General features: G+C 52.3%; 8 protein-coding genes across 8 annotated transcripts; 5 read left to right on the top strand and 3 right to left on the bottom strand.

The window, feature by feature from the left end:
* Positions 1 to 8046: 8046 nt before the first annotated feature.
* On the top strand, positions 8047 to 8638 carry IUM83_08595 (putative CCR4-NOT transcription complex subunit 1; the record flags this gene model as incomplete). Its single annotated transcript, XM_067932977.1, has 2 exons — positions 8047 to 8414; positions 8512 to 8638. 2 exons carry the CDS (start codon positions 8047 to 8049, stop codon positions 8636 to 8638), a joined length of 495 nt encoding a protein of 164 aa, XP_067794138.1.
* Positions 8639 to 8759: 121 nt separating this feature from the next.
* Positions 8760 to 9092, top strand: IUM83_08594 (uncharacterized protein; the record flags this gene model as incomplete). Its single annotated transcript, XM_067932976.1, has 1 exon — positions 8760 to 9092. The coding sequence occupies one exon, from the start codon at positions 8760 to 8762 to the stop codon at positions 9090 to 9092; it is 333 nt and encodes a 110-aa protein (XP_067794137.1).
* A 42-nt stretch (positions 9093 to 9134) lies between these two features.
* Positions 9135 to 9797, top strand: IUM83_08593 (Gag-pol fusion protein; the record flags this gene model as incomplete). Its single annotated transcript, XM_067932975.1, has 1 exon — positions 9135 to 9797. One exon carries the CDS (start codon positions 9135 to 9137, stop codon positions 9795 to 9797), a length of 663 nt encoding a protein of 220 aa, XP_067794292.1.
* Positions 9798 to 9842: 45 nt separating this feature from the next.
* On the top strand, positions 9843 to 32475 carry IUM83_08592 (Gag-pol fusion protein; the record flags this gene model as incomplete). Its single annotated transcript, XM_067932974.1, has 2 exons — positions 9843 to 10981; positions 32292 to 32475. The coding sequence occupies 2 exons, from the start codon at positions 9843 to 9845 to the stop codon at positions 32473 to 32475; spliced, it is 1323 nt and encodes a 440-aa protein (XP_067794139.1).
* A 1378-nt stretch (positions 32476 to 33853) lies between these two features.
* IUM83_08591 (ATP-binding Cassette (ABC) Superfamily) lies at positions 33854 to 37009 on the bottom strand (the record flags this gene model as incomplete). Its single annotated transcript, XM_067932973.1, has 4 exons — positions 33854 to 35253; positions 35339 to 35449; positions 35518 to 36082; positions 36161 to 37009. The coding sequence occupies 4 exons, from the start codon at positions 37007 to 37009 to the stop codon at positions 33854 to 33856; spliced, it is 2925 nt and encodes a 974-aa protein (XP_067794268.1).
* A 21-nt stretch (positions 37010 to 37030) lies between these two features.
* IUM83_08590 (ATP-binding Cassette (ABC) Superfamily) lies at positions 37031 to 37468 on the bottom strand (the record flags this gene model as incomplete). Its single annotated transcript, XM_067932972.1, has 1 exon — positions 37031 to 37468. The coding sequence occupies one exon, from the start codon at positions 37466 to 37468 to the stop codon at positions 37031 to 37033; it is 438 nt and encodes a 145-aa protein (XP_067794078.1).
* Positions 37469 to 48897: 11429 nt separating this feature from the next.
* On the top strand, positions 48898 to 58885 carry IUM83_08589 (Transient receptor potential Ca2 channel (TRP-CC) family protein; the record flags this gene model as incomplete). Its single annotated transcript, XM_067932971.1, has 8 exons — positions 48898 to 50391; positions 50459 to 50590; positions 51640 to 51673; positions 51740 to 51792; positions 51860 to 51979; positions 58371 to 58533; positions 58716 to 58751; positions 58821 to 58885. 8 exons carry the CDS (start codon positions 48898 to 48900, stop codon positions 58883 to 58885), a joined length of 2097 nt encoding a protein of 698 aa, XP_067794228.1.
* Positions 58693 to 58998, bottom strand: IUM83_08588 (Lysosomal thioesterase PPT2-B; the record flags this gene model as incomplete). Its single annotated transcript, XM_067932970.1, has 1 exon — positions 58693 to 58998. One exon carries the CDS (start codon positions 58996 to 58998, stop codon positions 58693 to 58695), a length of 306 nt encoding a protein of 101 aa, XP_067794229.1.
* Positions 58999 to 62408: the final 3410 nt, after the last annotated feature.

The raw sequence follows: 62408 nt of genomic DNA, 5'->3' as shown, positions 1-62408 counted from the left end.
AGTTCGGTTTGTTTAAACCCTTGCCCGGGGTGTCCACTCGCGTTCGTGATATTCAATTCGGGAAGCGTGGGCTCCCCGTAATTCACTTTCAGCCACTCGCCTTCGATGCAAAGTGGCATGGTACAACAACGGGGGGTCTAACTTCCAGGGCATCGGTCCCTCAACTGCAATCCCTAAAGCCCCTAGCCGCATGACGTACACGAAGTGGTTGCAGCCTGCCAAGCACTGGAGCTTTTCGCTAGAGATTACTTCTGAGAAGGCCTTAAAGCCTCCATCTCTGCGCTAGTTACACTGGTCACGAGTCTCGCACGTTCGCACGTTTGGGAGAACCAAGATCTCCCGCTTCTAGTATACTGGATCAACGTTACCCTGGAGGAGTACCGAACCCAGGTTAGCCAGGCTACACTAGTTCCGGGGAAGTTCCAGAACAAATACTCGCTCGAGAATAGCAGTCTGCAGCATATCCTTCAAACTGTGTCGTCTACGCAGCTCGATCGACTACGAAAAGAAATCGGGCAAGCTACCCGAGCACCGAATCGCGATACAGCACACACCCAAACTGACTCCACGAGTAAGCACGTCGTACCATCGACCACGGAATTGGAGAAGCTGATCCCTCTACAAGAAGGCAGGCAACTATGTCTACGGTATGTGTCAGTAAAAGGCTGTCGCTCCACGCCGACAGCTCCTTGCTACACAGGACGAGCGCATTTCGACTCAGAATCCCTGCACCCGAGACTGAAGGCGCTCATCAAAAAGGGTTTTGGTGGGCTAAAACCCAAGTACTCGTCACTTTGAAGGGGCCCAGACGCGCATTGGGTGAGTTCGCCGGTCAGCATGCGGCGAGGAACCGCGCCCATACCCACGGTATTTACCGACACGGACGTCGGTCATATCATCATCAAGAGCCAGCCACTTACCGAGCCGCCACGACTCCATGTGGGCACGCTGGTCCCTCCGTCGTTGGCGACAGGTCATCACAAGAGCCCACTACGTTCTGAACCTTCAAGATCATATTATCGCACGTTGGTACCTTCATCCGTCAACCCTATGACAGGACAGAGAATCAAGGCGAGCCCAACACTGCAGTGTAACGCAACAGACTTGGGCCAATTCAAGCTTTCTAAACTCACCGAAATATTCATTCATCACTGCCTCGAGTCAAATCTACTTCTCGAAGAGGTCAGGATAAGCAGTAACTTGCACCGTCAAGGTTTTCGTCGAGATCACATTTCTGACGGCCTAGATGCAGTGGCGCAACACACATTGTCTGAGATTGTTCGGGAGTAGAATCATGACGTGGCATCAACTCGCGGCTGGTACGTGGTGATTCTCCGTCGGATCCTCGACCAAACAAAGCGATGGTTCCACAAGGCGATGGTGGCCCTCTTGGACGACTAAGAATATCGGGATGTTTTGATATCTATAATGGAACGGGGTATCGAGCCAAGGTGACTACGCGATCCTCCGGCCGCTCGAGCTCCGAAAATCCACAAATCGTGTTAAAAGTATCTTGGCTCGGTGGTGCACAGCATCCGAGACGGTCAATACAACGGGAGGTACATGATCGTTGATGATTCGGTGCTAGACCACTGGAAAAACGTGGTATGCAGCCCGCTTGGAGCAGTGGAAAAGAAAAACATTGATCCATCCGTCAATGTGCGCCTCATTCATGATCTTAGTTTTGCGGACAACATGGCGATGAATGCGAGTTTCGACAAATCCTCCACCCCGGAGATTCGATGCAACTACGTTACAGCGATTGCAGACCGAATCGAGGATCTGGTAGCACGTTTCCCTCGATGTGTCATTTGACTACTAAAAGGCGATGTAAAAGGAGCCTATCGTCACCTAATGCTGGCTTCACTGCATGTACACTGGATGGTGTGGTGTAGCGGGATCTGCCAAAATCTGGTTAAGGCTAGATCGGGCTGCCCACCAATGCCCAGACACCGACTAACGGAGGGGGTCCCCCAACAATCCTTGATCGGTTGAAATTGGGTTCACCTTGTGTACCCGTCGGCGGGCTGGATCTGCTCTCTCGCTCGGGGCTCCGAAGATGCAACACTTGGTGAAGATTGACCGTCTTGGCGTGACGCGGGGAAATGGGGTGGAGCAGCGCGGTAATCTTCACTCTGTGTCCGGTTGTGTGTCTCGATCGAGTGTCTCCGACTCCGATCGAGTGGCCTGGAGTTGACCCGGGGCCTGGCGTTGCCTTCCCATAGCTCCTTTCCTATTTTTTTTCCTTTCCCTTGAGTTGCTTGCCGCTTCCTATAGCAGGATCGAGTTCGATGAGAGACAGTAACGATCGCCGGCCAAACAGATAACTCCGGTCGATCGAGGACTTGCACACAAACAGTAGATCACTAGAGTAGGGAAAGCTGACCAATATATTACCCCAGACTTAACCCAAACTGCTAGATCAACTACCTTCCCCTTTGTGGTGATGTTGAGGCCAACGTAATTCCCCGACATCTGTTGACTTTGAAGGCACTTGAGCTCTTGGATTAAAATTCAACTCTGATTTATGTTTAGCCTGTGTCACCCTACAGCCTACCACCCCTACTCTGATCCTACAACCAGACGTTAACCGGATCCTTCCCCTGGCTGTGCCTTGTAATGCTTCCCATCCTACGTCGATCGTCGATCGGCCCGAATCTCTATGCCGATCGCAGAACTTCCCAAACCTGTATGCCGATCGGTGATCTTCCCCGAACCAGTATGCCGATCGACGATCGGCCTCGATCCGTATGCCCGATCGGGAATCCGTCCCGATCGGCCGTTGATCCTGCCCTGTCACGGTCCCACTCCGCCGATCCTGCCGTTTCCCGCGCTCACGCGTGCGTTCCTCCGGCTCTATACCCGCCGACTGGCTCTGGCTCCAGATCCTGTGGCTTCTACTTGTTCTGATCGATAGGGACCACACCCGATCGGATTCCTTCATCCTCCTGACTCCCGGGCGTCATTGAGCTGGATCGCGTGACCTTACTCGTCTTCTTCCTTCGTGATCTTTCTTAGATCTGGATCCGTCCTGGTCCGGGTCGGCGATTGATGTGCGTCGTCCCCTTCGGGAATCTTCTTGATTGACATTTTACCACAATAGCGTTCCGGATTCCAGAACCCAGAGCACTTTTGATAGATTTGGCGGCTCCGTCTGGGTGGCCAGGCTCTCCTCCATTTTACGGAGTATTCGGCCGAGCCATTACCTGGGTCGTGCAACGGAACTTATCAAGCACGGTGTCCGGGACAGCTAGGGGACACCGTGTCCCCTAGCGACGACAACGAGCCCTTCTGGGGCATTGACAGGGTCGGCGATCACCTGCCCATCGAGGTTGAGACACGTGACCGACTCGAATTGGCAGAAGCCACTCTCCGACATGCTATGCTGGCCATCCTCGGTCCGAACGCCATTAACGAAGAAAAATTCTCGCAGTGTGAACCACGATTGAAATTCCTCGGCCTCATACGGGACACCGCAAAGTACACCGTATCAATGCCTAACGACAAGATCACAAAAGCCCTGAGTCGCGTGCGCAAACTGAAACAATCGAAATCAGTGACAAAATCCGATTTGACGTTGTTACTCGGGAGGTTACGTCATATTTGTAGTTGTCTTCGAACAGCGAAACCATTCTACCAGCAATTGCAAGCTGCATGTGATCGGGTTCCGCGTCACGGCGTGGCCAAACTTACACTGGGTGCAAAAACGAATCTGGAGTGCTTGAGCACGTTTTGGCCGTCGGCCATCTACAAGAATTACCACTGTCAATTTTCGGTAGCCACGAACCCGTTGCACATCTGCACTTGTATATGGATGCGTCAAACTTGGGACTTGCCGTGCTAAACCGGCCGGTCAACGGGTTTATCTAGATCCCGTCCGACACTGAATAAACAACTTGGATTGGCAGTGAGTCTTCGACCATCAAATTCTCCATAAACGTTCGTGAACATCTGTGAATCGCTCTTGCACTTGGGACTTGGGGACCGACATGGACATCAAAGGATGGAGCGACAATCCGGCAACCGTATCCTGGACCAACTCGCTATCGAGCTCAAATAATTTCAGTCAGGAAATCAACAGAACGTAGGCCTAGCCGAGGCTATATTCAACGTTCGAGTACTCGCGTCTCAGTTACCAAGATTGACCAATTTTGTAGCGGACGCGGCATCTCGGGCATGGGTGTCACCTTTCTCTGATATTTGGACTAATTTTTCATTTCCGTGGCGACAGGTTCCAGTGCACAAGACCTTGAGAAAGCTCTACCAAACCTTCTCCAAAACCTCAGTCCCAATCATTGGCCCACTCATCTCGTATCAAGTGCGCAATAACCTGGGGTCAATGACAGTTGTGGCGCAAAATGCTTGGATTTCCCACCTGGTTGCCGCCACAGGCAGTCTTACACTCCTACCAACTCGCACTCTTTGGCGTGCACTGCGGGAGATATGGATGGAGCTCAGAGGCAAAAGGGAACACAGCTTCTACTGTCGTCGCCAAGATCAGCCACATTGCGTGGCATCATCGCCGCGTCCTCGGGTACCCAGTCGGGCTATCGGACGGACACAACCTGGCGCTGAAGGGCATGCGCCGCCAGGACGCCGGGCCAACAAGAAACGGCCGTCTCAGTCACGTTACTACGAATCATGCACAGATCCCTCGACTTCGGTCAACCTCGCAACCGCGTTATCTGGGGGGCTGCGATCTTGGGGTTTTTCCTTTTACTCCGACGATCCGAATACGTTGCTGAAGGGAAAAAGTTTCACGAATTTATCCTGACTCGGGCCGATATCACGTTCGTCGACAAGAATGACAATAAAAGCAACACGTTCGACAAAATCAATGAAGGCGTGGCGAGATTTCGTGGCGGAAAGAACGATCAGTACAAACAAGGCGCGACCCGATCGATTGGACGCTCAGCTCTCCGTGGATCTGCCCTATACACGCTACATGGTTTCCGCTCAGCATCATCGCGAACGCCAGCTACCAGACACCGCTCCCATCTGCACAATCGCTCCAAACTCAATTGTGCCAGTTCGTGACGTTGCACAACTGATTAAAGAGGCAGCGGCATCTGCAGGCGAAGAACCCCAGTATTTCGGAACTCATTCCTTACGCAGTGGTGGGACGTCGGCTCTCTTTGCAGCAGGAACCGACAACATCGCTGTCAAGCTGTTTGGGCGCTCGAAATCAGACGCGTTTGAACGGTACACACGTCTGACAAACCAACAAACAGCAACCATGGCGAGATCAATACTCAATCCAATGTCAGCAGCGGCAAACTTCAACGGGCGACCTCAGCAAAACAGAGGTGCCGCTGCCAATACATCAATTTGAGGTGCTGCCGTAGTGCAGCACTCCCTCGGTAGCTCACGACAGAAACTATTAATGTTTGTCAATTATATTTGTTTATTTATCATTTGGACGTTCGGGTAGAGTATCTATGGGCAAAATGTAATAGTCTGACAAGTAGGTTTGACTCCAATACCATGTTGTAACAGATGGGCCCAGCCGAGGGACCCATCTGTGGCAGATGTCGGTGAGCGAGACGTAGGCGGTGACGGTGAGCAGCGACGTGAAGCAAACGCCCATGTTGAACGAGGGCACGGCAATGATGGGCGGCATCGGAGTGGTCCGGGAGCGGCCGGCGGAGCCAAGCGGACGCTCCTGAGTGGTCGAGTTGATAAAACGTGGCACAGTCAGCAGGAATCGGGGTTTGCAGTTGGCACCCAAGGGTTGACTCGACACGGCGGCCGAGGCACGAGACTGCGGGCGACAGCGGCGACAGAACAGAATTTGTGGGCTCGAGCACCCATCGAGACCGTCTGTAGCGCGAGTTGCATCGCGAGACGCAGCAAGCATGCACACGAAGAACGGGGACGTTAGTCCTCCTGAGGAACGATGGACTTCCGTAGCGTTAGCTACGAAGCCAAGAAACTGTCGTTGGACGGTTGAGGCTCACGACGAGGAATTGACGGACAGCGTGGGAAGTGGCTAGCGAGGGCTGGCGACGGACGCGTGATTGTGGGCTGGACGTGGGTTAGTGTCGGCAGAGGGTTGGCATTAGCTTGTGTTTGGTCGAGTTGAGTGTAAAAGAGGTTCTAGTAACCCCACCTTAATCAAATTCGACCGGACACGAGGGTGGACGGTCGGGCGCAGCGATTGATATCGCTGTCGGCCATCTGGGCGTTGGAGACGTAAGAGGTAGACACGGCCGCGCAGCGACGGCTATACGACTCGCTTCACAGCCGAGCGAGGTAACAGGTCTGCTTCATGGTGGTCATACGGGGGCCTACTTCGTCGTCTACCTTCGAAACTACGGGTGTCATCACGCGAGCGATGACGACGATGTCTCCGGCGGCACGAACGAAAACGGCGCTGAGATCTGGCAAGTCCAAGCGCGTCTTGAAGTCGAAGACGAAACACGACGATGATGAGGATGAGAATTCGAATGGAGGCGATCGCAGCTACACAGCGGAGGCTGACGACAACCGCGGCTGGTATGCAGCCTGCTGAGGCACCGTCGCGAGGTGACGAGCCAAACGAGGAAAGCGCGCAGGTGGTTGCAGCGGTATTCGGGGCTGACGGTCGCGAGAGACCGGAGAGCGACGATCAGTCCGGCGGCGACGACGGCCACCATGGCGACTCGAGCAGTGACGATGGCGACCAGCGTGACGACAATCGGCGCGAACGACGTCTACGGCAGCAGGAGCATGAACCTCGATACGAACGAAGCCGACAACCACGTGAGAGACAATCAAGGCGCAAGAGTGTGAAAGACCTCGAACTTCCTACCTTCACTCCGTCGCCGAAAGTTTCGGTGTCGACCTGGATCGACAGGGTTGATCTGGCACTGAAGGGAGCTGCTGAGTCTGGGCGAAGCCGATGGTCAGATAAGTCACTGTACTTCATTTTGGGAATAAGTTGATGGAAAACGCTGCCAAATGGTGGGTAGACATGGATCGGCGCCTACCTGAGCGGAAGCGCACCTGGACTAACTTGAAGAAAGCTCTCTTGCGCCGGTACGGGGAGAAGCTTGACAAGTCCGCGGCTGAGGGGCGTGTGAGCATGAGACGAATGATGCCGGGTGAAACGCATGCCGATTTTGCGGCTGGCCTGTGTGACGTGGTCGGTAGAAACAAGGTTAGTAAACGCGTGCTACTAGCCCAATTCTACAGATGTCTTGACAAAACGACGAAAAAGGTGGTCCGGCAAGAACCGAAGCTCCTAGTCGCTACATGATCCCAATGAGTGGCACGACCGGTGACACCAATGTGATCCCAGGGGTCGGCGGAACGGGGTTGCCTACGAATATGATTGGGGGACATGATGGCGGAGCCATGGTGAGGTCGGAAATGGAGCAGGCGGCCCTATTCACGAATCCGATGGGGGTATACAATGCTAACTCCGGCACGTGGGATATTTCTCCAGGCCACGTGTGGAATGGGATATTGGTACGAGCCACGAAAGGCGGCGAGAAGGTCTACTACGCTTACGACAGCAGGCCACAGGACGGCGTCGGCTGTCAAGTCAAGGTCGAGGAAGGAGAAGGTCGAGTCGAGCAACGAGGAGTCCGACGCGAAACCGGGTCGCAAGCGTCTGAAGGCCGCGGTAAAGCAGGCAGTAGTGGAAGGGAAGTCAAGCACTGAGCGCGCAACTAGTGAACGCCGGAGTGTGACGTCTGGTGGCAGTGACGGCGGGCAAGCGAGCGGCAACTGCTATCACTGTGGGCAGGCTGGTCACTGGGCGTCTCAGTGTACACAGGAAGTCAAGTGCTATGCCTGTAATCAGCCTGGTCACTACGCACGTAAGTGTATCGATAGCGAGGCGAAAGCAAGGAATGTGGAATACCTACAGCAACGTGAGGGGAAACCTTGAGCGACGTCGGGAAATGCCAGCCGAACGTCATAACGGGGGTATGGCGTTCGGATCAGACCGAGGATCCCCGGCAATTGAGTGCAAATGAGGACGAACGGATGGTAGCAGCGGCTATGTCGACGCGAACCGCGAACGGTGGCAAGCGGAAAGGAGGGGCGCGGTGGTGCCGCGGCATGGACGAGAAGCGAGGACGACTGGGGGTGGCGAATGTGCTGCTGATGGCCGAGTCGAAGGAAGCGTGTTTCGACGACGAAACACCAACGAGCGAGAGCGAGATGAACGAGAATGAGAATGAGATGAACGAGAACAAGAATGAGATGAGTACGAACGAAGACAAGATGAACGCGAATGAGAATGAGATGAGACAGAACGAGATGTATGTGTCAGAGGTGGCTTACCTCGACGACGACGACGACGGACCAATGATGAGAGCGGTACGAGAGGCACGGTGTGCAGTGACAGCAGGCCGGGGGAAGGTGCACCGAGTGGTGCAGTGGATGAATGACGATGCGGTCTTGCATGATGGCGAGCGGGCTGCACGGTACGTCGCAACGGTTCAGCCAGCGATGGCGACGGTTCGGTTCGCACACGCGGATCGGGAGAAGGAACTACGGGGGTGTGGTGGTTCCCCTACCAAGTACTCTAACAGGTGACTTCGCACCGGAGAAGGCGAGCAGCTTCGGCCTGGAGAAGGCGAGTAGTTTCGGCCTGGAGAAGGCGCGACGGCGACGTCGCACCAGGGACGTCAGTCTCTGCGGTGGCTAAGCAGTGCAAACCGGGGCCTGACGAAGCTGGAGAAGGCGACCCGCCGATCACCATTACGAATGGAGCGTCGACAACGGCAGTCGTGGCGGTGACGATGGTGGCAGCAGGCGGACCCCACGCGATGGACGAGACTCCGGACATGGCGGCAGCGGTGGACCACGAGACGGACGAAACGAGAGCAAATGAGATGACCATGGCACAGTCGAGCGGGTCGGCGACCATCACGACATCCACGACGACAACTGTGGCAGCCGCTTGTGCGCTGGTGGCGGCTTCTGACGAGGGCGAAAGTCGGATGCTGGGCGACAATGCGTCGGCGAGCGGAAAAACAGCGCCGTCCAGCACGGCGATGACGCGGACGACGGTCAGCGAGTCGCAGGAGGTGGACGAGGCCGCACTCACATCGGCCGCGTCGAACGAGATACCAATTACGGTGCACGAGGCGTACTTGTGAGCGAGTGCGACGATCGCGGAGAAGAAGCAAGACGGGTCAGCGATGGCGCGAGGTATCGAGCCGACGAGCGACGAGGTGAACACGATGGCAATCACCAGACCCGACGACGACGCGCCGGGCGAGTTGCAAGAGGTGACTCAGCCGACGTACATGACGACGAAGACGACGGACGCGATGATGATCACGACGGACGGCGACGACACGGACGTGGGCGAGACCACCGCGGTTGTGATTGACAACTCCGCGAGCCCAAACGACGAATCGACGAACGGTGACGAGGAAATGAACGACCTCACACGAACCCGACGCACACGACGTCGAGAACGAAAGGTCGCGAAGCACCGACGAGTGAAGGCGCTACTGGCGAAACTACGGCGCGAGGGGCACGAGACGCAAGCCGAGCAGCAGCGTGTAGTCGCGGAACAACTTGAGCAACGCCGAAGAGCAGCAGCTGAGGCAATGGTGGAGCTCGAGCGGCGCTGCCAAGAGCGCTCCAGCGAAGGCAGAGGGGCTTCCAGGGACCAGACGAAGACGGGGGCTGCGCGCGTGAGCCTCGTGAAGCAGCGACGCGGAACGACGAGCACACCAAAAGCTACTGAAGACGACGAGGTGGAGTACGTAGGTGCCGATTATGGGCTGCCGACGGCCCTCCTGGAAGTGAACAGCGTTCAGCGACGAGTGAAACTGGACAGGTGCGCACCGTAAACCATTGCGGGCACCGAGTGGATGCAACATGGAGACAAGGTAGCCATGGAGGCGCCTGTAGACTACGTAGAAGGTATTGGGGGCTTCCTACTCGACGTGATTGGCGTGTGGCGGTTTCGATTCAGCAATGTGTTCAAGGAAGATATTGAAGTCGACGCGTGCGTGGTAGCAGGATGTACGAACGAGTTCCTGTTAGGTGTAGACTTTATGCGGTCACGAGGCGCCACAATGGACTTCGAGCATAACGAAGTCAGATATCACGACAATGGGCGAGCCGTGGTTATTCCGTTCCGCACCCACGACAGCAGTGGTAGGGCACAGATAGCTGCAGTGCGTATGGTTGGCAAGACACGACTCCAAGAGCACGCGGTGACCCCGGTAGAGGTATCAGTGGCAGCAACAGGTGGCGAGTGTGGTCTATTCCTACCTACACAGTATACTGGCGTCGTGACGCTAGCGGCCACGGTAACTACAGCACGCAATTGGCGCGCCTGGGTGCCGGCGATCAACAGTGGTGAGCTGCCTGCGAAACCCCCGAACAAGAAGCAACTTGGCACGTGGGTGTCGATGGACTCGGATATGTCCATGCTAGCGATGAGTGGGGAAATGGAGGCGGAACGAGTGGAGCAATGGATCGACGAGCTTGGCGATAGCACTACGCCTTTGAATGACGAAAGTGATGCACATATTGGAGTCGATGAGCCAAATGCACGTGTATTAGTTACTAAACTACTTCGTGTCTACCGCTCATTGACTGCGAATGATAGTGAGTGCCCTCCTGCTACGACCTTGGATGTGGAGCACCACATCGATACTGGAGATTCGGCGCCCATCATGATGAAACGGCGACGCCAAGCACATACAGAAGATGCGATTATTGAAGAGAATGTAACGAAAATGCTACAAGCCGGTGTTATTGAAGAGGGCAATGGTGCTTGGGGCTTCCCAGTAGTTCTAGTCAAGAAGAAGGACGGCGAAGTGCGATTTGGTGTAGACTATCGTGCGTTGAATAGGGTGACGAAGAAGGATGTCTACCCTCTCCCTCGCATTGACGAGACGCTTGAGGCGTTGGGTGATGCCCTACTGTTCACTACGCTCGACTTACGAGCAGGCTACTGGCAAATTCGAGTTGCACCTGACGATCGGGACAAAACCGCTTTTACCACGAAAAAGGGGCTTTATCGGTTCGTACGCATGCCCTTCGGTATAACCAATGCGCCTTCTACTTTTCAACGCATGATGAATGGAGTACTATGGGGGTTAACGTGGGTGGCATGCCTAGTCTACTTGGATGATATTGTAGTGTTCACACGCGGTGGTGTTGAGCGCCACGTAATTGAGTTGGCTAATGTATTGGAACGGTTAGCTCAGGCTGGGCTGACCCTGAAACTCAAGAAGTGCATGTTTGCGACGCGGTCCATGGAGTATTTGGGCCACGAGTTGAGCAGTGATGGCGTGCGGCCATTAGGGCGACTGGTTTCCGCGGTGCGGAACTTCGCACGACCAACAGATACTGTTGAGGCGAAGCGATTTGTACATTTGGCCGGCTACTACGGCCGGTTTGTGGAAGGTTTCGGGGCCATGATGGCGCCTATCACTAGATTGCTCAGGAAAGATGTTGAGTGGATATGGTCAGAGGAGCAAGAGTCGGCGTTTAAACAGATCAAGTTGATTCTTACGGAGAAACCCTTACTAATCCATCCTAATTTTCAGCTGCCGTTCCGAGTAGTCACGGATGCGAGTCAGGCGGGACTTGGTGCCTGTCTGATGCAGGACCATGGTGACGGCTGGAAACCTGTTGCATATGCTAGCAAAGTCAACAGCAGTACGGAAAGTAAGTATGGCATAACGGAGCTTGAGTGCTTCGCGGTGGTTTGGGCGATCAAAATGTTTCGACCGTACCTGTATGGTCGTCGCTTTATCATCGTCACAGATCACGCAGCATTAAAATGGTTAATGACGAGCCCCAACTTAACCGGCAAGCTACGTCGCTGGGCGCTCACGTTACAAGAGTTTGACTTCGCGGTGGAGTACCGCCCAGGCACGACGAACGTGGTGGCGGACGCCTTGACCAGAGCACCGGTAGCTGCGAAAATGATGGCGGCAATCGGACGGCGTCGGCGGGCGAGGCAGCGAGGTGCTGCACGGGCACCAGCTACACCAACTATTGAAGCAGCAGCAGCTTCAACGGTACACACGGCAACGGACGGTATGAGGGTGAGTGTAACGAGGTTACACGTACAAGTGGCTACAAGCCACTTGTAAATTTAACAGATACGATATCTGTTAAAAGTTTTAGATACTTCCTCACCTTGGTGTACGACACACCAATGGATACATTGAAGTGGGTCACCACAATGAGTGGTCCACACCTACCCTAAGATCCTATTGGTAGAAAGCAGCATCTTTCTACCAATCAGAGACATGCATATTAGCGGGGCTCTAACAGCCAGCCGCTGTCAACCCCTTTCATAGATGATAAACAGTTTTAGCAGTTTTAGAAGGAAGGTCAATTACAAACAATACAGTTCTCATTTTACCTAATCTAAGTCACTTGGAATCCTATCTTACTTAACTTACATTTGTGTATTCAAATATAATTAACCTAAGTAATTACCAAGTACTTACGCTTCCTCATACACGTTGCGCAACGTGTAAGCTAAAGCAGTGAGTCAAGTTAGACCCACTACACCAGGGAGTGCGCGAGGGCGCGCACAAGTGAGCCCAACGTGGGCAATGCTGCCGACGTCAGAAGAAAAAGATGTGCTGGCTCCGGGAGCCAACACTCACATTCAAGTGTGTAAGGGATAGTCCCTGACCCGAAGAGGTCAGGTCGACAACGACGCGTCGGCTCCGGGAGCCGACGCACCCTCGGTCATGAGGGGCTCCGCCAATGAATGGCGTCGAGGTGACGAAGGCGTGTCAACTCCGGGAGTTGACACTGCAAACAGTGCGGACGGTTGCAAACGTACCGCACTGACGCAATTACATGCTGTCGTGCAGCCGGGCTGCACGACGAAGCGCTCATACGATCAAGCCGGGCTTGATATCGCGCGCCCGCAGACAGGGACTGCCGGCGAAAGGACACATTACCGTGCAGCCGGGCTGCACGAAGGTATACGGTCAAGCCGGGCTTGATACCGCGCGCCCGCGGACAGGGTCCGCCGGTGAAGAAACTGTCCACGGCCGGGCCTGGACCAGAAGAACAACTGTGCGGAGCCCGGCTCCGCACAACAAAGAACAGCGCAAGCGAGAACGCTGCGCAAGTCTCGGTCCGGGACCGAGACGCATCAAGAAACAGTCTGCTGGGCAGACTGAGGCGGTGACGTTGGATGTCGAGACGCTGAGCGTCTTGACGCGCACCGATGCTGGATTCCAGTATCGTGAGATGGAACTCGCTAATCCTCCGACGACGGCGTCGGAGTTGACTTCGCTTCCAGCTCATGGCTGGAAGCGCTTCACGCACGACTTGCACGATGGACGCATCGAGCAAGTCTGCGTTCTCGAACAGCGAAAGAACGGAGAGCGAGCGAAGAGCTGAGGCAGCTCTTCATGGGAAGTACCACTGAGAGTGAAGACACTCTCAGTGCGAAGACGAAGCGAGCGCTTCGAAGAACAAGGTTGGGACTCGTTAAAGTCGAGTCCCTATTACGAACTGTTGAGGGAGTACGAAGACGTACTCCCGGAAGAGATTCCTGCGGAACTTCCGCAGGATAAGGGGTATTCAGCACGAGATTGATCTCGTGCCGGGCACGAAGTACTGTGCCACGCGGCAGTGGCCACTACCGCGAGAGCAAGTAAAAGCAATCGACGATTTCTTTGAAAGTCGTCGCAAAGCTGGACAAGTGCGGGAATCGAAGTCCCCGCACAGTGCTCCGACGTTCTATGTCAAAAAGCCACAGGGCGGATGGCGCATCGTTCATGCCTACAACAAGCTGAACGATGCGACGGTACGCTACGAACGCCGATACCGCGAAAAGATGTTATCATCGATTCGATGGCCGGGAGCACCGTTTACAGTGCTCTCGACTTGCGAGATGGATTTTATCAAATCCTAATGCGTGAGAGCGATATCCCTCTCACGGCAGTGAGCACGCCAAGCGGCATGCTCTGGGAATGGCTAGTAATGCCACAGGGTCTTAAGAACGCCCCTGCGACTTTGAACAGGTGCGTGACGCACTTGTTACGCTCGGTGCGCGACTTCGCACCGAGCTACTTCGATGACGTGTTCACCCACAGCCGGGCTGTGGACGGGAAGACCGACGTAGAGATGGACAGGGTGCATCTCCGGAAGCTACTTGAGCTTATGCGAAAGCATAAGCTCTACGCGAACCTGAAGAAATGTATCTTCGGGGCGAGCGAGATACCCGTCCTCGGGTGTCTCGTAGGAAAAATGGTGTTCGCCCTGACCACAGAAAAGGTCAGAGTGATTAACGAATGTCCAACGCCTTCAAGTGTCAAGGAACTGAGGCAGTTCCTTGGCTTGGCCATACTTGTGCAAGTACGTGGAGGACTACGCAAGATCCGCCCGCTGTCACAACTTCTTAAGAAGAAGCTGTGTGGAATTGGACACCCGATTGACAAAGGCATTCGATGCAGTCAAGCGGGGCTTGACTGAGGCGCCGATCTTGGCAGTGGCTGACCAAGATCGCCCATTTCACGTAGTGTGTGACGCATCGGATTTCGCGATCGGATGCGCGTTGATGCAGCACGATCACGAGGGCCGTGATCGTGTCGTCTACTACCAATCGCGTCAGCTGAAGCCAGCTGAGCGCAACTATCCGGTGCATGACAAGGAACTCCTTGCCATGAGTACGCACTCGAAAAGTTCCGAGTGTATTTGCTTCGAAGCAGACCATTTGTGGTCTACACCGACCATGCTTCACTGCGCACCGCAGTGAAGTCGCCACACATATCACAAAAAATGGCGAGATGGCTCTTATTCTTTGCGGAATATAACTTCCGGGTCGAATACAAACCCGGAAGGTTGAATGTGGTGGCCGACGCGTTATCACGTCGGCCGGACTATACAGAAACTGCCGACGTCAATGCAATTGACGCCATGCGATCGAGCACACCCACGCCGTCTCTGTTGGGCGACGTCAAAGCCGCGTACGCGCACGACGCGAACACGAAGATCTTGCTGGCCTATGGCACAACACCTTCTGGCAAGGCTCGCCAGAAGCTGCCCAAACATCTGCGTGCGCGTGCACACCGCTTTCGTGTGTACGACGGAATACTACTTTATAATGCAGTCGACGACAACACGGATCGCGTTGTCGTACCGAACGATCATGACCTGCGACTCAGGATCATATATGAATATCATGATGCCCCGACTGCGGGTCATCTCGGACGTGAGAAGACATATGTCCTTCTCACGCGCGACTTCTACTGGCACCACCAGTATAAGTGGGTGCGCAAGTACATCCGTGCTTGCGAGGTATGCCAACGCGTAAAGCCTGCGCCATTCGCGCAGGCTCCGTTAATCACTACCGACTCCGTCGGAGTGTTGAAGTCCATGTTTTGGACTTCATCTTTGGTCTTCCCCCCGGACAGCGGAGGAATACCGATGTTGTGGTCTTCGTAGACTGCTTCAGCAAGATGGTACATCTTGCTGCGGTGCCGGCAGAAGTGACCGCGAGCAGACGGCCCATCTGTTCGTCGACATGGTGTTCAAACACCATGGCATGCCGATCAACATCGTGTCGGACAGAGACCCGCACTTCACAGCGCACCTGTGGCAGAAGTGTTTACACTTCTTAGGAGCCAGCTTTCAATGTCGACTGCGGACCATCCGCAGATGGACGGTCAAACCGAGCGCGTGAATCGCGTGCTCGTCGATATGTTGAAGAGCTACGCTCACTCGTTCCAATACTGGAGCGAGTGCTTATCGATGACAGAGTTTGCCATCAACAACTCAGTGCATGCCTCGACCGGGCATACACCGTTCTACGTGGATGCCATGCGGCATCCACGTCTACCGAGTTTACTCAGGTGATATCCCACTTTAAGTGGGGAGGATCTACGACTGCAATACAGCAGCCGCGAAACCGCTGACACTTGCACAGTGTCAGCTGCAACAATGGACAAACCATGAGTCTGCGCCCTGCGCGAACTCCCTAACAAGACCAACGACCACGGGTCTGCGCAGGGCGCAGACACCGCGAAACCACGCAGAGGCCGGGCCTCTAGCGGAGAACGAGCTGAATGACTTCAGCTCGGATGCAATCAATTTCCTTACCAAAGACAAGCCGTAATCCGGTTTGTCCGGGACGCAATAGCAGCTTCTGTTGATCAGCAGAAGCTGAACGCAACAATGTGGGCAGAGGCAACACAAATGAATTCAAAGTTGGTTCATTGGTTTTGCTAGCTACTCAAAACCTGCCTAAACATGCGGTTGTGGATTTCGGAGCAAGTAAGCTTGCTCCGCGCTATCGGGCCGGTCACTGTGTTGGCACGGCACGGCAACACATACGCTAGACATACCGTCTAGCATGCGCCTCCATCCGACCTTTATGTCGGACGGCTGAAGCCATACCTGCAGCAGGAGCCAAGTGGCTCGCCTGACCGAAGAGACAGAGTCGGCAGGAAACCCTCCTCTCCAGCGCGTAGTCGCGCTGGAGCGGATATTCAGTCGGGCCTACAGCCCGACGGGCATATTCAAGGCGGTCTGGGAGACCGCCACAACCAGAGACACGATGGTACAGAGCGGCAACCTCCGCGCTCTGAAGGTACTCCCACGACCGTCGCGGTCGTGGGCGTCTGAATGAAGGTCAACATGGCGTTGACCATCGGGGCGTGTTTCCACCACCTCCGCCACTGCTGCGAGACGCACGCGGAGAAATTCGCTGGATCGTCCAGCGAATTGTTGATCATAGGAAAACAATCCGAGGTCCGGATTGTTTTCGCATTCGCTGGAGAGGTTTCCCTCCCCAGCACGACACGTGGGAACCACGGAACGTCCTGATGGAAGACGTTCCGGACATGGTGAAGGAATACGAAGCCCACCACGCACTACCAGCAAGAGGGCAGTGCGAGCGCTGTAGTAATCTACAACACCTGACGACTCGCGTGCTGGATAATTAGCACGGAGATCATTGAAGCTTTCAGGTATACATATAGTATACCTGTTGTGGTCGCGGTTGCTAATACGCACCGCCACCTGGACGGACAGTGCGCACGGCGCACGGACACCAGCCTCCACCGCAAAAGCGTTGAGTTGCTAATCCTTGCCTCGCTTCGAGAAGGACTCGAAGTGCTTTGGCGCTTGCTAACCTGAGCACGATAAGCAACAGAAATTCGCTTAGAGATGTCGACGCACAGACACGGTCGACATCGAAGAATCGTACACAGACACTGTGTTGTCTGATCCCGTGGTAGCGGCGCACCTCGCCCTACCGCGCATGTTACTCAGCAACAGAGAGCTTACCCTCTGTTGCAATGGCGGTCTTCACCTTGGTCGTACTCATTGCGGATGAGTACGGAAATCCCCAACACAACCAATTGACAAGCTGTCAATATTAATTGACGTGTCGAGACCGACACGTCTAAGCTTAATGGGGGGATGGTGTAACGGGGTTACACACACAAGTGACGACAGTCACTTGTGCATGACAATTGTCACTTATGGTTTAACAGATAAATATCTGTTAAAGGTTTTAGATACTTCCTCACCTTGGTGTAAGACACACCAATGGATACATTGAAGTGGGCCACCACAATGAGTGGTCCACACCTACCCAAAGATCCTATTGGTAGAAAGCAGCATCTTTCTACCAATTAGAGATGTGCATATTGGCGGCTCTGACACCCAGCCGCTGCCAATCCCTTTCATAGATGATAAACAGTTTTTAGCAGTTTTAGGAGGAATATCAATTTACAAACAATACAGTTCTCATTTTACCTTAAACTAGCTACTTGGTGTTTTATTGGATTTATATTATACTTGTGGACTCAAGTATAATTAATTCAAATTATTAATAAACTCCTACGCTTCCTCGTACACGTAGTGCGATGTGTAAGCTAAAGTAGTGAGCCAAAGTAGGCCCACTACACGCAACACCAGGAACTCGAACGCGCTCCGGTTCGGGAGCGTTCTGCTTGCCGCACCAGCCGCGGCTGAACCGAAATTCGCGCTGCTACATTGGACAATGCCAACCGCCTAGCAACAGATCGCACCTCGTCATTTAAAGTCCGCAAGAAAAGTACTACACGATGAAGTACGCGCTACACTGGTAATTTTCAACAATCAAACGTATTGATCGAGATACACAGTTCTCATTTTACCTAATCTAAGTCACTTGAAATCCTATCTTACTTAACTTATATTTGTGTATTCAAACATAATTAACCTAAGTAAATACTAAGTACTTACGCTTCCTCATACACGTTGCGCAACGTGTAAGCTAAAGTAGTGAGTCAAGTTAGACCCACTACAGCGGTCGTTCACCACCTGGCCTTACTGCTGCACCTTGTTTCTTCTTCGTCACCGCCGTGCCTGCACTCGTCGCACCATGTCGCCGTCGCGGTGCTCGCGCTGGTTCACCGTCGACACAAACTGCTGCACGCGGCTCGTCGTCGGTTTCCAATGGTTCCGCGAACGTCACTCGTTTCCGTCGTCGCCCTTGGTCACCCATCCGTGCTGTCGCCTCGGCCATCCCTGCCCGAGGCGTCGCCGTCGTCGTCGTCAGCGATGTCGGCGTCCGTGAACTCGCCGCCGTACTCGTCCCGCTGGTGCTCGTCTCAATGGTGCCCACCACAATTGTGGTAGTGACTACTACCTTATCGTCGTGTGCAGCTGATACTTCGTCCTCAGCCGCCGTGTTGCCGTCGCAGTTCGTCTCGGGCGCTGGTGTCGTCGCTCCACTCTTACCCGTACTTCGGTCTCGTGGCCGGGTCTCCGTACTCGGCGCTGACCCTCGCGTCACCGTCGTGAGGGCCTCCGGTGTCGATGACGTATGGTCCGTGGCTCGCTCCTCGTTCGCCGTTCTCGTGCTCACCTCGTCATGTGGCGTTCGGTTCGCCGCCGTTTCTTGCTCTCGTCTCTTCTCATCTTCAAGTCGCCGCGTCAGTGATCGCGTCCCTTCATATCAAGTCTTCGTTCGTCGTACTCGCTTCGCCTTGGCGTCGTCCCGTGTCGCTTCCGTGGCTTCTCCCGTTACTGTCGTCGCTACGGTACTGCTGTATCTCGTCCCTGCTGCTCTGAGCCATCCGCCGCGCTGCCTACTACCTCTATGTTGTACCCGGCATCCTCGGGCTGTCGGAAGCCCGGCAGAGCTCGTCCCGCTGGCCTTGCGACCGCATTTCGTCGCGCCGCCGGTTCGTCCTCAGTTGCCACGGCTAGTCCAGCCGCGATTCCCGCGTCGCCTGCAGTGCTCACTGTAGTGGGTCTAACTTGACTCACTACTTTAGCTTACACGTTGCGCAACGTGTATGAGGAAGCGTAAGTACTTAGTATTTACTTAGGTTAATTATGTTTGAATACACAAATATAAGTTAAGTAAGATAGGATTTCAAGTGACTTAGATTAGGTAAAATGAGAACTGTGTATCTCGATCAATACGTTTGATTGTTGAAAATTACCAGTGTAGCGCGTACTTCATCGTGTAGTACTTTTCTTGCGGACTTTAAATGACGAGGTGCGATCTGTTGCTAGGCGGTTGGCATTGTCCAATGTAGCAGCGCGAATTTCGGTTCAGCCGCGGCTGGTGCGGCAAGCAGAACGCTCCCGAACCGGAGCGCGTTCGAGTTCCTGGTGTTGCGTGTAGTGGGCCTACTTTGGCTCACTACTTTAGCTTACACATCGCACTACGTGTACGAGGAAGCGTAGGAGTTTATTAATAATTTGAATTAATTATACTTGAGTCCACAAGTATAATATAAATCCAATAAAACACCAAGTAGCTAGTTTAAGGTAAAATGAGAACTGTATTGTTTGTAAATTGATATTCCTCCTAAAACTGCTAAAAACTGTTTATCATCTATGAAAGGGATTGGCAGCGGCTGGGTGTCAGAGCCGCCAATATGCACATCTCTAATTGGTAGAAAGATGCTGCTTTCTACCAATAGGATCTTTGGGTAGGTGTGGACCACTCATTGTGGTGGCCCACTTCAATGTATCCATTGGTGTGTCTTACACCAAGGTGAGGAAGTATCTAAAACCTTTAACAGATATTTATCTGTTAAACCATAAGTGACAATTGTCATGCACAAGTGACTGTCGTCACTTGTGTGTAACTTACACCATCCCCCATTAAGCTTAGACGTGTCGGTCTCGACACGTCAATTAATATTGACAGCTTGTCAATTGGTTGTGTTGGGGATTTCCGTACTCATCCGCAATGAGTACGACCAAGGTGAAGACCGCCATTGCAACAGAGGGTAAGCTCTCTGTTGCTGAGTAACATGCGCGGTAGGGCGAGGTGCGCCGCTACCACGGGATCAGACAACACAGTGTCTGTGTACGATTCTTCGATGTCGACCGTGTCTGTGCGTCGACATCTCTAAGCGAATTTCTGTTGCTTATCGTGCTCAGGTTAGCAAGCGCCAAAGCACTTCGAGTCCTTCTCGAAGCGAGGCAAGGATTAGCAACTCAACGCTTTTGCGGTGGAGGCTGGTGTCCGTGCGCCGTGCGCACTGTCCGTCCAGGTGGCGGTGCGTATTAGCAACCGCGACCACAACAGGTATACTATATGTATACCTGAAAGCTTCAATGATCTCCGTGCTAATTATCCAGCACGCGAGTCGTCAGGTGTTGTAGATTACTACAGCGCTCGCACTGCCCTCTTGCTGGTAGTGCGTGGTGGGCTTCGTATTCCTTCACCATGTCCGGAACGTCTTCCATCAGGACGTTCCGTGGTTCCCACGTGTCGTGCTGGGGAGGGAAACCTCTCCAGCGAATGCGAAAACAATCCGGACCTCGGATTGTTTTCCTATGATCAACAATTCGCTGGACGATCCAGCGAATTTCTCCGCGTGCGTCTCGCAGCAGTGGCGGAGGTGGTGGAAACACGCCCCGATGGTCAACGCCATGTTGACCTTCATCTCGTGACGCTCCACGACCAAGTGACGGTCGTGGAGTACCTTCAGAGCGCGGAGGTTGCCGCTCTGTACCATCGTGTCCCGGTTGTGGCGGTCTCCCAGACCGCCTTGAACATGCCCGTCGGGCTGTAGGCCCGACTGTATTAACTGCTCCAGCGCGACTACGCGCTGGAGAGGAGGGTTTCCCCTGCCGACTCTGTCTCTTCGGTCAGGCGAGCCACTTGGCTCCTGCTGCAGGTATGGCTTCAGCCGTCCGACATAAAAGGTCGGATGGAGGCGCATGCTAGACGGTATGTCTAGCGTGTATGCGTTGCCGTGCCGTGCCAACACAGTGACCGGCCCGATAAAGCGCGGAGCAAGCTTACTTGCTCCGAAATCCACAACTGCATGTTTAGGCAGGTTTTGAGTAGCTAGCAAAACCAATGAACCAACTTTGAATTCATTTGTGTTGCCTCTGCCCACATTGTCTGCGTTCAGCTTCTGTTGATCAACAGAAGCTGCTATTGCGTCCTGGACAAACCGGATTACGGCTTGTCTTTTGGTAAGGAAATTGATTGCATCCGAGCTGAAGTCATTCAGCTCGTTCTCCGCTAGAGGCCCGGCCTCTGCGTGGTTCTTTGCGGTGTCTGCGCCCTGCGCAGACCCGTGGTCGTTGGTCTTGTTGTTGGGGGAGTCTGCGCAGGGCGCAGACTCATGTGGTTTGTCCATTGTTGCAGCTGACACTGTGCAAGTGTCAGCGGTTTTCTGCGGCTGCTGTATTGCAGTCGTAGATCCTCCCCCACTTAAAGTGGGAGCCATCACTCCGAGTAAACTCGGTAGACGTGGATGCCGCATGGCATCCACGTAGAACGGTGTATGCCCGGTCGAGGCATGCACTGAGTTGTTGATGGCAAACTCTGTCATCGATAAGCACTCGCTCCAGTATTGGAACGAGTGAGCGTAGCTCTTCAACATATCGACGAGCACGCGATTCACGCGCTCGGTTTGACCGTCCATCTGCGGATGGTCCGCAGTCGACATTGAAAGCTGGCTCCCAAGAAGTGTAAACACTTCTTGCCACAGGTGCGCTGTGAAGTGCGGGTCTCTGTCCGACACGATGTTGGACGGCATGCCATGGTGTTTGAACACCATGTCGACGAACAGATGGGCCGTCTGCTTCGCGGTCACTTCTGCCGGCACCGCAGCAAGATGTACCATCTTGCTGAAGCAGTCTACGAAGACCACAACATCGGTATTCCCTCCGCTGTCCGGGGGAAGACCAAAGATGAAGTCCAAAAACATGGACTTCCAACACTCCGACGGAGTCGGTAGTGATTGTAACGGAGCCTGCGCGAATGGCGCAGGCTTTACGCGTTGGCATACCTCGCAAGCACGGATGTACTTGCGCACCCACTTATACTGGTGGTGCCAGTAGAAGTCGCGCGTGAGAAGGACATATGTCTTCTCACGTCCGAGATGACCCGCAGTCGGGGCATCATGATATTCATATATGATCCTGAGTCGCAGGTCATGATCGTTCGGTACGACAACGCGATCCGTGTTGTCGTCGACTGCATTATAAAGTAGTATTCCGTCGTACACACGAAAGCGGTGTGCACGCGCACGCAGATGTTTGGGCAGCTTCTGGCGAGCCTTGCCAGAAGGTGTTGTGCCATAGGCCAGCAAGATCTTCGTGTTCGCGTCGTGCGCGTACGCGGCTTTGACGTCGCCCAACAGAGACGGCGTGGGTGTGCTCGATCGCATGGCGTCAATTGCATTGACGTCGGCAGTTTCTGTATAGTCCGGCCGACGTGATAACGCGTCGGCCACCACATTCAACCTTCCGGGTTTGTATTCGACCCGGAAGTTATATTCCGCAAAGAATAAGAGCCATCTCGCCATTTTTTGTGATATGTGTGGCGACTTCACTGCGGTGCGCAGTGAAGCATGGTCGGTGTAGACCACAAATGGTCTGCTTCGAAGCAAATACACTCGGAACTTTGCGAGTGCGTACTCATGGCAAGGAGTTCCTTGTCATGCACCGGATAGTTGCGCTCAGCTGGCTTCAGCTGACGCGATTGGTAGTAGACGACACGATCACGGCCCTCGTGATCGTGCTGCATCAACGCGCATCCGATCGCGAAATCCGATGCGTCACACACTACGTGAAATGGGCGATCTTGGTCAGCCACTGCCAAGATCGGCGCCTCAGTCAAGCCCCGCTTGACTGCATCGAATGCCTTTTGTCAATCGGGTGTCCAATTCCACACAGCTTCTTTCTTAAGAAGTTGTGACAGCGGGCGGATCTTGCCCGCGTAGTCCTCCACGTACTTGCACAAGTACGTGGCCAAGCCAAGGAACTGCCTCAGTTCCTTGACACTTGAAGGCGTTGGACATTCGTTAATCACTCTGACCTTTTCTGGGTCAGGGCGAACACCATTTTTCCCTACGAGACACCCGAGGACGGGTATCTCGCTCGCCCCGAAGATACATTTCTTCAGGTTCGCGTAGAGCTTATGCTTTCGCATAAGCTCAAGTAGCTTCCGGAGATGCACCCTGTCCATCTCTACGTCGGTCTTCCCGTCCACAGCTCGGCTGTGGATGAACACGTCATCGAAGTAGCTCGGTGCGAAGTCGCGCACCGAGCGCAACAAGTGCGTCACGCACCTGTTGAAAGTCGCAGGGGCGTTCTTAAGCCCCTGCGGCATTACTAGCCATTCCCAGAGCATGCCGCTTGGCGTGTTCACTGCTGTGAGAGGGATATCGCTCTCACGCATTAGGATTTGATAAAATCCATCTCGCAAGTCGAGAGCACTGTAAACGGTGCTCCCGTCCATCGAATCGATGATAACATCTTTTCGCGGTATCGGCGTCTGTGCCGGTACCGTCGCATCGTTCAGCTTGTTGTAGGCATGAACGATGCGCCATCCGCCCTGTGGCTTTTTGACACAGAACGTCGGAGCACTGTGCGGGGACTTCGATTCCCGCACTTGTCCAGCTTTGCGACGACTTTCAAAGAAATCGTCGATTGCTTTTACTTGCTCTCGCGGTAGTGGCCACTGCCGCGTGGCACAGTACTTCGTGCCCGGCACGAGATCAATCTCGTGCTGAATACCCTTATCCTGCGGAAGTTCCGCAGGAATCTCTTCCGGGAGTACGTCTTCGTACTCCCTCAACAGTTCGTAATAGGGACTCGACTTTAACGAGTCCCAACCTTGTTCTTCGAAGCGCTCTCGCTTCGTCTTCGCACTGAGAGTGTCTTCACTCTCAGTGGTACTTCCCATGAAGAGCTGCCTCAGCTCTTCGCTCTCGCTCTCCGTTCTTTCGCTGTCCGAAAGAACGCAGACTTGCTCGATGCGTCCATCGTGCAAGTCGTGCGTGAAGCGCTTCCAGCCATGAGCTGGAAGCGAAGTCAACTCCGACGCCGTCGTCGGAGGATTAGCGAGTTCCATCTCACGATACTGGAATCCAGCATCGGTGCGCGTCAAGACGCTCAGCGTCTCGACATCCAACGTCACCGCCTCAGTCTGCCCAGCAGACTGCTCTTGATGCGTCTCGGTCCCGGACCGAGACTTGCGCAGCGTTCTCCGCTTGCGCCGTCTTCTTGTTGTGCGGAGCCGGGCTCCGCACAGTTGTTCTTCTGGTCCAGGCCCGGCCGTGGACAGTTCTTCACCGGCGGACCCTGTCCGCGGGCGCGCGGTATCAAGCCCGGCTTGACCGCATGTTCCTTCGTGCAGCCCGGCTGCACGGTAATGTGTCCTTTCGCCGGCAGTCCCTGTCTGCGGGCGCGCGATATCAAGCCCGGCTTGATCGCATGGCGCTTCGTCGTGCAGCCCGGCTGCACGACAGCATGCAAATTGCGTCAGTGCGGTACGTTTGCAACCGTCCGCACTGTTTGCAGTGTCAACTCCCGGAGTTGACACGCCTTCGTCACCTCGACGCCATTCATTGGCGGAGCCCCTCGTGACCGAGGGTGCGTCGGCTCCCGGAGCCGACGCGTCGTTGTCGACCTGACCTCTTCGGGTCAGGGACTGTCCCTTACACGCTTGAACGTGGGTGTTGGTTCCCGGAACCAACACATGTTTTTCTTCCGACGTCGGCAGCATTGCCGGCGCGGGTTTCACTTGTGCGCGCCCTCGCGCACTCCTTGGGCACTCCGGGACAGCAGCGTTAAGCACTGTCTCGACTGGTGAACCGCACCCACCTGCTGGTGCGTGCGCTGTGGTAACAGGGCCATCGCTCTCTGTTGCGCTGTCGCGACCGAAGCGCATGAGAGTGCGCTTCTTCCAGTCTATTACCGGATCATGCCGTGCAAGCCACGGCATGCCCATCACCACGTCGAACTTATCGTCTATGTCCAGGACGATAAAGTGTTCGACAAACACTCGTTGTTTGTACGAGAAGCGCACGTTCACGACGCGCTTCTCGGTCTTTACGATGGCACCTGTTGCCAGTCGTACCTCCAGAAGACTTCGAGGTGTATCTACCTCCTCGAAGTCAAGTCGCGGCAGGCTTCGTAGTCGAACAAAGTTGTTCGACGCACCTGAATCTACCAAAGCTCCAAGAGAGTCACTCGCTCTCTTCGAGTAAACCTTCAAGATGACTAGGTTCGGCCTGTCATCTTGTTTCTTGCAGTGAGATCTGGTCTCACTGGGGACTGCAGTCCTCCGTGTCGCGTGCCCGATGTCGGCACGCGTGACGGCATTACCAGTAGGGCGCCCCGCGCCTACTGGATGTTCGCGTTTTTTGTTGGTCCGCGGCGATGCCTAGCATCGCCACGACGGCCACCTCCAGGGGGCATGGGAGCTGTGCACTCCCGTGCAAAGTGACCGATCCTTCCGCAACGGAAGCATCGCACGTTACCTCCCTGCTGCTGGTAACCAGCAGTTTTTGCGTTCGAGAGGTCCATTGGCTCCGGACCTCCCATCCTCACTACCGGGCGCGGTTGCGGCCTCGGTACGTTTACATGGTGTTTAGCCTGTCGCAGGCTAAGCTCTTCTTGCATGGCAAGGGTGATTGCAGCTTCGAGAGTACTCGGGTACTCTCGGAAGAGATAGGTCTTCACGGGCCCATCTCTAAGTCCTTTCATGAACGTGATGACCTTGGCCGCCTCGTCAATCGGGTTAGTCACGATATTTGATACCAAATATCGTGCGCGCTGCGCGTAAGCATGGACGTCATGCTTACCCTGCTGAAGGTCGAGGAGCTCCGCCCTCGACCGGAACTCGTTTTGCGGGGGCTCAAACGCTTGTCTGAGCTCCTCTTTGAATACTTCGTACGTGCTGAAGCACGTAGGATCGGAGAGTCGGCGCCCGTACACCCAACTCCTTGCGCGTCCGCCAAGGCAGGACATGGCGAACGCGACCTTTGACAGCGGGTCGACGATGCGTCGAGCCGCTATGGCTGTGTCGAGCTCGACAAGCCATCGGAGGAGAGGCTCGCCCTCTCTTCCCACGTAATTACTTACGCTCAACTTTAATGGTTGAGCACGCGGTGTCGTCCCTGACGACGCCGTCACTGAGGAAGCAGCATCACGCTGCTCCTTCATGATGAACCCCAGAGCAACACCATGTTGCTCCGTCGGCGATAGCGTACGCAGCATCGTAGCTATCGCCGCTTCTCCAATGGCTGTTGACAGTCGTTGAAGGGCTTCCCACTCTGGGTCAGACAAGTGGGGGCAGTCAGCGCGTGCAACATGCGTTGCAGGCGTGTTGGAGCTCTCCATGGTCACTTCCGTGCTCATGTGGTTCTCGGTTCCGCGTTCGTACACCTCGTACGAACGTCAAGCAGTCGGTCGTTGGACAGACTACAAAGTGATACCAGGCGTAATGGGCCTACTTTGGCTCACTACTTTAGCTTACACGTTGCGCTACGTGTACGAGGAAGCGTAGGTATTAGTAATAACTTCAGTTAATCATACTTGAGTACACAAGTATAGTATAAATCAAATAAAGATTCCAAGTAGCTTAGTTAAGGTAAAACGAGAACCGTATTGTTTGTAAATTGATCTTCCTCCTGAATCTGCTAAAACTGTTTATCATCTATAAAAGGGGTTGACGGCTGGCTGGCAGAGCCCCGCCAATACGCACGTCTCTAATTGGTAGAAAGATGTTGCTTTCTACCAATAGGAACTTTGGGTATGTGTGGACCACTCATTGTGGTGGCTCACTTCAATGTATCCATTTGTGTGACTTACACCAAGGTGAGGAAGTATCTAAAACTTTTAACAGATATTTTATCTGTTAAAAATCACAAGTGAGTTGTAGCCACTTGTGCGTGTAACCCCGTTACAATCACGATTTATCCATCAGTGTAAGGCGAAGTCATGAGGGCTTAGTAGACGCTGACTTTTTGACTCGGTTATTGCGATTCGGGTCGTGGACACAGGGGCGGCCATGCACAGCGCGAAACACTCCTGAGCAAGTATCGCGATCTGCCCGTCGATAGACTAATGTACGCGCTTCTTCTCACAGGTGGTGGGTTTCCGTTAGCGCCCACACCGTGATCACGCGTGATACAGCTGTGTATCGATTACCTTGTAGAAGATACGGAACGAGTACTGAGCTACGTTCTGCAATAAGATTTGTGGAAGCTGCCGCAGCCTGCCACCACGGCCTCAGTGCCATATATATTGTGTACAAGTCGCCGCTGCACCCGCGCAGCCAATTTTTGCACTTCGCGTGAGCTCCCTCGACAAACGTGGTGTCACGAATTCCGAAATGCTGGTAGCGGTCAGTCCAGACACGGACGATTGTTTTCTTGTACTTCCACCAGTGCTTGTCGAGCTAATCAGAGAGCTCGCGGCTCATCTTTTTAATTTTGCCCGTTTCTCATCAAACGCATCTTCGGTACCGGCATCTGCGGTACTGTAGAAAGCCTCCAAGGAGCAATCAGTTTGCCATGTATTTTCGAACTTGGATTGTCCTGGGGCCGTGTTTTCAATAGCAACTTGCACTGGAATTTGACCCGTCTTACTGATCATAGTTTTGTTCATATGCCACCTGCAGATCAAGGCTGCTCCCTCGGAAGCTGAATGTCCTATCTCTGTGAAATGGCCCTCCTAGCAAATCTCAGGAAGTGGCCCTCCTTAGTGTCACCCTAGCCCACCCACTGAATCAGATAGTAGACGGTGGGTTAACACGCTTGTGTTATCCCACCGCTTTGCACAGATTCTTTCCACCACCACGGCGAGCACGGTAGTCGCTAGCGAAGAGTCCAATGCGGTGGATTCGCCTTGATGGCGTTGTTCGAGGAGGCCACCACCAAGTTTGCGGCCTTGGTTAGTATTTTCGCGAACGGACAACTCTCGGTTTGGACGGAGCTGCCAAAACGAGCCGTCTAGACGGCAGTTGAAGTTCCTGGTGCGACGCTGTCGCGGGTATAATGGAGGCATCGGGCAAATTGACGAATGGTACAGCATGCTCACTTGGTGAATGGCCCGTTACATTGCTATAGCGGTCCGTTATTACGATGCCGGCGCAACCATACACGTTGATGAAGAATGGGCGTTCCAGCTCAGTGGCAGGCGTCTCGACATCAAAAAATTGCATCCCATTCAGCTTTTGCATTTTGCATTAAGGGCCTTACCTGAATAGTTGGATTTGACGCTGGTTTGCTTGAAAAAAAACTGAAAACCGCACTGTAGTGCACGGTAAGTTTTTCACTACCCGTATACCACCCGGACCAGAAATTTCACCCGGACAAATTTTGGGCATGTTGGGGCGATGTTTTTAATGACCGGAGGCGTACCCGGACGGTATACATATATCAAGTACAACACGGATATTATCTTCATTATCGCAAAACTATTTTTGTAAAGATATTCTTGCCCATGACACAGTCTCGTGGCGTCGCCTGACCGCACCACCAACACGGCACAACTCACACACCAATTTCCTTCATCCTCCCAAAGCACACGATTCCCCTCGCTTTCGTAGTAAGCCCAGGCGGCCTCAAGCCACCCTTTAATGTTAATGATGAATCGGAAGAGCACTCGCAGGCAGTCCAGGACGAAGCGCACCGTGCGCCTCAAGGCTGTAGACGACGTGCATGAGATTAATGTCCCACTTGAGTTTATGCTGCTTCCAGATCGTGCAAGTAGCCTCAGCGTTACCGGTGACAGCGCAATGAGATCTCATATCGTCCAAACCCCATTCCTTGAGCACTAAAACCTATGGGGTCCGCAACGACCAAGAATTGCAAAGGCTTTAGGTACTGCTGGTCGTAGTCCTCATCAAGAACATTGTCTATCTCAGCAGTACTTCCACGTCTACTAAGTGTAAAGCTACGCTCAAGATAAGTCTAAGTGCTGAATGACATATACAGTCTGTGCACAGTTGCCGTCGAGGTCTGCTTGTTAATGGCCATTTGACCGACGAAACCGACGCGATGAAATGAACCACCGACCGGCTAGCCACAGAGCTATCCGCTGTACCGGAGAGTGAAATCTAGGAGAAAATGTGAGCTGCTTTTTATGGCGGAAAACGATAAGCTGGTAATGGATTAACATAGGAGTAGTCACGTGTTCGTCGTGTCCGGCGCCAATATTATGGCGCTCGATGATCCAGCCTGCGACCAATTCACGCCGGTGTACTTCGTGTTGTAGGCATCTCAGACAGAGGGAATATATGACGATGTACTACACACTGTTAAAAGGCTGAATGCTGCGTGTGATTTTGAGTTTATTCTCACCCGTCTGTACAAACTTCGTTCCCGAAAACCAAAGCGGTGGAATGTTTTTGTTGAGTAGGTTTTGGGCCTACTCAAACAAAAACATCCTGGATCGAGCGGTATTTCATCAGTGAGTGGAAGGTGTTTGGCCTATCAAACACACTAGTGGCACGCACAATCCCATATAGCAGTCCAACAGGGAGACGAACGCGCCATTCAAGAAGCCTCACCCCAAACTACGACAATTTGTTTCAACAATTGCGAAGATATTCACCGCACATGCGCAGTGTCAAGCCAATATCACACGCGGTCTCCGCATAAAGAAGACGCGTCCTCCCCGTATTAATCTACCGGCTGCCCCCGACTTGATATTGTTGAAGTCCCTCCTGATTCGGAAGACGCGATGAAGACGCCTTACATTCTGACAACTCTATTGAATCTTAACGCTGTGGCGGAGATTACCTCTCTTCTGAAGATGAAGATCCCCCAGAAAACGCGCGGACTGCTGAAGACGTGCATAAGGAAATTGACGATCTCGCGAATACGGACGACTTTTCCCTTCATCAGGAGGGTGATGCCGATTCCGACGACGATAGCGACGTGGAAGAGTGGTCATTATAGTAGGTAATACACACGTAAACACGTAGCGCGGCATGAATACCATAATACATCAAAACTTGCATTAAACTTGCTAATACAACTTGCTCATGACAAGTTTTCTCCGTTACCCGGGTGTTTGAACTTTTACCCGGAAAAATCGTCCGGGTAAAATCTCCGGTCAGGGTGGTATACGGGTAGTGAAAAATCCTGCCTAGTGCAAACCTTGCAAGCGGAACTAGCTGCTTTTTGTGACAGAAATTCAGTGTCTGCAATGTTGCGGCGCTGATTGTACGCAACACCATACTTGGAGCTGGTAGGATCCGAGGTTTCGTCCCTTAGTAGAAGCCCCCACGCTACAGCAGTGTCGATATCGAACGCATCCAGGGCGAAGCGAGCGTTGCCAAACGTTGACTGTGTTTCGTACCAGAGTCTGCCATTTTGGCATAGAAGCAAAGCGGTCGCGAGTTGTCGTAAGTAAGTGTTGCCATTTCTATCGGTCCATGCGTATTTTGTATCTGCGTTTAAATATAAAGGAAGCGCTCGCAAATGGATTTCTATTTTGGTTCGTAGTTCAGTACGCATCAAGACATGGATCGCACTTTGTGAACTTCTACTGGTTTGGGGGCAGTCGTAATCACCTGGGAATCAAAACAGTAGTTTTCTACTGTATTATGGAAATTCCTCCAAAAATAGGGGGTAAGTCCATCTGGCAGTTCAAAAATAGGGGGGTGAGTCCACCGAAAATTGGGGGGGGGGGGGGGGTAAGTGGATGGCCTTCTCAAAATCTGGGGGGGGCACCGGCCCCGCCCAGCTGTATGAAGATCCGCCCCTGCTTTTAGTCACGGTTTGTACTAATTGTTGTATGTCGCGATCAAAGTAGGATGTCCTAACCCACCTCATTTAATAAGGAGAGACCACGGGAAACAAAATGTTACTTATCAACCATTTAGGCCGTGCTCGACTTGTGCAGATAATAACTGGATTGGGGCGTAACCAGCTGCTTCAGCTGCAAAATAGCAATTTTACCATAAACGTGGAAGTCGAACACAAATATGCGCAAAGAGCTGCTTTATCCCTAAATGACTGGTTCCGAAAAACAGGGTAGGGCTGTTTTTCAAAGCAGTCGTTTCAATGTCCTGCCAGTAGCGACCACATGATGAGATGTGGTCCACATCTCATCTTGCACTGGGAAACAAGCATTGCGGCATCAGAAATGAAGAGAGGCGCTCTTGGACCCTGAGGAGAACCAATTTCTTCAGTACTAAGTTATTAGCGCGCGCAACAACGCGTCGTTAAGAACCGACAGCGCCACCCTGACTTCTCTGCATCAAGGCAGCGATAGCCTGTACCAGCCACAAGGCGTCGTCGTCACCACCGTCTATTGCGGTTATGCAAAATGGTACTCCCTAGAGGACTTATACCTCTCTTTAATAAAACAGGTTAGTATTTATTATGAGGCGACAGGATTTGCGGTTGCTGGTTTTGTATTTCCATTCAACCAGTCCGTTCAACACAACCGGTAATTGCTGCATTTGACGTTTTGAAGTCGAACACGCGCTTAGAGTTTTCGAGATAGTCGCGGTTAAAGTTGACCAATCAAAATTCGTACATAACCGGACATCAAAAATTAAAAGCTAAAGACACTCGTAGAAATTGTAAAAAAAACTCTACTTCGATTGCTTTTTACACGAGCTTTCCGACAATATACAATAAGATAAAATTGTAAGATATTGGTGTCACACGCCCGAAATAAAATCCAAGAATTCGGGGGTCAGGAAATGGACATATTTTTTTTCGTCTGATGTAGCTCCACGAGTTCTCAACACTTACTAACGATCAGTAGCTTTAAAAAAGCACCAGACCATACTCTTTCGATTTGTGCGGTCAAATCGCGATTCGTAGTTAGGTTCACAAGAAACGTTTTGTTTGCCGTAGTCTCTAATTTAGAAGACTATATTTGCACCAAATGTACTAACAGATTAGAAAAGGTACCAGGTACTGTAGGTTTCAACTTTTTTGCCGCCTGGTTTAGCTACGCATCGTGGAACGGCTCGATTTTCTAAAATGAGCCTTTAGACGGTTACTCTATCTTGGAGCACTGACCAGGTGCTGGCAGCCACAGCAGAGAAGCCAAGCGACGAGATCTAAGGGTAACTACGAGGACCGCCGTCGCGATGCGAGCAACGTACTGCTTGATGCGAGTTCCCCGCCCGAGAACGCCCCGCAGGCCGTGGGTAGTGTCCCCATTCGAGCTTATCTCGACAGCGTCTTCAACGTCCGGCATGAAGACATGCACTACTACATGTTCATCAACATCATGATGATCCTGACGCTGCGCTTCCTCGCCCTTCTAGCGCTGCGCTTCATCAACCACCAAAAGAAATAGGAGGATAGCTCCTACGCACGCACAGTGCTCGTACAATTTCGTGTAAGTTCATCCAATGCAAGTTTCCACCGTGATACACTCCTCAACGTTCTCATTTCTGCAATGCCTGGTCCACCAGCATATTTTCCATCATTTCATTGCTCGTCAAAATGTTGGCGGACGTGGCGCTCATCATGCACTTGGTCAGCGCAATTGTCTTGGCGGCGCAATGGCTGGGTCTTCGTCGAGAGAAGGCGGCACTGCTCCATTTGTGCCCAAGCAAGTAATTATAATTATAATATATGTTTTAACATGTTAACACATATTTCTTCACTGAAAATATAAATTAAATAATTGTATTCGAATATTGAACTAACAATCAATTGGATTTAACTCCTGGTGTAGCGAGCTACTTGTGACGCCACGATACTATTCGAATAGGAACTTGTATTAGCTCTGGATGTAGCAGGATGAGGCAACCAATCTTGCAATGGTAGCGCAGGTAGCTGAACGTGTAGGTGCAATTGAAGGGGTTACTGATCAAGCATTGTTAGCGGTCATGACGCCAGTGGCAATAACTCTCCGTTTGATTCAACACCAACCTGCAAAATCTAAATGAAGCAAAAAAGAAAGTGCTGTAAATGCCTCATTCTTTGGGATGCCGTTATCATCTCTCATAGGTGAGGACGAGCAAGGGCCAGGAATAGGCGGCACATGTTGGACATCGCTAGTGCTGGCGCCACTGCAGTGGCGACGATAACGACCTGCAACGACTACAGCGACCGCACCAGCTACCAAAGACGAAACTACTCATGCATACAAGGCTAGTCCAGCATTTCTAGCAACATCCAAACTAATTAATTCCGAAATATACTTGGTGTGAGGCACCACTACAAGGAGAAACCTTGTTCAGCGCAAATACGTGCCAAAATACGATGTGACCACTTGAGTTCGGTTGTAGTCTTGACGTGCAAGCTCTTGTTGTGATAAATTTTCCGTTTGAGGAACCCTCTACCTATTGGCGATGGCTCCGTGGCCAACATCATTGAACGCGTTCAGCAGGACGGACGTGTCGACAAACGGTCGACGGAATTCTCGTGCATGGACCTGACCACGCTTCTGGCAGACCAGTCCATCGTAACCACCACCTGAAGTCGCTTGTACGCAGTATCCATGGTCTGCAGGTCGTTCGGAGACTCTAGCGGGGTCTTAATCGTGCGTGTCGAGGAGGAGCCGACCACTTGATGGAGGCGGCTGGGTGGCTATCCTACAGCGCGCCTAGAGTATGCACACAATAGCATAACAGAACAGCCTCATTGTAGCTAGTACAACACCCGATGTGGTAGCCCCTCGCAAAACTCCGTCATGTCCAATGTCATTCCTGTTCGCAACGACTGGATTACTTGTGCGTACTCGTCGTCTGGGCAGTTCCCGAAGAGCAGCGCGGTGAAGAGCATGAAGGAGTAGCGCTGTGGAGCGATGTCGAAGATCCACTGGTAGCCGTGCGGGATGGTGCTGGCCGGCGGGTTGAGCCCATGAAGAGCACGAAGACGGAGTTGCAGAGCACGCCCAAGAGCGCGGCGACCTCCACGCTCGGCATGGCGAACGACAGCAGCTGACCCAAGTAGATCTGGCACAGCACGTGCAGCGTCAAGTTGATCCAGTAGAACGCCAGGTCTCCCAAGTCCGTGAAGCCCGCGAGCGGCAGGCACACGAGCGTGAACAGCAGGCTCGACACGAGCACGTACGGGATCTCGATCAGCGTGAAGCCCAGGAAGTACCAGAACGAGTTGTACGTCTGCGCAGCTCGCTCGCGGTAGAACGGGGCTCTCTTCTCGGACGCGACCGGTATCGCGCTGTTCAGGGACACGATGCCCAAGAACGCCGTGGTGCAGAAGATGAGGCCGAGGCCGCTGTTCACCTCCTGGTAGGACTTGTCGTCTGCACCTACGAACACGAGGCCGAAGAGCAGACCCATGGCCGTGTACACCACGATGCGCGTCCAGTTGTAGGTCGGCACGCGCCAGTACATGCGGAAGAAGCGCTGCGTGACCATGTAGGCCTGCGTCAGGTTGCTGGCTGCGCGCTTGTTGGCGAAGGACAGCTCGTCCTGGCCGGGAACAGGCACCGTCACGCCTTCCTTGCTTAAGTTCTCGTCCATGATGGCCCTGAGGCTGCTGGTATTGAACACCTGCGCGAAGTCAACGTTTGAGCTGGCCGAGTTGTAGACACCAGCACCGATCACCTCCAGCATCCACGTCGCTGGGTTGTAGCCGACTGGAATCTTGGGGACTTGCGGAATGCTCTCGAAGTAGGCGACGAGGTCGTGGCAGCGGTCTCCGACGTCGCCGAAGAACACCGTCTCGCCGCCTTTCTTGAGCAGCAGGAGGCTGTCGAAGAGCATGAAGACCTCGGTGGACGGCTGGTGGATCGTGCACAGTATGGTCCGACCGGTGTTCGCCACCTTGCGCACACCGTCCATGATGACCTTGGCAGCTCGAGCGTCCAGACCATTGGTAGATTCATCCAGGAACAGCACGCTGGGCTGCGCAGCCAGCTCCACTCCAATGGTCAAGCGCTTGACGTGCTCCACTGAAACACCGCGCACACAACGGTCGGCGATGGAGTCCAATTCCAACAATTCAAGACACTCCACCACCGAGTCGTACTTCTTTTCGTACGACACGTCGCTGCCTTGATGGAGGAATGCACTGAACGTCAGCGCCTCGCGAATCGTGGCCAAGTCGGCATGGTTGTCCATCTGCTCGCAGTACCCCGTGCATCGGCGGATGGCCAGGTCTGAGGAAGCCATTCAGCAAGATCCTGCCACGAGCCTTGCCTCCAGTCTTGCGGCCAGCGATCACGTCCATCAAGGTGGTCTTACCAGCTCCTGTGGCGCCCATGAGAGCCATCATTTTGCCAGGAAGCGCGAAACCGGAGACGCCCTTGAGCAGGTCGACGGACTCGCTCTTGTTTCTTGGGTGTACCACAAGTCCTGGAACGCGACGGTGACCGGCACGAAATTTTTCGTGCGATTCGAGACTGGAACAATGAGTTCGTCACCAGTGCGTGCCAATTTCGCTTCCTTAAGGTTTTTGGGTGTGCCCAGCTCGACGTATTCGGTGGTGGTGGTTTTCTTGGGAGCTGTGAGGTTGGTGGGCGTCTCGATGCGCTTGTGCTCCAGTGCTCGATACGCCAGGAACACGAACAGGAAGTACGTGACGAGGTTGAAAGTGACGCCGTACGTGATCCACGACCGCTCCGCCTGGATGTCGTAGAAGTTCAGGTAGTACTCACCCATGTTCATGCCGTACTCGGTGCAGTAGTTGGTGCCGCCTTCAGTCACGACGCACCGATGGAACTCTTCGTGGCGATACTGACTCGCTGCGAGACTGCGAAGCCCCCATGAGATGAGGTCGACCCAGTAGACCCAGATGAACCAGTCCGGGAGCTGCGTCCGAGTCACCACGTAGCCGGAGAAGAGCACTGAAATCAACGGCGACACCATCGCCAATGGCTTGGCCACGTGCACGTCAACGGTGACGCAGGAGATGTAGAAGAAGAACGCGGAGAAGGCCAACTTGGTCAGGAACAACAGCACCTCGAACAAAACGTACGCCCCCGCAGTCTGGACGAAACCACCCATCTAGTACACGAATGTTCCGAAGACGATACTCTCCACCAATGTGATTGGGATCTGGCTCACGCTCATGGAGACCACGTAGCTCGCTGTGCGGTAGAAATTGGCGCGTCGCTGCTTGTAGAACACGTCTCGATCTGCGAAGTACACATGCAAAATGGGTGTCTGTACCAGAGCGAGGTACATGATCGAGTAAAAGATGATGCCCATGACGGCCTGGACGTCTTCAAAGTTGAACTGGTAGTAGACGCTGGAGTAGAGCAGACCCATCAGGATCAGCAACACCGCCTTACCACGTAGGAAGGCTCGGTAGCGGACTGTCACCATGAGCTGGCGACGCATGAGCGTCAAGGTGCCTTCCCAGAAAGACTGATGGAACTCCGGGGCTGAAGCCACGTGTAACTTGGTGTCTTCGAGTCGTGTCGGGTGGGAAGGAGCGTGAAGTTCTGAGAGCATGACAGCGTACATCTCGGAGCTAGTGCAGATCCCGGCGAACTCGCTCGGCTCTCGCGGATGTTCCTTTCCTCGCAGGTCGCTTTCGTATCGACTCTGGGCATCTGTGGTGAGGTCTACCAAAAAGTCAGCGACGTCGCGATGCGACGGACAGACGAAGCCCAATCCTTTGAAGTAGTCTACGACACGCTCCTGGGGGCCATGGTAGAGCACCTCGCCGTCGTTGAGCAGGAGGACGTCGTCGAAGAGCGCGAAGACCTCGGGGGAAGGCTGCAACAGCGAGATGACCACCGTCTTGTGGAGGTTCTTGGCGATGCTGCGCTGCGTGCTGATGATGTCGAGGGTGGCGGCGCTATCCAGGCCCGTGCTGATCTCGTCAATCAAGCACACGAGTTTGTTCCTAAACTCCATCTCGCCCGTGGTCGCGCGCTTCTTCTCGCCGCCAGAAATGCCTCGCAGCATGTTGTCGCCAACGACAGTGTCCTAACAGGCCTGCAGACCGATGACGGTGTCAGTGGAGTTGGTGCTCGTGTCACCGCTGAAGGTGTGGGCGAACTCGAGCGTCTCGCGCACCGAGAGGGTGGGGAAGTGCGTGTCGGTCTGAGCCACGTACGACACGAACTGCGGGAGCCGCTGGAGCAGCTCGTCCCGAGGTGTGCCGTTGTAGGTGACTTCATCCTCGAGCACCACGTTCTTGTCCATGGGGAACCGGCCGCTCAGCACCTTCATGAGCGCCGACTTGCCTGATCCAGGCTGCCCCAGCACGAGCGTCATGGTGCCCGGTTTGAAGACGCCACGGATCCCCTTGAGGATCTGGCGCCGCACCACCGTCTTCTTGGTGCAACAACCGCCGTATCGCTTCTTGACGTAGTTTTTGATGGTCGGCAGCTCCGTGTCGACAGCTTCGTCAATTTCGACCATGTCAGCGCCAAGCGTGAGGTTCTTGAAGCGGATTTCGAGCTGCTCTGGCTCATGGTCCTTTTGGTGGATTATTCATCGTGCACAGCGTAAGGACCAACGCCTGTCGTTAGTGACTCTGTTGGCTCGCTCGGGATTGACGACGGCGGCATTTTTCTCGGGTTTTGAGACGGTGAAGTGACTTGAAGGCTGCAAGTTGGAAAGTAAACCTGACCGACGTCGAGCAATGCCCCATCGACCAACTAGAGGCTATTGAAGTGTTACCTCTGGTATATGCATGTAACCGAAGGCACCGCAAGCTATAAGGCAGGCTGCTGGATGTGGTGCCTGCACGATCACCAATATGAATTCTGATACCGTCGATTGGCGAGATTTTCCGTCTCATCCCCTTTGAGGTAAGTAAAGCTTAAAGAGATTTTTGCGAAGTCCAACTACAGTATTCATTGAAATGCTCCTCCAGGCTCCGCCCTCCACATTATATATGAGGATTCAGTGGACTTGGTAGTGACATCATGGTTCGTTGAGCAGTAAGTTTCGGTTCCAATATAGACAACGCCACTCTGCTCCTCACTCGAACAAACCGTGGCGGGTGCCCCACCTCACTTCCATCACCGCCCAGATTTCGATCGAAAAAGCTCACAATACCCGTCGTGCACAAGCGTTCCGTGCATGGTTGCACACACGGTCCCGACACAGTTCCTATCACGACTAAATCCATCGTCGGAACAGTGATCCAGTAAAGTTTTCGCAGAACCAGCAGCTCAGCACCGTCTTCTTCCTCCATCTTTAAAAGACCGAACGCCTTCAGCGCCTCTGCTTTGTAGAAGAGTCTACGGCTCTCCCAGCGATAACCTCCCAGCATCACCATCTTGTTGCGCATACTGAGTGTGTTGTCTACACAACACGGTGCTGTGAAAATTGCCCAGGTGTAGCCATGTTTCCAGCGAACGAAGCTAACTGCTCGCAACACTCGCACCAACACTATGAATCCGATGAGAACTAGAATATACGCACCATGACCCACCAAACTCCAAACGTAATAGGATGCAACAACTGCAGTGGATCCAGAGTTTCGAAACTCCGATTTATTTAGTGCTGTAAGAATGCGAGGTTGGCATATTGCGCTTAGCAGCTCACCGAGTAACGCGGATTCGTAGCTGAACAACAACCTCTTGATAAAAGTCGAGAGCTCTCGCGCATCCACCCCATGTTCGCCAAAAGCTCAAACAGAAGCAGAATTACGCCAGATAGATTGTAGCCCAGCGAGACATACTGGACCCAGGCAAAAGCGCCATCCGTGGCGACAAGCAGGAACAGATCGCTCATGAGACCCTCCGCTAGCAGGTAAAGCAGAATTAAACGACTGTAGTTTGAAGCTCCATGCGCAGACAGACGCAAATTCTCGTGCACGAAGACCGTCGCCGACTGCCTCCGCAGGTTTTCCTCCATCTGGTCACATCTGCGCCCGTGCCGCTTGCACGCGATATAACTTCGTCTTAAAACAAGTCCTCGGAACACGATCCACACCGTACCGACAGAGCAATACCAGTAAGACCACCTATAGGCCTCACTTCCAGCGTCGTTGGCCAAGCGGTAGCCGTTCATATCGTAAGTTCCAAGCCCGCCTACAAGACCATAAACCGTTTGATCCATGACGCAATAGGTCCCCGCTACTTCTTCGTAAAAGAATAGTATCCGATGCTGCCGTGGTAGAAGAAGAGCTCCACGGGGTAGCTGTTATCTGCACATTTAGCTGGAGTCGTGTGGAATGGCACGACTTTGCTGTCTCCAATCAAATAGTTTCCGTGAACATTGTACTGCGGCACCACGAAATGGCAAAGCTGTCCCTGGTCAACGTTGTAGTAGTGTGTAATATCGATGTTCCACCAAATTTGCGCCATTTGCAAGCCTTTAGCATAGCAAATCTCTCTCAAATTCGTTGTGTTTCTCTCAGCTCCTAGTGGAGGTACCAGCGTCTCTGTGATCTTGTGAGGTGTCGCGAATTTCAGGAAACTTCGCAGCTGGAGACTAAAAGGCACCACTCCCACCACGAACCAGGCTGCCAGCAACATCCTATAGCCAGTCGTGATACTTGCAGAAACTGCGCGGGTACTTTGCAGGAGTGCACCTTGGTCTGCCCCATCTTGTTAATTTCCGAGTTCCATCGTATATATAGCTGAACTATCTATCACCTCAAATGCAACGTGCACAAATGTCAACACTTGCCTATCATTATCGGACGCATCTGTTTCCAGTAGTTTTGTCGTGGAAAGCACTTGGGGTGCTAACCCCTGGCGATTATTCTCGTTTTCTCGCGTTCAGTGTTAAGTGAAGCTGCAAGGCCATGAAGCCTGTTCAAGTCCACAGCATCGTGGGCTACTCTCAGGAGCAACACCGGTACGGCGTCGGCTGACGGCAAAGCGAATGCTTATAGCCGCTTGGTTTTGCGTGGGCATGCTACCGTTTCTACTGCAAACGCGAAGCTACCTGAAGTTTATGACGCCGCACAAAATCTCGGAGACTCTAGTGGTTGGGAAGGCGAGACGGCAAATCTAGACTTACGCTGCCCTATGAAGGAGTTGTACATCGCTCAAGCACACTGGAACATTGACGCCATTCACTACCACGAGGTGGAGCATGGGAGACTCTGCCATTTCGTTATCCCCCAGTACAACATTCATGGAAATTACCGACTGATGCCTACAAAGACCCAAGCTTCTTCAACCACTCCATCATTTTGCGCCAATGAGACCTACCCCCTCGAATATTACTTTTATCATGGTAGTATCGGCTACTACGTGTTCTACGATGAATCGGAGGGTACGTACTGTGCCCTCGATAAAACTGCCTATGTGCGCGTACGTGGACTCGGGACCTACGGCATCAACGGATCGATTTTGGTTCAGAACACTGGAGACGATACCTATCGTAAATCGTATTGGTACAGCATTTTCTGTGGAATTTGGCTTGTGTATCGTACCATTCAAAAGAGAAGGTCGTATATTTCGTGCAAACGCTACGGACGAAGGTGCGATTTCACGGGAGAACCGGTCCGTCGAAGGGTGGCAGTGGTATACGCTCAAGAAAATATGCGCTTGACAGCCCACGGAGCGACAAATTATCACCGGGCGGTCATGTTGTATTTACTCATTGAAGGGCTGATGAGCGATTTATTCATGCTGATAGCTCAAGATGGAATACTCGTCAAGGTTCAGTACGTATCTCTTGGGTGCAATCTCTCTGGCGTCGTCTTACTGGTGTACGAAATGATAGAAAACATGAAGTGGCTGCCTGAGAGATGGAGATTATTCTTTAAGGGGTTAATCTTCTGCTACGAGTCATCAATGCTAGGAGAGCTACTAAGTGTCATCGGTCTGCATCACTATATCACAACTCTGAATCGATCCAGTCTAAAACGTTCTGAGCCCACAACGCTGGAGATCTCCTACTATGCCTGGAGCTTAGCAGGGCATGGATTCATTGTTCTGGGCCTCATTGCCTACATAATATTCATCCGGGCCGTGTGGGCATTCGTTTACGTCTCCTGGAAGCATCGAAGACTAGCGATATTCTTCGCGCCGTGTTGTGTAGACACCACGCTGGCTTTGCGCAACAAAATGACTATGCTTGGAGGTTATCTCTGGGAGGATGAAAAGCTGTACTACCACAGAAGCGCTAAAAGCATTTGGACTGCTTAAGATGGAAGAGGAGGGCGGATCGGAGTTCGCAATGTTGCGCAAGATTCACTGGCTTGAGGTTCCAACCGATAATCTGTTTGTAATTGGATTCACCGCTGGAGAAGGAATGGGACCATGTGACGAAAGACCTTGCACTGGAATGGTCAGCTTCTTCGACCAGAGTGTGGGCGGTGATTCGAGTCAAAATGAGGTTCGTCGATCCCTTTTCACCCGCGTGAGAAACAAGGTATCAGCAGATCCAAAAACACTAAATGCACTCCCATCCTCTTAGCGAAGGCGTTGGAATTAGTGGTGTATCTCGTTAACAAAAGGGAATGTAGTAGAATATATGTGTGTAGGAGTAAAGTACTTCACGAAACCATGGTACAAATTTCGCCTACAACCAAATTACGAGCAGGCGCATCCGTTTCACCATAACCCTACAAAAGGTAATGGCAATGAAGCAGCTAGAGGCACCTCATATTCCGGTATCAAGCTCCTTGACGCCCCAAAGACGCAGTTTTATCACATCGTCCCGCATCCTGACAGCAGCTTGGGCCTTCCTGGGGTTGATACCGTTCATCCTACAGCTGCGAAGTTACTTGAATTTCGTGACGCCACACAAGATCACGCAGAGTCTGGTGGTCCCTGCTGGTGTTGGGAAAGATACCTTAAATCTGACGGAGGTGTGTTCGCTTGAAGGCGTTTACCTTGGCCAAGTATGGTGGAATGCTCAGTTCACTCACTACTACAACGTTCCACGAGGAGTACTATGCCATTTTGTGATTCCACAATACAACATTCACGGAAACCTGTTGATAGGGTCTACGAAAGTTCCGCCGTTTGATACAAGTCCACATAGATGCGCCAACGACAGCTATTCGATGGACTGGTACTTCTACCACGGTAGTTTCGGGTACTTCTCGTTCTACGAGGAGGGAACAGGCACGTATTGTGTCGGCGATAAGACCGCGTACGTTGCGGCAAAAGGTCTGGGTACGTGTGACATCAACGGGCCTGATCTGGTTGAAGACAGAGGTAGCACGGATTATCGGAAATCCTACTGGTATGGCACGATTGGCGCCATTTGGGTCACCTATCGTGGTCTAGTCCTCCGCCGAAGCTTCGTTTTGTGCAACCGATAAGGGTGACGACGTGATCAAATGGGCGTTGGGTTACAGCGAAAAGAGGCAGTCGTGTTTGTTCATGAGCAACTTCGTCTGACAGCGCATGATGCGACGAAACTACATTGAGTGCTGCAGCTGTACCTGCTTATCGAGGGTCTCCTGAGTGACATTTTTCTCCTGGTCTCGAACAACGGGTTATTGTCAAAGGTTCAATACGTTTCTCTCGGCTACAATTTATCCGGACTGTTCTTGCTGGCATTCGAGATCATTGAAAGCACCTATTGGTTGCGCGAAAGAACTCGGGTTTTTATCAAGCGACTTCTCTTTTGCTACGAATCGTCTCTACTCGGCGAGATCCTCGGAGCAGTTCTCCAGCAGACATTTTTCACGCATATCAACAAATCACGTCTACTCAAGTCCTCCAACAACGTAAACTTGGTCGTAACGCACTACGTCTGGAGTATCGCCGGCCATGGGATATTTGTTGTTTTTGTCATCGGGTTTATCATGTTGGTACGGGCACTCTGGGCGATTTTGTACGTGTGGTGGGAACACCGAACACTAGCCACCTTCTGGACATCATGCTGTGTTGATACCGCACTGGGACGCCGCAAAAGATGACAATGCTAGGGGGCTATCGTTGGGTGGACGACCGACTATATTATCAACCTGACGCGCTTAAATCGTTTGGGCGTGTGAAGATGGAGACGGAGGAGGGTGGCGAGTTCATCGCAGTACGTAAGTTGCATTGGTTCTCGGTACCGAGAAATGATTTTCTCGTTATTGGATAGGTGTATGAGGGCCGCGTTCAACCTTGTATCGCGCATTTTTGTGTCGGCATCGTTAGTTTCTTCACTGAGAGCTTAGGCGGTGAAGCTCATGAGGTCGCGACGAATCCGTACAGGCGCTTGGTACGAGTAAATAGTCAGATCGCTCCTAGCCTAGATTCAATCAATATTTTCCCGTCCTCTTAGTTGATATCCTTAATCTCGTAGCTAAAAGGTTAACTTTATTAAAGGAAGCACCATCGTGTCATTAAACGTGCATCGAGGGATCCGTTACAGGTTGCCTGACGCTTCTGGCCACGTCCATTTAAAAGTGGCTGTGTCTACTACAACGTACTAATGGCGATGCAAGCGACGGTGTACTGCGACAACGGGGGTTCTCTACCTCACGGACCACCACCACCGCGGCGGAATCGCATCTTGACAGCACAGCATAAATTACTGTTGGTATGGTTGTTTGCCGGCGTTGTTCCGTTTGCCCTGCAGATGCGCAGCTACCTGAAGTTCGTCACGCCACACAAGATAACCCAGAGCCTCATTGTACCTGCGGGCGCCGCGAAAGAGACTGCAAATCTTAGAGAGCTTTGTCCTGTGCAAGCATTGATCCTGTCAGGTGTCTGGTGGAACGTCCAGTCGACGCATTACTACTTGGTTGGCGGCAAACGTATCTGTCATTTCGTCGCGCCACAGTATAACACTCACGGGAATTATCTGATTGGGGCCTCGAAAATCGTGCCGTACGCCACTACTCCGACTAGTTGTGCCAAGGACAGCTACACGTTTGACCAGTACTTTTACCACGGGAGTATTGGGTATTATTCATTCTACGAAGAACAATCAGGGACGTATTGCGCGAAAGACAACACTGTTTACATTCGTGGCAACGGTCTTGGCTCCTTCGACATCAATGGCTCGTTACTACCTAATGACACCGGAAGCGAGGGATACCGACATTCGTATTACTACGGACTCGTTGGTTCGGTGTGGATCACGTATCGAGCTCTTGTGTTGCGGCGAAGTTTTATTTCATGCAAACGCCACGGCCGAATGTGCGACGAGAAGAACGAGAGTCTTAGTCGAAAACAAGCGGTAATATTTGTTCAAGAAAATCTTCGGCTGTCGGCCCACGGAGCGACGATGTATCACCGAATCGCGTTAGTGTACTTACTGGTCGAGGGGATTATGACAGATCTGTTCCTTCTCATTGCAAACGAGGGGTTTTTGGCGAAGATCCAGTATGTGTCGCTAGGCTACAATCTATCAGGATTTCTCCTGCTTATCTTCGAGATCATTGAGAACACCAAGTGCCTGCGAGAGAAGCATCGCCTATTTTTCAAGCGCTTATGGTTCAGCTACGAGACGGCTTTACTAGGGGAATTTCTGAGCGCAGCCTTGCAGGAGCAAATGATCACGGCGCTAAACAGAACGAGCATTTTGGAAAGGTCTAACTCTACAGCCCTTGCCGTATCCTACTACTTCTGGAGCCTAGTAGGCCATGGCATCTTCGTTCTAGCGCTTGTTGCCTTTGTCCTGTCGGTTCGCTCAATTTGGGCTGTGGGGTATGTTTGGTCGAGATATGGTCGCAACACGCGGGCGATTTTTACAGAGCCATGCAGTGTCGATTCTACCCTAAAACTGCGTAACAAGATGACATCGCTGGGAGGCTATCGCTTGGACAACGGGAGGTTGTACTACCGGGTGGACGCTCTAAAAGCCTTTGGTTTGCTTAAACTTGAGGAGAAGGACGGCTCCGAGTACCTCGTGCTGCAGAAACAATATTGGTTGGAACCGAGCAGGAATAATTTGTTTGTGATTGGAATGATTTCGGGACAGAGCGTGGAGCCATGTGACGAGCGCCCATGCACAGGTGAAGTAGGTTTCTTTGAGCATAAATTAGGAGGGACTATCGACGGATCGGTCAGTCGTCGGCCACTATACGTTCAAGTAAGAAGAGCCTCGGTGGAAACAACAGCAATAAGTGAACCTTAAACCTCACTTCAAAGGGTAATCCCCTACATTAAAAAAATGGTTAGCGAAAGCGTTGTTATCGGTGTCGTTTTCATTCTGGAATAGATCAGTTTTTACGTTTGCGAACCGCTTGAAATCGTTCACACGACAAGCACGTAATTAGTGACGAAGGAAGAAAATTCACTGTGGCACTGATATTCTTCCCCACGATATTAGGATGGATGGACGATTTCGGCGTTTTTTTTTTTACAGTAAAGAACAAGTAGTTACTCGTGTGTACATCACGGGCGTGCTCCTATTTCTTCTCCAGCCCAGAAGTTACTTAAAATTGCGATGCCGCACAAAATCTCCCAGAGTCTGGTTATATTACCCGGCTTAGAGAAGAAGATGACCAACTTATGCCCTGTCGAAGGCATGTTTTTGTGAGATACATCGACCCACTCATTACCATACCTCCATTCAGCAAGGTCGACTGAGCCACTTGGTGATGCCCCAGTATAACCTATCGTATAAAATCCGCGACAACACAGCCATATTACACGACGTCGGGTGGCTGAAGGAACGATAGTTTATCATGTGATCAGTATTTCTACCACGACAGCATTGGATTCTACGCCTTTTATGAAGAACAACGAGGTGGCTACTGCGCCAGTGATCAATTGCTGGTCAAGGATTTGGCTCCTTTGATATCAATGGACCGCTGTTGGTCGACGACACTGGAAGCAGAAGCTATCGCACGTCGTACTGGTATTGCTTAGGCGGAGCAGTTTGGCTCATTTACCGTGTATTTGTGCTGCGGAGATGTTTTATTTCGTGCAAGCGGCATGACCGCATAAGTGATGAGATGAACGAAGATGTTACCCGACAAGAAGCGATAGTATTCGTTCAAGAACGTCTGCGTCTTGCTGCTCACGGAGCTACCAGTTACCATCAGGCTGCAGTGTTAAATTTGCGATGATGACTGACTTGTTTTTCCTCATTGCGAACGACGTTTTTTTCGCAAAGGTAGAGTACGTATCGCTGGGATACAATCTTTCTGCAATCGTATTGATGGTGTTCGAGGTCATGAGCCGCGTGCGGATCAAGAGACTACTCTTTAGCTATGAAACCGCGTTCGTTGGACTAGTTTTCACTGCAGTACTACAGCCACACTCGCTTACGCTCTTGAATCGATCACACGTGAGGAAATCCAGACTAGGCAGTATCGTGCTACGCCTGGAGTCTGGTAGGCCATTGTGTATTTGTGATCACCATTATAAGGCTTGTGATATCTGTGCGAGCACTGTGGGCGATGTGCTATGTGCGGCTGAATCACCACAAAGTGTTTTTGTTGGGGGTTACAAGTGGGGAAACGGCAATCTATACTACACGACGAGCGTGTTAAAAGCGTGTGGACTGCTACAATTGGAGAAGGAAGATGGCGCAGATTCCTTGTGGTACGTAAAATTCATTGCTTCAGGGTCTTATCATGTTGAACCGTTTCCAGAGCGATCTTGCACGGGAATCGTGAGATTTTGGGATCAAAGATTGAGCGGTGCACCCGTTCCGACTGGAAGCCGCCACTCACTCTACATCGACGTCAGGAATAATTCACCCATGACTTAGTTATGGAAAAGCAGTTTTGAGGCTTTAGTTTTGATGGTGATCCGTGCTGAGTCATACATAAGTCGGAGAATCCTATATACCTTGGCTTCCTTTCAAGTGATGTCCACGCGCACGTTGCTACGTTTGCCCATGTGACTTGCTTGCAATATTGTTTTGTTGACAGGGCCAATACTCCAGATACGGGAAGTGCAAGGGTCCAAACCAATAAGTACTCGATGGCCCTCCGCGTGTACTCAGATGTTGTACCTTCATTTTTCGAGCTTGGTCTACACGCCTTTGATTTCTGGAAGGTCTTAACCCTTTTGACAGCAATCCCACAAGGACAGACAGGATTTATCGAATCAACAACGCAGCGCAATCGTTTCACCTTCATTTCTGGAATAGATCGCACCGAAAATGGCATCTCCAGACAGCAGCTACTATTTTACACAACAGAACTGTGTCGGAGATGAAGAAGGCTAAAGTTCACTGTAGCACTGAAATCTCTCCACGCGACGCTGCTATGGAAAGGAGGGTGGAGAGGTTTATAACTGTGCAGCATAAGCTACTAATCGCGTGGATTGTAGCAGGCGTGGTTCCGTTTGTCCTCCAGTTCCGAAGCTACTTGAAATTCGCGACACCACATAAAATCACCCAGAGTCTCGTAGTGCCGCCAGGCCTGGAGAAGCAGACAGTGAATCTAACTGATGCCTGCCCTGTAGACGGCATGCTTTTGTCTGGGTCGTGGTTCAATATCGATCCAACTCACTATTTCTCCTCGCAGCTCGGTCGCCTGTGCCACTTTGTCGTGCCTCAGTACAATGTCCACGGGACCTTTCTCATTCGAGACCCTACAGTGAAAGCGTACTACACGACGCCGAGTGGCTGTATGAACGATAGTTTTCGTATGAGCAGTATTTCTATCACGGTAGTATTGGATTCTACGCGTTTTATGAAGAACAAATCGGCAGCTACTGCAGCAAGGATAACACCGCGTATATCGTTGGACAGGGACTTGGAACTTTCGATATTAATGGGGCCATCTTAGCTGAAGACACCGGAAGTGGCAGCTACCGCCAGTCGTACTGGTATTGTTTCTGCGGTGCAGTTTGGCTTACTTACCGTGTGCTTGTGCTGCGGAGATGTTTTATTTCGTGCAAGCGGCATGGCCGCATATGTGATGCGATGAACGAAGATCTCAACCGAAAAGAAGCAATCGTGTTCGTTCAAGAGCAACTGCGCCTTGCTGCGCACGGGGCGACAAACTACCACCGCGCTGCTGTGTTATACTTGCTAATTGAAGGAATCATGACCGACCTATTTCTCCTTATTGCGAACGACGGGTTCTTAGCGAAGATACAGTACGTGTCGATGGGCTACAATTTGAGTGCGATCCTCGTCATGGTGTTCGAAATATTTGAGAGCACTAGATGGCTGTGTGAGAAGTGGCGGGTGCGAATCAAGAGACTACTGTTCAGCTACGAAACTGCATTCATCGGGGAGGTATTTACTGCAGCACTACAGCAGTACTCGCTTACACTTTTGAATCACTCGCATCTTAAGCAATCAAGACCCGTAGCGCTAGCAGTGTCATACTATGCCTGGAGTCTGGTAGGCCACGGTGTTTTCGTGCTCACCATTATAGGGCTTGTGATATCGGTGCGAGCGCTGTGGGCGATGTGCTATGTGTGGCTGAATCACCACACCTGGGCCATTTTCACAGCTCCATGCTGCGTCGACTCGACACTGAAGTTGCGCAACAAAATGTTCTTGCTAGGGGGATATCACTGGGAAAACAACAAACTGTACTATACGTCAAGCGCGCTGAAAGCGTTTGGCCTTTTAAAAATGGAGGAAGAGGACGGCGCGGAGTATCTCGCGTTACGTAAAATCCACTGGTTTAAAATCTCTCACAACGACCTGTTCGTCGTCGGAGCCGTATCGAATCACCGCGTCGAACCGTGCGCGGAGCGTCCTTGCACGGGTACTGTGACTTTTTGTGATCGAGAGCTCGGCGGGGTGGCAGACGACGTTCGAAATCGCCCAGCTTCCTACATCCACGTCAGGCAAATCGATCCACTCCTTGCATCATAACATCAAAAAGAACTACATGGCTCTGTAAGCCAACTGGCACAACCACAAAATTCTTTTTCACGTATTAATACCCTTATGACATTACACCCAAGTTGAAGCTTCCACCCTCCCAACTTCAAAAAACCCCGCAAAAAAACCCCGGATTTTTTCCTCCGGCACGCCAATAAAATCCATTCCGCCAATTCCGCACTCGCTGGATGGAGACGTCGTCGGAGCCGCGCGCGACGGGCGCGTCCCTGCCGGCGCTGCTGGAGCTCATGAGCAGCAGCACCTCCATCTCCAGCAGCTCCAGCAGCAGCTGCAGCAGCCCCAGCAGCCCCGAGCTCGCCGCTGCGTCGCCGCAAACGCAGGCCAAGCGCGCTCAAAGCCCCACAGCCCGCGCGTTCTCGCTGCTGCCGCGCAGCTCCAGCCTCGGCTACGAGCCGCGCCGGCCGCCGCAGGGCAGCAGCGACCCGTGCCTGCTGGCCGCAAGCGACGACGAAGCCATCGGCGGCCTGGACGCGCTGGAAGCGGCCTCGGAGCGGCAGAACTCGAGCCAAGACGAGCCGCTGGACGTGCGCGTGGAGCCGCCGCCGCCCTCGGACTCGTCCGCGTCCACGTCGGGGCTGGCGCTGCTGTCCTCGAGCGAGCGGCGCGAGATCCCGAGGCCTCCGCGGCGCTCTGGGCTGCCCGAGGTCGCTGTAGGAGACGAGGGCGACGCTGCTGCCGGCCCGCAGACCCGGAGACAGGTGCCCTACGCCTGGGTGCTGGCCAAGCTCGGCCAGAGCACCAGGAGGAAGGTCGGGGACGTCCGCAACTCGTACTTCGCCGGCTGGCTCGTGGCCTGCTCGCTGTTCGTGGTGCTGCTCAACGTGTTCGCCGTGGTGCTCGTGCAGCTGACGTACCGGCCGCAGAGAGAGCCCCGGGACGACCCCGAGCAGAGGAGGGAGTGCAGGCACTGGCTCAAGCTGCTCATGACCATGCACTTCGTGGGGCTGCCCAACATCGTGCTCATCGCGCCCGTGGTGTTCCCCAACGAGTTCTTCTCGCTCTACAGGGCGAGGGACAAGCGGATGATCCGGAGGCCGTACTTGCTCTTCTGCGAGATGATCGTGACCGTCCAGCTCGGGTTCATGATGTACGTGGCCGTGAACCAGCTGCTCAATGTGCCCGTGATCGTCGAGTGCCATGATGAGCTGCCGCCGCGGCAGATTATACTCTTCTACTCGGCGACGGTGGTCTGGCTGGTGCTGCTCCGACAGATCGTGGTTTTCTGCCGCTTCTTGACGCACCTGAAGCTGCAGGCTGACAGCTCGAACGACTCATCGCACACGTCCGCGCTGGGGAACTGGTTCAAAGCACTGAAAGCATTACCGCTCAGGAGTGAGCGCACTCGACTCGTGAAGGAGTTCAAGAAATTGCTTTACCGTGCAGTGGCGCGCGGTGATGTTCTCACGGTGGAGACACTCCTGGCTGAGATGCAGTCGAAGTACAGGATTGACCGTATCCAGGATCTATACAAACCGCCACTGCTGTGGTTTTACGCTTTCGCCAAGTCGAGGAAGAATCCGCTTCATATTGCTGTCAAACGAGGCAACATCAGAGTTGTTGAGTTACTGCTGGAGCATGGAATGGACGTTAACGTCCTTGACAAAGTTGTCCGTGTGAACTTCAATGTTGGCCTCGTATTCAAAATCATTAGTCGCATCCTGGTAAGTTGAATGTCGCAATCTGGGTAATGCAGATCGATGTTGCTGACTTGTATTGATACTCTTGCAGGTTCGAACACAAGATGGCCTTCGATCGCCTCTAAAGGCGCTCCTATGCTCGGTACTGCTTCCTCCGCTCCACGGCGCCGTTGCGGAAGGCTACGTTGATATCGTTCGCCTGCTTATTATCAAGGGTGCGAATGTGAATGCGTTGCCACGGGCCTCATTCTACTACCCCGCAGCCGTTTTACCACCTATCTTTGTGGCGGATGACCCTCAAGTGCTACGTTTATTAGTAGCAAATGGTGCTAATTTTCTTCAAGTTGCGTCGGTAGCGCTCACTGGTTTGGTTAGGACCTATGCAACGCCGTTGCAACAAAGTACGTTCACGCTGAGATCAGACTTAAGTGACTATTTGCTGGAATGTGGTGGTGATGTTGCGCTGACCCCGCTGCATGAGGCCGCAGCAACGGATAACATCGGAAAGATCAAGTGCCTACTTGCTCGTGGTATTCAGGTTGACACTCTGGGCGAGCGCGTCGAAGGTGTACATCGTAGGACACCGCTGCATTGGGCAGCGATTGTTGGCAAAGTCCAAGCTGCGAAGCTGTTGCTAGTGAAACGGGCTAATCCCAACGCTAAAGATCGTGATGGACGCACACCCTTGCACTGGGCGGCCAGAAACAATCATCACGAGGTGGTTTCGTTGCTGCTGGCTTACAACGCCAAAGCTGATGCTGAAGATGACGAGGGGATTCCCGTCGTATGTTTCGCCGCGGAAGCAGAAGGTGTGGACTCATCTATTTTCTCCAGTTTAGTGGCTGCGGGGCTAGCCTTCGAACTCAGGTGTCAGGCGGAAACACGGCACTGCATATCGCTCTGCAGCGCGAGAACAGGCAGACCGCTGTGTCGCTAATCAAGTGTGGATCCAGCATGATGATTACAAACGATGTTGGTAAACGAGCTGTGGACTGCACGACGTCGACTGAATTACAATTTTTGCTGAAGAAAGAGGCTGGAACCCGCAAGATCATGATTTCGTATACGCACACGCATGCGCAGTTTGCTCAAAAAGTTCGAGAGCACTTGGAAAGCCAAGAACAGCTTACCTGTTGGATGGATACAATGGATCCGAGCGGGATTGGTGGCGGTGCAGTTTGGCGAGAGGAAATTGCACGTGGAATTAATAATTGTTCGCTCGTTCTCAGTATCGTGTGCAATGGCTACACCAAATCTGAATGGTGTCTCAAGGAGCTTGCTCTCGCCAAGCTACTTCGCAAACCAGGTACAGTGGATCACATCTGTTAAGATGGTCTCATTCTTCAGCTAACATTGCCGTATATTGCTGCAGTTTTGGGTCTAATTGTAGAGGAAGATCACCCAGCATCAATGGCATCGCTAGAGGTACGTTTGGCATTCTTTTCTGCCTAATTTTGCGTAAAGCCTTACGGAGTGCATTGCCTGAACGTAGTCGCTTATTCCGTACAAGAATCGGATCCCATTTAACGACTTTATCATCGCGAGGCGGCAAGAGAGTCCTCGAGCGGTGGTGTTTGATATTGACGAGGCTGCATTTGCTAGAAGATGGCAGGTTACACGTCCACTCATGATTTCAGTCATGAAAGATGGGCGGCACCTTGCCAAGGAAGAGCGCGAAAATTTGGTCTCTCTCATGCCACGCCGAAGAAGGCGGCGTCAAAGGGCTAAGTTGCCTGCCAGGAATGAAATAAATGATGGAGTAGCCAGCAGCGACGGAAGTCCGACAAACGGATTGGATGCTGCGTTAGGGCAAGACCAGAATACAATGCTCATTTATTCGCCGCTCGGCGCCGCGAGCTCACTGCGGATACGTGTGAAAACAGATCTCGAAGGTTTTGGTTTTCAGTGCCGCGATCTGGATGAAAACCATTTAGTCGAACAGATGAATCTATGCCGTGGTGTTGTCATGCTCGTTGAAGTTCCACCATCCTCCGGAGCGAAAGGATCCGATGAAGCAAAGGCAAATAAGCTTGTCAAGAAGCAGCTGATCGCCACGATGACCAGAATTGTCACTGCAGCCCAAACAGTTCACCCACGGAAAGGCGTGTACCCTGTTCTCGTCCAGAGTAACTTTCTTGACCTCAGCAAGATGTACACTCTTGCGCGCTCCGAACTGTTTTATTTTGTGGATGGCGGTGGCTGGACTCGCAGCGTCGGTCGTCTCGTGGATCATTTACGACTGAAGCAGGAACGAACCAGTATGGGTGGCGGGACGAATATGTTGGCACCTAGTGCGTAGTGTGTGGTAGGTAGCTGCGTTGCAATTGACGAGCGGGAGTGAATTCGATATCCTGGTCCAAGAACGATATTACATGTATGATCTCAAACGTGGCCACTGAAACGTTTCGTATGGCGAAGAAACATGATACCTCGCAATTGGACTTGTGAACGTTCCGGTTGCCGTGCATGAAGACAAGGCGTAATGAAGCAGTCGCCAGTACTCTCCTTCGAGTCAGAACATCTAGACCAAAGAGTGGTGCCAACTCGCGGGTTGATGATCGCGCAGCGAATGCTAATTGTGGCCTGGATTGGCGTAGGAATGGTGCCCTTTATCCTGCAGACAAGAAGCTTCCTCAAATTCGTCACGCCTCACAAAATCACTGAGACGCTCATGGCATCCCCGGGCGCAGAGAGAGAAACGATAAATCTAGCCGAGCTGTGTCCTGCTACTGGATTCATGATGTCTCAAGTGTGGTGGAATGTTGAGCCGACGCACCACTACATGGTTGAACACGGGTGGATATGCCATGTCGTGGTCCCCGAATATAACCTGTATGGTGGTTATCGTGTTGGGAAATTAAGTCTCTCATTTCATACAACCCCGCGTAGCTGTGCCAACTGTAGCTATGCTTGTGAAACTACTTCTATCACGGCAGCCTTGGCTACTACTCGTTCTACGAGGAGGCAGAAGGCACGTATTGTGCGTTGGATAGAACAGGTTACGCAGTTGTCAACGCTCTTGGGACCTTTGACATTAATTGGTGGTTTCTCGCGCGAGACGGTGGAAGTCTAAGGTATCTTAGTTCGTACTGGTACGGTTCGGTCGGCACGGTGTGGCTGCTGTACCGCTTTCTCGTGCTACGTCGATGCTACATTGCGTGCAAACGCTATGGACGCATGTGTGGTGTGACCAGATGGGACAGGACCTTCATAGAAAATTTGCCATGGTTTTCGTTCACGAAAATCTACGTCTAGCGGCGCATGGTGCGAAAAACTACCAAAGGTTTGTGTTGCTGTATCTACTGATTGAGGGTTTGATGAGCGATCTGTTTCTGTTGATCGCGCACGACGGTTTACTCACTGAAATGCAGTACATCTCAATCGGATACAATTTGTCCGAAATGCTTCTCTTGGTGTGGGAAATTGTTGAGAGCATGGATTGGCTGAATGAGAGGAAGCGAATGGTAAAGCGCTTGGTCGACAGCTACGAATCGTCACTACTGGGCGAGTTTTTAATTAAGTACGGCAGTCCAGCAGCATCTTCTTGTTGCGCTTAATAGGTCGGATCTGAAGGAGTCAAGGCAGACGACTATGGCAGTATCTTATTATGTGTGGAGTTTACTATGGCATACGGTTTACGTGATGATGCTAATTGGGTTCGTCATATCTGTAATTTGGGCGGTTGTGTACGTGCTATGGAGGAATTGCACGCTATCGATATTTACGAAGCCGTGCTGCATCGACACTGGGTTAGGCCCACGCTGCAGGATGATCATGTTGGGTAGTTACCGATTGGAAGGTGAGCGGTTGTTTTACAAATCAGAAGGCCTGAAGGCGTTTGGTATGCTGAAAATGGAGGAAGATGACGGCGCAGTTTATAGCCATCTATAAGTTACACGGAATCACAGTCCCGACGGATAATCTGGTTGCAATCGGATGCGTATCTGAAAGGCTGGTACAGACATGCCGTGAATGCGCTTGCACACGAACAGTCAGTTTTGTTGTCGCAGCTTGGGGGGGGGGGCTCTCGGGCAGCCAGGAAGTAGCCGTGTTCTATTCGTTCGTCGAAATACAGACATGGCTGTTGGCCCAGCTCCATTGAAAGTAGTCTCAGCGTCTTGACGACTGCAACATTGCAGATTCAACTGACCAGCGCCTATTGGTGTCTAGCAGTTTTATCGTCCCATTCAGCGCCGCAGATGCCGTGTACTCAACTTGCCAGTGGACATTTTATCGCCAACCTTAGCGCTTCACACTGGCGAGATCATCTTCAAAACTGGGTGCACTGCGTCGAAGCCGGCCTTAACAGAACTGCACTAAAGTCATGCGCGTATACATGCAAACCCCTCACTCACTTTGTGACTACAAAATTGGCAGCTTGGCAGTTCATCGGCACGTTGCAGTTTGTGCTGCAAACTCGGAGCATCCTGAGATTCGCGACACTCCACAAAATCACCGAGGCTCTTTTGATCCCAGCAGAACCCCATGGGCTGACCATTAATTTGACGGCATTGTGTCCTACGAGGGCACCTCAGTACAATGCCCACGGGAATTATACTGGGAATACCGAAAAATGAGGGGGTGGTGTTGAAATGGAGAGTGTTGTTCTCGTTCGCAGCATATCACTCAGTGTATTCCCTCCATCATGACTCCATCATGCCCACCAATAGCACTTCAAGTAGGAGTCTTGTTTGCTGAAACCACGATCACACACTCGAAGAATAGCGAGCTGTCGCCTTCAAAGCATGACAATCGACAAGTGTGAAAGTCCGGGCCCAGGGCTTATTTTGAGATGGTAGGGAGGAGGTTGCCGTTTCAAGCGGCTCACTTTTAATAGCCGAGGCGCTATCATAGATAGTCAAGGAATCGCAGTTGCAATGAAGAAGGTTAAAGTCCACGCGAAACAAGTGCACGCAATTCAGACGGCCTCATCCGCGGCTGTCCTGTCGGCGCAACAAATGTTGCTTACGGCTTGGTTCGTCGTTGGTATGATGCCGTTAATCCTCCAAATACGAAGCTTTTGGAAGTTCGTGACGCCACACAAGATCACTGAGACTCTGGTGGTTCCAGCAGGAGCAGAACAAGAGACGAAAAATATGGCCGAGTTGTGTCCTGTGCTAGGTCTACAGATGGCCCACGTGTGGTGGAACGCCGAGACAACGCACTACTACAATTTGGAGCATGGACGGCTCTGCCACTTCGTTTCACCACAATACAATTGCCATGGCAACTATATGGTGGGAACTGAAAAAGTACAAGCCTACCACACTACGCCGTCGAGTTGTGCGAACGACAGCTACCCGGTTGAGATGTTTTTCTACCATGGCAGCATCGGATACTACTCCTATTACGAAGAAGTTATGGGCACTTATTGCACTCAAGATCACACGGTATATGGACTGATCAATAAGCTTGGGACGTTTGATATCAACGGGTGGCTTCTCGCTAAGGATGGTGGCAGCGACGACTATCGCATTTCATATTGGTATGGAACGATCGGCTCGATCTGGGTTATTTATCGCGCTCTCGTATTACGGCGTAGCTACATTACGTGTAAGCGTTATGGACGCAGATGCGATCAGATGCAAGAAATACTGTGGCGAAGGACTGCGATGGTATTTGTCCATGAGAACATGCGTTTATCTGCGCACGGGGCGACAAATTATCATCGGATCGTGCTGTTGTATCTCTTGGTTGAAGGAATTATGAGTGACCTGTTTCTTCTGGTAGCAACTGATGGAATCTTCGCCTGGTTTCAGTACATCTCGTTCGGCTACAATTTGTCCGGACTACTGTTGATTTTGTTCGAATTGATTGAGAACTTAGGGTGGCTCCGTGAAACCTTTCGGCTTTTCATTAAGCGCCTTCTCTTTAGCTATGAGTCCTCGCTGCTGGGTGAACTCTTGAGTGCTATTGGCCAGGCGCATTTCCTCACATGCTTGAGTCGTTCGGATTTGAAACATTCAGGATCGACCGCCCGGGCAGTGTCCTATTACCTTTGGGGCTTGGTGGGCCACAGCATAATTGCCGTCTCTCTTATCGGCTTCATTATGTTGGTTCGAATATTACGTGCCGTAACACATGTTCGCTGGCAGCATGGTCGTGTTTGGGCTGTTTTGACAGCACCATGCAGCGTCGACACTACGTTGGCGTTGCGCAACAAAATGATGATGCTGGCAGGATACTGGTGGGACGACGGAAAGTTGTGCTATAAGCCGGAGGCACTCAAAGCATTTGGGTTGCTCAAGATGGAAGAGGAAGATGGCGCAGAATTCCTCGTTCTTCGCAAACTGCACTGGTTCAAAGTTCCGACTATAGATTTGGTCGTTATTGGAAGTGTCTCGGAGCAATGCGTGGAGCCCTGCACCGAACGACCATGTACCGGCGTGGTCAACTTTTCGATCGGAGCTTAGGTGGCCCTCCTGGGTCAACCGGGAGAAACATCGTACAGCCCATTCGTGTTAGAAACATGGCGTCCAGTTCTCCGACGTTGAAGACTCTCCAGGTTGTTACTTGAAAGTGGACAGGCTAACCTGAATATATTAGGTGAGCCGTTTTAGGTAGTGCCGTTTTAGGTGGTGCCGTTCTGTCCGTTTCCATTTATCAAGGTTTCGAACTTGTCCAACGTGTATAATCGATTGAGGAAGATGAAGCAAGTGCGAGTACACTGCACGAATGAAGAATCTCCATGCCGGTTGTCCCTCCATGGCCCAGAGCGAAGCAATGTATACGTGACTGTGCAACGCAAATTACTCTTGGCATGGTGCGTCGTTGGGTTGGTCCCACTAATTCTTCAAGCACGAAGTTTCCTGAAATTCGTGACCCCACACAAGATCACCGAAAGCCTCGTAGTGCCGGCAGATGCAGAATCGCTGACTGCAAATATGCCGGAGTTGTGCCCTGCGCTGGGTCTTCAGATGTCGCAGGTATGGTGGAATGTCGAGACAACACATTATTACGAGATGGAGCATGGGCGACTTTGCCATCTCGTTTCGCCACAGTTCAATTCCCGTGGCACCTACCTGGTTGGAACTGAGAAAACGGAAGCTAACTCATCCGTGCCAGCGAGCTGTGTCAATGACAGCTACCCATTGAATATGTACTTTTACCACGGCACTATTGGGTTTTATTCATTTTTTGAAGAGGTTGCAGGCACCTACTGCACCAAAGACCACACGATGTACGGGGCTATTGACAAACTTGGCACATACGACATCAACGGGTGGCTGCTCGCTAAAGACACTGGAAGCTATGGAACAAGATGGTCACGTTGGTACGCCACCGTGGGAACGGTGTGGATCATCTATCGCGCATGCGTCATACGTCGAAGTTTCATCGTTTGCATACGATACGGTCGCAAGTGTGATCAATTGGGCGAAGACCTCAAGCGAAAAGCGGTTATGGTGTTCGTCCACGAGAATATGCGCTTGTCGGCTCATGGTGCCACAAATTATCATCGGATTATTCTCCTGTATCTCTTAATTGAGGGAATCATGAGCGACCTGTTCCTCCTCGTCGCAACGGAAGGAATATTTTCTTGGTTCCAGTACATTTCGTTCGGCTACAACCTATCAGGTGTGGTGTTGCTGTGTTTCGAGATGATTGATAATATGGGGTGGCTACGTGAAGGCACCCGTCTCGCCATGAAGCGATCGCTATTCAGCTACGAATCGGCTTTCGTAGGTGAACTATTGGGTGCGATCGGCCAGTCGTATTTTCTCACATCATTGTGTCGCTCGGACCTGAAGCGCTCCAACTCGGTTGCCGTTGCTGTTTCTTACTACTTTTGGGGTTTAGTGGGTCATGCCATCGTCGTTCTTACCATAATTGGGTTTATCCTACTCGTACGCGTGCTCCGTTCTGTGGCGTTCTTGAAATGGAAACATGGCCATGTTTGGGCAATTTTGACGGCGCCATGCAGCGTCGATACGACATTTGCCATGCGCAACAAGATGATGCTGCTGACAGGGTACTGCTGGGACAATGGGAAGCTGTGCTATAAGCCGGAGGCGCTGAAAGCATTTGGCTTGCTCAAGATGGAAGAGGAGGATGGCGCCATGTTTGTGGTCTTGCGCAAACTCCACTGGTTCACAGTGCCGGCGGTAGATTTGGTCGTAATTGGGAGTGTGTCGGGGCATCACGTGGAGCCGTGCGCCGAACGACCGTGTACGGGCGTTGTAAGCTTCTTCGATCTGAGCTTAGGTGGCCCTCTTGACGAAAACATCATGCGTACACTCCGTGTGAGAAACAAGGTTTCAAGTTCTCTGTCGTTGAAAAATCTACAGGCTGCTGTACGGCAAAGTAGAGCAAGCTTCGCGTTGTAGTTTATTCTGGCTTATACAACTTAGACACGTATAGACAAGCCCGGTCGCAGGCATCCTCAGGTGCGTACTTCCTGAATCTGAAGACCTCGGCCGGAACGATGTAGTTGAGGTAGCTCACTCCGGGAGAAGTCAGGGCGTCTGCATCGTTGGACCCGTTGAAGATGCCGTTCTGCACGCCGGCCAAGCTGATGTAGCGCTTCACTTGGTGGCCGCCCATTTCCTCGATCACAGCTCGCGAGATGGCCCCACCTTGTGAGTGAGCGACGAAGATGTAGCCGTCGTCGGAGACGAAGATATTGAGCATCATTTCCCGAACCGGGGCAACGAGCAGGACAAGTCGCAAGCGGGGCGAGACACAACTGTGCGACCTTCAGCAGTGAGGTTCACCACAGAGTTGTCTCCCGCAGTGGGGACGTCGGAGAGGCCGTGGAGAAGACATTTGACACGTCAGTGATGGCACCAACGCTTTAGATACTGGACACATGGGATAACACGTCCGAGAAGAAGATCGCAGAACTTCATCGGTGGCTGGTACAGCGGGTGGGTGGGCTTGAGTCGGTGCCAAAATGGATTGCAAGCTTCAGGCCGCTACCTGCAGGGGATCATGGTGCCGCATGAAGGTTTCGTGGTTGAAGAAACTGGTAGAGAAATATTACAGTTTGCGGCGCGACGATATGGATGAATAACATCATCTCTCCGACCTCACTGATCTTTTGTATGGCGTTTTTTCGTGAATATTGACCAATGATTTGCATTGATTCTGTTTCTACCAATCCACTCGAGACATAGCTCGTATTTTTTACCAATAAAAGCTCAGTATCAGTCAGAGGTCGGAACCACCTTAACTCCGACGTATCGGGTCGGAAGCAAGCCTCAGATATGTATATCTGTATAGAGAAGGCCGCCCAGCCACATATCATTTAGATATTACCTCCCTCTCCGACCCATTACGATGAGCCTCAACGATCTCAAGCCCGCCAACACCAGCGCGCGCGCTCGACCGCTCTAAAGGCGTTCGAGCGCTTCCTCTCGAGCGAAGGGACCAGCCTCGAGCACGTTGGCGCCATGATCTTTGCCGAACCGAGCCGCGCAAGCCATCATCCTGACGATAATGGACAAGTTTGGCGTTTATCTTGCTTTCCACGCTGGCTCGAAGGGGCAGTATCTGTCACGGCACTCCGTGGCACAGTACTACCGACAGGTGAAGTGCTGGCTGCTCGATGAATATCCCGTCCCAGGTGGTGCTGTTGCAAGGCAGCTGCTAAGTATGGGTCGCACTCTGGAGCAGCACTGTATTAAGCGCGAAAGCGGTGGTTTCGTGAAGAAGGCGGTGGCATGCACCAAGACCGACTTGCAAAAGATGGTGGGATACCTGTATTCAACAGCTAGCTGCGCAGAGGACTACCAAGATGCTGCATTGCTATGCTTGCTCTGGTACCTGTTTGGCCGCGCTTCGGACTTGACCTTCGTCCGCAAACAGCAGCTCTCCATCGGTGCTGGAGGGTTTTCTTCATTCGCTTCATTCGGATGAAGACGTCTGATGAGCAAGCGCTGTCGCTTTTCCCCGACGCTGACTTCCGGTCGTGTCCGTTGCTGGCTCTTGCGCTTGCGCTGGCATCTCAGGAAGCTCCATCGACTGCGCTGTTGAGCCATCTTCCAGCGCTAACGGCCCACGTGCCAGTTGAGCTGACTGCCTCTGTCCCCCTCCTGGAGATGCTCGAGGGCTGCGACGACCAAACTCCTTCAAGTGCATCAGCTCAGTCGAATTCATCCAGGGCCCCATCACCTCTTGGGATCCACGCTCAAGTTAATCGTCTCCTCGATCGGGTTGCGGGTCCAGCTGGAGTGGAAGAACCGCTGAGCTCGCACTCCTTTCGCCGAGGAGGTGCTCAGCATGCAAACGCTTGCTCGGACTTGACAGCGCAGTGGATCTTCGACCGCGGAGCCTGGAACATGACTACGACAAACAAGGCATTTGCATACGTCTTCAATACACCGAAGGAGGACCACCAAGTTGCGAAGGTGCTCAGTGGTATGGCACCAAAGCAAACCTCTGTGCTGCCGTCACTGGAAGCCTTCGACTCGACTACGCAAGATCAGATCCATGAAGTCAGCCATAAAATATTCAGTGCAAGCCACTCACTGGGAAATCCGGCCTTCAACATCAGCGCTGCTGTGCGAGAAGTGCTGACTGCGACGCTGATCCTTCACTATCCGTCGCTGTTGAAGATTAACCCACGCGGTAAAGTAGTCGCGAAGATTGAGCACTGCGCCGAGGAATCCGGAGTGACGACGACCAACCTGCTCACTTGGTCACAGCAGCTCGCAAGATCATCAAACCAAGCAAACGGAGTCACTGAAGACATGACCGAAGGAAGTAAAGGAGCGAAAGCTGCATTCGATCATCAAACGGCCTTGATTGAACGATTAATCGAGCTGAATCGACAACTGGAAGCACGCGTAAACTCGTTAGAATCTGCAAACGACAGTAAAAGACGATATAATCGCACGACGAGGTGAGCAAGGATCGAAGCGACTGAGAGAAGAAGAATCAAACGTACCCCAGAAGCGCAGACGCCGTTCGAAGCTGCAACCGCTAACCGACACCTGGTTTGCGTGGTATGCAGGAGATCCGCGCGGCTGGAGATGCAACGACAAGCACAAAAAATCAGACGCCAAGCAGCTTGTGGCCTTCTTGAAGCTCTTTATCGAAGATGGATACGTGCTCGACGAATCGTCACCCAGCTACAAGGACGATGTTCGTCAGCTTGGGAGTTAGCATCAGGCAAGGTCATGGCGTTCTTGCGGTTGCGAAACGTACCCTCATCAGGATCCTGCGCTGTGTTGAAAGCGCTTCGGCAGCTGCATCGCGAAGGAAGCCTGAACGTTCTCATCGGAGACTATCGGAAGCGCCTTGCCATCGGAAGAGTTGTAGATCCTGCACCAGCACACCATCAAAACACACTCAAACAAGTCCCATAGTCCAACACAATAGCACAGTCATTGTTCCTCGTGTTTGTTGTTCTTGCTTCCGTTGATGCCGCTTGCGTGGAGGTCTGCATCGTTCATTCAATCATAGAAATTTTACCGATGGGTGGAATCGAACCACCTTCATCCCTTTCGGGGGCTCTTCCATTGAGCTACATCGGTGGGGGTTAGACAACAACATCGCAGGATACTTTACACTGGAGTGCTCGACGGGGAATTAACGACCACAGTTCTTCGTGGAAGCGACAACCCTCTTAGGTGCACCGATGCGCGGCACAACCCTCAATTCACCCTCCCGGGTGGTCAATCGAGCACTGAGTGCGCAGGGCAAACGGCGCAGTCAAACTTACGCGTGCACCACTCATTTGTTAGGTTATTTACGCGCGTAATTACCTGCTGTCATCCTATTTACGAAAACCTTCCCAAATTAGTTAGATATAAAGTTCTGTGATATGGTCGGATTCTGGTCGGAGTTGCATTCACGGTCGGAGACGTGATGATATGGTAAAATATAAGTTTAAGGACAACATACGCCCTTAAGGCCGCACACATACATCCAATCATGACCGCGGGATAGTAGTAGAGTCCTTCTGTTGGCTGTAATAAATCTTCATATGGTTTGGAGGGGAACCTTCGAGGTCTTATAATCTTCAAGCTGTCCACAGGGCCTTAATATCTCATTACCAGAATGACCAAGGAACGGAAGACCAACAGGGTGAACGAGAAGCG

This window comes from Phytophthora cinnamomi, assembly GCF_018691715.1.
Source record: "Phytophthora cinnamomi strain GKB4 chromosome Unknown Contig26, whole genome shotgun sequence".
In the NCBI taxonomy this organism is placed as follows: Eukaryota; Oomycota; class Peronosporomycetes; order Peronosporales; family Peronosporaceae; genus Phytophthora; species Phytophthora cinnamomi.
This window is presented reverse-complemented; position numbering and strand designations above follow the sequence as displayed.